Raw genomic sequence first — 63,243 nt, 5'->3', positions numbered from 1 at the left:
TGTCGTTGTTACAGATGATGTATGTTTATGTAGTTGGGTGTAGTTGTAGGTGATGTATTATGTTGCCGTTGTAGTTGTTGTTAGTAACTATAGTAAATGATGTTGTTGTTGAAGTCGAGGATGTTGTATGTTGTCTTGTAGCACCTCGACTGTTGTAATGTATGGCTGTGGTTGTAGCTGTTCTTGTACAGCGCCAAGGTCGGTGTTGCTACCAGTCCTTTTGTCAACACACCCACCCTACCCATCACAACCCAACAAACAAGTCCCCCACCCATCGAACACCCCGCCCCATTCGACACACACCCAACGATACGGTTAATTAACGTGTTAGTAAGACCGTGGTTTTGACAGCCCCCGCCAATGAAAGAGCAACATCTGTACTAAACACGGCGGTGAATCACCTACTGAAATCATAAAATAAGATCTGACGTGGCCTAGGCGAAGAGGGGGGGGGGGGGGGGGGGGTAGAAGGGGACGTGGAAACAGGATGGGGGTCTAGCATAAAAATAATGTGGGATAGGAGTTTGATAGAAATAATTATAATTTCAGTAATTTTCCGCCCCCCCCCCCTAGATGGTTGGAAAAGTTGTATTCCTATTGCTTATTCTAAGCATATTATTTTTAATTTAGTAAATACATCTTAACAAATATTTAAAATCATTTTTTTTTAAAATGTAAAGCATAAGTCTATAATTCTCAGAAATAAAAACCGCAACCGTTCTATAACATCTACTCCCCCCCCCCCTCCCATTCTCCAACACGCACACATCTCTTCTACTTCCCGTTGCAACCTACTAGATCTAGATGCTAGATCTATTAAACAAACATTCATATAAAACATTTGAAGTTTATGAAACTCGGAAGTCCTAATTCGTTTGTTTATTTTTCATACAACGACGAGCCTCGTTTCTGTTTTATGACGTCAGCTGCGCTAGCTCGTGTCGCCGAAGGTCGCCCAAGCTCCGCCTCCTTTGCTCCGCGAAGCGCTGTTTTAAAAACAATCAAATTAATCACCCATTTCTTCAGTCTTACTCAACTCCGACCTTCATTCTCAATTTTTGTCTTTAGTATTTGTCATACAACACGGTCAGGACAACACCTGCGACTCTTGTGACCTCCTAGCCCCCCCCCCCCCCCCCCACACACACACAAGTATTAAAATATATAGGCTACACTACAGGCTTACGCTGTTTCTAAATTGCGTTATATTGCCATCAAGTTAAAACAATAATTTAAAACAAAATTTAAAAGTAAATTTCATTTTAAAATGTTTTAAAAGTAACATATTGGTCTTCTTGTTGGAGATGAGCAAGTCATACAACCTGTGCATTAAATTGGTTAGGTTTTTTTTTAAATACACTTTTTATATGCCTTGGTTTGTTTTTTTTTTTTTTTTTTTAAACCTGAACTATTTATGAATTGGGGGGAAAGGGTTAGGGCTATAAATGAATGTTACACATCCTAAAAGATAAGTCAGTATTTGGGTACATTTAGTGACAATGTACAACAATTATAAATGAAGGTGTGTGAGCATCGTGCTGACCACACTATCTATTTATATGTCAAGGTCATAGAAACAGGTGAACTCTACTTCTTTTGCCAGGTTCGAAAAAGGAGCCTAAATTTTTTTTAACACGTGTTGGAGGGGGGGGGGGGGGGGGGGGAAGGGCGAAATTTCGCGGCAAAGGTTATTTTCATTGCTTATTAATTTTCACTCGTACCATCGGTTGGAGTATTCTCTCCAGAGTCAGGCAATGGACTCGTCGAAAAATAGGTGAATTAGGTTGTTAGTAGTATTAAAATATCAGGTTTACTTTTAGGGGCAGAATTATGGTAATTATAGAACATGCGTTAGAGTTTGAGATAGGGTTGGAATCGACATTAGAAAGTGGTTTTGATTAATTGGTTAGTACTAGAATCTAGGAACCTAACACCCCCTTTTTAAAATTATAATCTCTGCTTCTACATGAAATCTTCACAGTGACTAATCGTTTCAAAAACCTTGTTGACGCCTCAATTCAGCGCCTCTCCATCCCCACCCCTTCCTACCTTACCCCCTCGATCTAGTGACTCCCCCACCCACCCCTAAATTCAACACCTAACTCACCCCTCCCTCTATACATAGACTACCCAACCCCCTAATTTCGATGACCACCCTGCCATTCTATTCAATGACCCCCTACCCCTCCAATGAATAACAACCCCCACCCCTTCCCCCCGGCGTGTTGGACGACTGACCTCCCCTGACCAGTCGTCCCGCATTAGTCATAAGCCTAACAGGTGTCTTGGCTTATGTCAGCCAGTTTCTCCGCGACGGTGACAACTAGGTCACGCTTCCCGCGAGGTCGTCTGCTACAGCAACAATGTAAACACATCGATGCAGCTCACGGTATCTAAAAATAATAAACGAACTTGTCGAGTCGTCTGCTAAACGTTGTCTTACTGACCCTATGTATTTTTGTCATTACTACTACGATCCCTAACTAACCCCAACTCAAGGCATAGTCTCATGCCCTAACCGTACCCTAATTTAGATCCCTGACTCTAACTAAGTCTGACTCTTAACTCTCAAGTCCCGTAACCTTAACTTTGCCCTTATCACAACAGCGATGCCATAGGAGACACTACTTATAAATAACGGTAACCATTTTAGGTAGTTTTAAATATAAATAAATAGGTCGGTAAAAGGATGATTCCGTAAATACTATTCCGTAATTACAAAGTAAAAAAACAAAACAGCCGTTTTTTTTTTCGACCTCAAACTTAGTGCTCGCTTAGAGTCGAACTATAAATAAAAATTAAACCTACCGCTAGCTAACCCACAATCCCTAACAGTGTTACAGTACGATTAGAGAAGGCTATGCTTGCATTCAAACGATTAAGAAAATGAGGTCATTTTATCTGTAGTAATGACTAACGCTGAATAATCAGCTAACATGTTAATTTATAATGTAGGTGTACATTAACCTTACACTACAATTACTATCAAGGCTATATTATTTTTAAAAAAAACTTTTTTTAACCGAGGAAAATAAAACAAGACTGAAAATCGCGGGTTACATCTTAGTTAATGTATGCACGCATGCGCAGAACGTATCTCCACGCTGTCACTGCTCTGATGTAATTTTAAAACCACAACATTGGCCCTGCACAGCGAAGGTCGGGAAATCCCCTCCAAAAAAGCAAACGTATACTCAACGTTTCGGTATGGTTGCCTAAACACGAGAAGCGAGATTCCCTCTGAGATCGTCAGAAAGACATATTTGATAAAAATAATAAATTTTATATAGTTAAAGGCCTTACTTTTACACAAAAACACTGAAAAAATGTTTAAAAGAACAAAAAAATAAATTTATTAATGAAAATTGTCCTAAACTGACACAGCAGATTTGAAGCCACAAGGGGAATTCCCTATTATTTTTAGTAATCGCCGGCCTCCGCTAGGTGGCGTTGTGTTTTGATTCGACAGACTTGTCCTGACTTGCCCGTCTTTCATATTATACTAGAATACCCGTCATCCGTTGGATAACTGTGGGTTTCGGGGGTCATCCATCAAAAAACATCACGTCTGACACTCAGAGGCATAGCGACCCTTCCCGGCGCCCGGGGACAAACTTTTCGATTTGAACCCCCCCCCCCCCCCCCAAGATTTCGATTTTCAACCCCCCCCCCACCCCCTTCAAACTTTTGATGTGCACCCCCCCCCCCCCCACTCAAACTTTCCATTTGAACCCCCCTCAACCTTTCAATTTATTTTTCCAAACCATTTTGGCGCCCCAACATATGTCCCCCCACCCCCCCCCCCCGCCTCGCCTTCCCTCCCGCCCCCTTCCCCCCTCCTCGCTACGCTACTGCAGTGTCACTTATCGTCACAAAAAACAAACCCCACATTCAAAAATATGTTTTTTATCTTTTAAAAACACCGAAAACAACGATTTCGGACAATCCCTTCATATATTGACGTCACAGGTGACCTACTCAACTCTACTTCACCTGCCCAGTGTCCCGCAAAGTCTCAGACAACAAAAACGATTCCAGCCAAGCATGTCTCTGACCACACTATCCCTTCATTTGCTTAGGACAAAGAAACAGATGAACCCTACTTCACGTGCCCTGTGCCCCGCGAGGTCCTGATAGTCAACCTTATCATTCACATATAGGGCTTAAGAAAAAATAATTGAAAACGTAAAAAAAAAAAAAAAAAAAGTTCTATTAATGTTTATGACACTGGCTTTAAAATTTAGCCTTCATTCTCCAAAGCAAATTTTAAAATGCTTTTCTGGCATATCGAGCCCTGGCCACCTATACCATGTTTAAATAATGTGAACACCCGCCATTTTGCTCGTGGTAAACATGGCCTAAAAATGGTAGGAAGTCATTCGTCCGGTCCGTACGCCATATTGTTGTTAGCAGCCGACCACGCCTCCAAGTTAGTGAGTAATCCTACTATATCTAGATATAAAACCTAGATAACAAAAAAATCCCATGTATTCTCGAATTAGATGATCATTGAAGCTAAACAAAGATTTATATAAAATAATTAAGGCCCGAAATAGATTCTAGATGTAGAATTTACATTAAGTCTAGATCTAGAATTTGCAATGAGTGTCAATGAGTCTAGTGACCTAGATAAAAAGTAGATATCTAGATCTAGATCTAGATCTAGATCTAGAATCTAGGCCCTAGGCTAGATTCTCGACAGCTGATCTTTAGATCTAGAGAAATTTATCGTAAAACTAAATGAAAAAGACAGTTGAAAATTGATATAAGTGTTGGAACGTAATAAATACAGCAAACGGACGTATTGTTTAAGTTATAGCCAGCAGAAAATTAGCTTTGTAACGCGTTAAACTTTTGAATGGGCCACAAAGTCTATGATGGGGTCCGCCATTTTTATTGTACCAAAAATGTAAACACATCAAGGGACGTCACTATCCCCACAAAGTTTATTCAAAGTATTAACATTTTTAAAAAAATACGGTTAATTTAACTATGAATAAATCAATAAATTAATTAACGTCTTTAAATAAATTTGTGATCAACAGTCTGTCTGCATTAAAAAATTATTCTCTACCTGCATACTATTTTACAGCTTTCCAGATAGAGTCGAACATATCACAATTTTCGATCAGGCAAACAAATAAATATTCAAACATGTAAACAAACTTGACTTTTAGTAGTATATAGATTTAATGGTTCGCCGCTATTGGCCGCATAGTGAATTCTCGATAACCTTTAAATCAATGTTATCGATATAACCCCGCGGAAATCGGAGCATTCGATTTGAGAATTCACGCATGTTGACATGTGCGTTTGTTTTGATGTGTTTTCGTCGATGTTAAAACTTGGGAAAAGTTTAAAAAATTCTTTCTTTCAAGAGGACACTTCGAAAAATAGTCTTGGGTGCATAATGTGCAAAAGTTTTTTTTTTAGCTGATAGATTATCTTTTTAAAACAACAAAGATATAAAGTGATAACAAAGTGTTTAAAGAACACATATTTTTCAAGCAGAGATCATCTTAAGGATTTAAGGTAAGCACTTATTCTTTTTTTTTCTTAAAATGTTTGTGAGGTCCCAATTGAGGCAGCCACCAATGTTGAGTTGCAAACAACTTTCAAGTTTACATTGTAAGTCCTAAGTAGGCCCTACTAAGTTTATAACAGTTGTTGGTATTAGATCTACTTTAAAAACGTACATCCATCCTTCATTAAAACGATTCAAATTATTTACGAATAAATTAATTTTCAAGTCTGATAAAAAAAATCTGAAGTAAATATCCCTGTCAAGTTTCCATTTAAAAAAAAAATATCTTTATAAGTTCTAGATCAACATTAACTTAAAGCCTCTAATCTCAACCTTATTAAAATTATTACTGGTTTTTTTTTAATTTAAAACAAAAACAACTACTTCTAGATCTATATTTAGATCGAAATTCCATTTAGAAAAAAAAATATATTTAATTTGAGGTCAACCTAGAAAATCGTCACCCTTAAGAGTCTTAACATAAACAGCAGTATCTCAATATGTGCCTGCCACATAAAAAAAAACTATTAAGATCAATAATAGTTACTTTGAACAGAAGAAACATACATGAGAGTCCCCCCCCCCCCTCTCCCACTCCGTCATAATCTGCTATCTTTTACATATGTAGATCTAATCTAGATAGTAGACGTACGTCCGCATAATGCTAGTTTACATAACATAAACAGAATCAAAATACCGAGAAAAAAAGCTTTTCTTTGAGGGGCAAATTATTTAACCATCTGTAACGCTTGTAATGACGATTTATGATGTGTTTGACCAAAACATGTGCTGTTTACATGTGCGGCAAGATGGCAGACGAGGGGGGAGCTATTTTTAGATGACAAGATTCTCAGATCTTTAACTTTAAAGTTCCACGCAAATCTAGAATCTAGATTCTATATCAATACACTTTTTTTTGGAGAAAATGATTGGATAATAAACACTGTTAATGTGTGACCCCCTTTCTCCTAACGTATGCCATGATTAAACTATATTAAAATATGATCCCTTTCTCCAAATGTACATATGGTTGAACCCCGTTAATAAGTGACCCCTTTCTCCAAATGTACATATGGTTGAACCCCGTTAATAAGTGACCCCTTTCTCCAAATGTACATATGGTTGAACCCCGTTAATAAGTGACCCCTTTCTCCAAATGTACATATGGTTGAGCCCCGTTAATAAGTGACCCCTTTCTCCAAATGTACATATGGTTGAACCCCGTTAATAAGTGACCCCTTTCTCCAAATATGCATATGGTTGAACCCCGTTAATAAGTGAGCCCTTTCTCCAAATGTACATATGGTTGAACCCCGTTAATAAGTGACCCCTTTCTCCAAATATGCATATGGTTGAACCCCGTTAATAAGTGACCCCTTTCTCCAAATGTACATATGGTTGAACCCCGTTAATAAGTGACCCCTTTCTCCAAATGTAAACAATCATTGGATCACCACCGCCATGATGGTGTGACCTTTTTATCTAGAAGTAGGTACTGATTGGACAACGAACCCCCATTAGGTCGCGACCCCTGTATCCGTCCAGCATTGAACAATGCATTCTTGCTCATCAGTTCAAGGTCACGGAAAAAGATTTTTTAAATCACTTTCCGCTCACGCCTTATTTTTAAACATAATTTTGTAAATAATAATAATATCCCCCCCCCCCCTCCCCCGTGTTTCTTCCAGGCATCTCTTCCCCGAACGAAATGGAATTTATATAGAAATATATACTTTTAAAATTGCCCCCCCCCCTTCCACCGAAAATTTCAAGTGCCCGCACGGAGAATAAACTCTGGAAGAAACACTGCCCCCCCCCCTCCCACACACACACACATTCTATAACAAAAAAAAAATTAATACATAAACGAAGTTCTTGAGCCATTGTCTCTGTGAAGTTCCAACTCCAGTATTTTCAGCATTATGCACGTACAGTGTTTCTTCAAGGCATCTCTTCGAGGGGGGGGGGGGAAGAGGGGGGTGGTATAGCCGAAGAAAGTCTACACTCCCCCCCCCCCCCCGAACGAAATGAAATTTATCTAGAAAACATATACTTTTAGTGTCGTCCCCCCCCCGTCCCCCCCCCCCCCCCCCCCCCCCCCCCGGCGGAAAAAAAAAGTCTGGAAGAAACACTGGTTACAGTATCTCTGATGTAGTTCACATGTACTGGTAGCGCGAATTGTGCCCCCTTGGTAGCGCGCGTTGTAGTGCCCCTGCTAGCGCGAATTGTACCCAGACACCGTCACTGCGCTGATTACAGCAAAGGAAGAACACGTCTTCACGCTAAGGACATGTTTTTTTTTATGCAACATTATTTTATATCGGTACGTCTCAATCTATTTTGTGATCATTAACTAACAAGAATTGTTATTTAACAAAGGTATTTTTTATTTATTTACTAGGTATAATTAAATTAAAATTAGGCCCTAATTTGTATTTTAAATGAATCGGTTTCAAGAGTGGGATGGCTGATGCAATCAAGTCCAAGTTGTTTTCATCGCCTGTGTTTACTGTTGTGTGCATTGCGTGACTAGGTCTGAGTGTGTTTCTTTTTTTAAAGTAAAGCCTCGCGATATACTGTCCCTTTAAAGTTTTTATTTCTCATAAATTAAAGGTTTAATTTTACGCTTTTTAAAAGTAACTGCGTTTTAAAAAAGGCAATCTCTCAAAATAGATTTACTAGTTACTGGTTTCATTAAATATCTTAACCATAATCCGATTTCGTGTTCTTTTCATACCCGTGGTTTCACTATGGACTCATCTAAAAACAGGGTGTTAGGTTCCTAGATGTAAACTGCGAGCGTGTAGTACTTTCAATGTTGACTCAAAAGTAAAAAATATAAGTAACTAATAACACCCCAAATTATTGGTCTATTCCATTTTTTTTTAAAGAAACACAACACCCCCATTTTTTGGAAGATTCCATTATCGAATCGTGATTGGACTTACTATGGAAACATCTAAAAAACAGGGGTGTTAGGTTGCTAGAAGTAAACTACAAGCATATACTACTTTCAACATGGACTTTCTAAAATAACTTTATAACTAATAATCAGTGTTTCTTCCAGACTTTTTTTCTCCGGGGGGGGGGGGCACTTGAAATTTTCGGGGGGGGGGGGGGTCGGTAGACTTTCTTCGGGGGTGCGGACACTGTTAAAAGTATATATTTCCCTAAATAAATTATATAAATTTCATTTCGTTCGGGGGGGGGGGGTGGATGAAAGAAGAGATGGATTGAAAGAAACTCTGCTAATAATACCCCCCAATTATTGGTCTATCCAATTTTTAAAAAAATAAAACACAACACCCCCATTTATTGGAAGATTCCATCGTGAAACCTTGATTTGAAAAAAAAATGTTCCCCACTCTCTCATCGTTCTATAAAAACTAAACATTTGAAAGTTTAAACATTAGGTATTCATATCTATCGTTATACTCTAGCAAAAGACCTAATCATGTTAACACGGTTATGAAAAGATTCGTACACACAAACATTCTCTCACACATTATACGCGAGTAACCCCCCCCCCCCCATACAAAGACACTTCGATTACGAAGCTATCATTTCTACCTCTCACCACGCCCCCCCCCCACACACACACGTGTGGTTATACAACACAAATACGTGTGGTATGGTTTTTCATACCGGATATTTCCAGAGTTTCTTCTAGGCATCTCCCCCCCCCCCCCCCCCCCCCCCAAAGAAAGTCACCCTCACCCCCCGAACGAAATGGAATGTATATAGAAAACATACTTTTGCCAGTGTCCGCCCCCCCCCCCCCCCCCCCCCCCCCCCACCCGGAGAAAAATGTCTGTAAGAAACACTGGATATTTCCATTAAGGTTTTTGAGAAACTCCCTTCTAAAACCAATACCTTTTATTCGTAGTACATATTTTGGTCTATCCTGATCTTCTTTAGGCTTAAACGCCTGTACGGTGATTCCCAAGACGACTAAAAATAGCTCAGGATTTTTCCCAAAGTGACACAAAAGACGTCAGATGAAAAAAACAATTACATAAGCAGTATAATTAAACGTGTAGCGTTGATATACGCAGTTAGGGAACATTATTTAGCATTTGGATTTAGTGGTCTATATTAGGCATACGACCTCCACTTCTCCATCTTCCCCAATTTTTTTATATAACATCACATCCGCTCTCAAATTAGTGCTTCAATGAGTCCATTTTCAAGGTATGAAAGTACGGTTTACATCTAAAAGAAGAGTTTCTTTTTTTTAAACCATCAAAACCAATAATATAACGGAAACAATAATTTTTTAAATAAAAAAGTGAAACCGATTATTCAACCTAGTGCCTCCACCACGCAACTTCATTGAAACTGAATACACTTTTAACTAGAATGTAGCAATACGTTTTCGAACATTCTACACCTTGACGTCACTTCGGGAAAATCAAGTAGGCCTAATACACGTAATGTCTTCCCGCTATAAAGTTAACCCTTTATAAACTACGCAGTCCATACGTTTCTTGCACTTGCGCAATAAGACTTCAACAAGTGACGATCTTGGTTTTAAAAAGTGTAAAAAAAAAAGATAACAACAACATCAACGAAATGTTTGGATTGTAATAAAAGTTATAAAAGGTATTCTTCGTAATAAAAAAAATATTTTATTTATTACACGAAAACTATTTGTAACTTAAAAATGTTGAAATACAACTAAAACTATTTCAGCTATAGGAACTCTAAAGAAAAATATAGACAACATAAATATCATTATTCCGAGATACTTTCTGAAAAATAAAATAAAATAAACGCAATCACTCACCCATAAACATGTACATACATGATGAACACACACACACACATATATATACATACATATATATATATATATATATATATATATATATATATATATATATATATATATATATATATATATATATATATATATATATATATATATATATATATAAATGTATACATTGATAATATATACGCATATATTTAGCATATTTTTAAAAATTTACACACACACACAGATATATATATATATATATATATATATATATATATATATATATATATATATATATATATATATATATATATATATATATATATATAGTGTGTGTGTGTGTGTGTGTCTGTATGTATGTGTATTAATTTTGACTTTGACTAAATCTAAATTTTAAAAACAATTCCGTCCTTTATAGCGACAGGCAGAATAAAATATCCCAACGAGTTTTCAATCAAGACGTCACGTGATAATCCCACCAGCAGCATGCAGTACCAGGCACCAACCTACGATGACGACGACCACACCTGGTTCCCCTTGGATGAGCACGAGAACGAGTCCCCCCTGGCGAGCCCCGCCCAGTCATTCCCACCCTCGGTCGTGAGCGACGAGCGGTATGACAACTGGCCCCAGGCCCCCACCCCGTCCCCTGGTCCTTGCACCCCCTTGGTGCGCAGTTGCCACACCCCCTATCCTGACAATAGCAGCTTCTTCACAAACACCCCCACGCCTGAAAAAGAGATCACAACATCAACAAACAGATTCATCGAAGAAGACGAAAATAGCAACGTTACGTTGGAAGATTTCTTAAACGAAGACTCGTCAAACCTGCAACAGCTGATAGATTTAATTCACAACTCAGCTAACAACAACACCTACAACAATACCAACAGCACATGCCAAGAATTCAACAGCACAGGCTGTAACTTAAACAACACATTTTTCAACGACGTACCATTCATGCCAGAAACAAAACAGCCGTCCCAGGAACCAACAACTTTCAACCGGAAACGCCGGTATAGTTCTCGGGACCAACCATCAATCACTTCCGAGATGACGTCACGGCCTACAAACTCCGTTACCCCGAATGAGAATCAGGACAGTGTCCCCGTTTGGCGTCATGACGTGTACCACATGTATGATGTTGGGGAGGCACAGCTAAACCACGAGAGACAGCTGGAGGAATCCCTAAGGAAGCGCCTCAGACGAGGCAGCACTGCCGACCGTACTAGTCCCAGCACAGCCTACATTCTCCCCACGACTAGTTATCTGCAGCAGAAACCCAGCAATGGCATTAACCTTGTTCACAACAATGGTCAAAACCCAGCAATGGCATTAACCTTGTTCACAACAATGGTCAACGCCAGGCTTCCAATAATGGAGTTTACCAGGAGCACACAAGTGACCTTGATCAATTGACCTCCAGTGACCTTCAACAGATGACCACCAGTTTCCTTTATGAGGCGCCCCCAAGTGACCTTGATCAGATGCTCAACAGTAACCTTCAGCAAATGACCAGCAATGTCCTTTATCAGGTGCCCACAAATGGCATTGATCAGATGCGCGCCAGTGACCTTGATCAGACGCCCTCTGCCGACCTTCAACAGATAACCACCAATGTCCTATATCATGAGCCCACTCCTTATGCTCTTCAACTACCCAAAAATGATCTTAACCAAGCAGCATCTGACAATACCTTTTACCAAATGCCCAAAGACATTCCTCAAAAACCCACGTTTGGCCTTCCTCAAAAACCCACTTTTGACCTTCCTCAAAAACCCACTTTTGACCTTCCTCAAAAACCCACTTTTGAACTTCCTCAAAGCCCCACCTTTGACCTCCATCAAAAACCCACCAGCGGCATTAACACCTCAGGGTATTGCCTTAAAAATTGTCCAGTCTCACCTGCTACCTCTTATGTAACACATCCTCCATCCCTACCTCCAGCGGAAGCCTCCACACCTACCTCACCCCCATACCACATGACCACTTCCGCCCAGATTCTTGAACCACAGTTTCCACAAAACCTACTCACCACGGCGTCCTCATCCAACCCCGGAACTCAAGAACCCCCCAATTCACACAATAGACTAGGCTACGAACAGTTCAACAGCACTAAAATTGTAGCACGAACAAGCAACGGAATTTCAAATTCCGACTTGGAATGCCAGAAAACATATCCCAAACAACTCCCGGAGCCTCCAGTTCTACCTTCAGCTGTGGATGCTGAAGTGGATAGCTACCATTCCCTGAAATTGGGTGATGTGGACCCCTCTCTCGCTGCTGCTACGATTCAGTACCTCAATACTGGGAACGGGTTCCCCATGGTGAAATATGAGCTTAAACAAAAAATATTGCTCAACCTCAGTCTTAAAGGGAAGGATGACGTCATCTTACATGACCCCGCCCCCAAAGAATATGAGGTAAGTCAGGGTAGTTGAATAAACATGTATTCAAATTTACGAAACTTTTTCTTTAAGAACTCTGACAGAAAACTTTTAAATTATTAAAATTATAATAAGATAATTTATAATTTAATAAATAAACGAAAAAAAATCTTACTTTCAGATTTGATGTAGATCTATTCGAAGTCCCTAAACTAAATCAATATGAATATTGCAGGCTTGAATAAATGATGACTTGTCTAATTTTTTAAAATAATCTAACGAAATTTGTTTACTTTAATTTTTTCCAGTTGACTCAAGAAGAGATTGAAAAGAGAGATCACAGGAAAGAACTGAATCGAAAATCAGCCGCGAATTACAGGCAGAGTTTAAAGGCGAAGCAACAGGAAGCGGAAGAAGTAATGTTTATTTTCATAATCTTCTTAATTATAATAAAATAATTAAGTCAATTATTAGACTTAGATTTTAGATCTAGAATCTGGTTTACATTAGGTGCATGCATTCTTGTTGCTTTTCTTTTTAAGACATTATTATATTTCATTATAGTATGAATAGGATTATGTCATTTAGTTTACATTAGTTTACATTTGCTTTTGTTCCTTTTGTGAATTTTTAATTTAAAAAGACTACTTTGATGAAGAACTAGGCTAGGCCTACTTAACTACTTACTTTGAAACTTTCATTTACTTTTACTCATTAATGTCTCATAAACCAAATTAAAATAAATTGAATTATTATAAATAATTAAATAATATTAAAATATTACTATAGTCTAGTCATCTAGTGTAATCTCTAAATAATAGTAGAATCTAATTGCATTAGACTTAGATATTTTTATGTTGCTTTCTTGCACTTACAGTAAAACAAAATTTATGACAGTAATTTAAGTATTTAAGTAAACATTTATTTTTACATTCAATATATATTATGGCAGTATTTAAGTAAACATTTATTTTTACATTCAATATATAATTATATATTATGACAGTATTTAAGTAAACATTTATTTTTACATTCAACTTATATTATGACAGTATTTAAATAAACATTTATTTTTACAATTTTCAGAAACTTCAAGTCGAAGAGAAGCGTCATGAAGTGCTGCAAGAAGCGTGCCAGAAAATGCTCAAAGAAAAAGAGGAGTTTATGGCTCGTCTACTTAACTTGGGCATATCACAAGAGATTATAAATCTGCATCTCAGCATGGTAGGACTACATGGCCCTGTGGTACAGAATGGCCCAGGACAAAGCCGTGGCCATAACACCAGGTGAAGGATGTTGGCCCAAGTCTCATGCCTCACTGTGGTTGTCTCCACAGGGCAGCAACAAGTCTTAAGTCAAGCACATCAACCATGGCATTATCAGCTAGCATAGCCAATGACCATCTACAGCCGTTATATGAATTTCTGGCCTTAGTCCAGTGGTCAACAGTGGTCATCTCCATAGGCTGACTGTCCAATTAGTTCTCAGGAAAAAAGCTTCCATTCCATACCTAACCATCCTTACTAATTGATCACAACTGAGCTACAACTACTCTAAGCCACTGAATGCCAATTTGGAGAAAGATTGTATTCAAGCATAAACCTCCTTTTTAATGTGCAAAACCCCTTTACAGTGTTTGCATACTATTTTGTTGCATGCTTTAATTTTGTTTTCTACTGTGTTTTTAATTTTGTTTGAGATAAAAACTAGCACCATTTATTTTTTAATTAAATATACAATTATCATTAAAAGAAACATCGTTTTTGTAAACCCACATTATAATTTTGATCTGTTTTAGTCATCTAGTTCATTGAGTTACGTCCCTTACCATTGATTGCATTTTACAAAATATTGTTTTAAATTTTCAATTAATATTATTTAGTGTAACAGCATAATTCAGTTATCTTAAAAATTGTTTGTTATGCTCAAAAACCATTGTTGCCATAAAGAAGTTAAGCAATTTTTCCATATTAATATGCATTATTGTACAAAGTATTAATAAGCAAATTGGTTTCTGTATTAATAAACTTAGTCAATTTAAAGTGTGGAGTTCAAATAGAATATATTGCTTGCTGCAGTATAAGTATTGATGGGTCGCACAATAGTGCTGGTGTATTGACCAACCAGTTAGTGTGTGAAATATCATTTTATGTGTACTTGCGATTTTATATGGGTCGTGAATATTTGATGATTTAACACCTGGAAAACTTGATAAATGGCCCAGTTTAATTGTTAATGTATATTTGTATATAATACAAATTTTAAAAAAATTGCATTTGAAAATGCTTTGTCATTTGATTTCATTTCGTAATTAATTCTACAGGACTGAGATCTTATTTTGTTTCTTATTTTCTAATTTCACTAGTTAATTTGTGTGTTTAAGCTTACATGATGTTAGCTATTGAGTACTTGGTATCTAAAAACTTTTTTTTTAAATTAAAAATAATTATCACTCATTAAAATGTATTAGCAGCATAAATATTGTAACGTTTGAGTAATTTAATAATTTATTTAAAATGAATTTCATTATATTATTTTAGAGTAATTTCATTCTTTTACATTAATGGGAGGGTTCCACTATTTTATGTTGTTAGGAGAATTTCAATATTAAAAGAATATTTTACAGGAAAATTTGGTTTATAAACACAAGCACCTTGTTTTCAATGTTTATTTTTAAGTTTATAATTTTATACTGAGTATACTGTTTATTTTTCTTTTTTTAATTTGTGATTTGTTTTATTTTTTATTTTAGTAAATACTAAAAAAATTGACTGTAGAAAAAATGGCTTAAAATTTGTGTGTGATAAATTTGGGCTGTATGGCAGATTATATTCTTTATTTTATAACATTTATATGTCTTTAATTTGTTGACAAAATACACTTACTCTGAGAAAGAGTTACCACAGTTGCTTCCCTTGATTGATCCTGCTCCCTAGTTCAAAAATGATCATAGGTATTATCATGCTTGTGTGTTAAAATGTAAATAATGTTATATGTTTTAACGCTCATTAAAAATAGATTCTCTTTATGACGTTGTTAAGGATAAGCAATCCTAAAATCGTTCATGTATGTTTTAAATCCTTCTCCGTTTATCTACTAAGATTAGAGAATATTTAAAAAATATTGTTGAGATTTTTAATTAAATAAAAAAACTATTTTTTAAATACCTTTTTATTATTTTTTCTAACAAATTTGTTTGATATAAAGATTGTTTCCACATTTATAGTGACCAGCCACAAATAATTAAACCACCATTTTATGGAAAATATTTCTTTTTTTATTCCAATTTTTTAAATTATAATTATTTGGTTATTTCCCTTTAAATTTAGCCCCTCTTCTTGCTAGTTGCATTTAAAATTGCTTCTGGAAAATATTTTAAATAAAAGAAACAGAATTATTTGTGGAACTTTTGTATTAAGTTAGTATTTCTAAAAAAAACACTATGTGTTTAAATATATGAATGTATGTTCTTTTTTTTATGTTTATACATAGACCAGTTATTTTCTAGCTGGATCTAACAATGTTATTTTATTTTTAAAAAGTTCTTTTAAAAAATAAAATGATGAGTTACAATACATGCTACTTTTATTAGTTTTATAATCATTGACACGAATGGTATCAGTTGTATGTGTGATGTGCATATGTGGTTGTGAGACTGTAGTAAGATGGTATCAGTTGTATGTGTGGTGTGGATGTGTGGTTGTGTTACATTAGTAAGATGGTGTCAGTGGTATGTGTGGATATGTGGTTGTGAGATAGATGGTAATATGACTGCGCCTCTGAATCCTCTTAGTGCTGATGTGTGCCTCAAGAAGTAGTCGAGACAGAAGCCTTTCATGTAAGGTGGTTATTAACGGGGGACAAAAAAATAAATTATAAATATCTTTTAGCCTGGGTAGTGTTTCTTTCAGACACTTTTCGGTGGGGCAAACATTTTTCAGAAGGGTCGGACTTAAAATTCCGATGGGGGGGGGGTGGACGGAACACTGGTTAAAGTATATAGTTTCTTTATAAATTTTATATTATTTCTGTTTCGTTCGGAAAGGGGAGCAGAGTTTCTTCCAGGCATCTCTTCATCTTCCCACCCCCCCCTCCCCGAAAAAAGTCTACCGCCCCTCCCCCCCCGAAACGAAATGAAATTTATATAGAATATATATACTTTTAACAGTGTCCGCCCCCCCCCCCCCCCCCAAAGAAAGTCTACCGTCCCCCCGAAAATTTCAAGTGCCCCCCCCCCCCCCGAAAAAAAGTCTACCGCCCCTCCCCCCGAACGAAATGAAATTTATATAGAATATATATACTTTTAACAGTGTCCGCCCCCCCCCCCCAAAGAAAGTCTACCGTCCCCCCGAAAATTTCAAGTGCCCCCCCCCTCCCCGAAAAAAAGTCTACCGCCCCTCCCCCCGAACGAAATGAAATTTATATAGAATATATATACTTTTAACAGTGTCCGCCCCCCCCCCCCCCGAAGAAAGTCTACCGTCCCCCCCCCCCCCCCCCCGAAAAATACAAGAGCCCCTCCCCGAAAAAAGTCTACCGCCCCTCCCCCCGAACGAAATGAAATTTATATAGAATATATATACTTTTAACAGTGTCCGCCACCCCCCCCCCCCCCCGAAGAAAGTCTACCGTCCCCCCGAAAATTTCAAGTGCCCCCCCCCCCCGGAGAAAAAAGTCTGGAAGAAACACTGAAGGGGAGGGGGGGGTGAAGGGGAATGTCACCCCCCCTCCTCTCCGAAGAAATACCTGAAAGAACCTAGGATGCAAATTGCCAGAAACCGAAAAACTCAAAAGAAATAATAAATTTGATTTTTTTTCGGTTGTGTGCATAGGTTTAAATATAGTACGATTGTGTAGAGTGACTACAATTGCGTGAAGTATCATCGAGATATAATTATCACGGGAACGAGCTGATTTTTTTCTCTGACACTGAAAATATCGGGGCAAAACGAATGTTTTCCCTATAATTATAATTCCGTCTATATTTCGATAATATCCATTCCTGTGGTTTACCGCTCTTGGAGGGCTTTGGTCTGCTTTCACCCTCTCACCCCCACCCCACCACCAATAAAAATAGCCATAGATTGGAGCTACATGCGTATATTCATCATCGTTTCCCGTTCGTGCCCAAGACACACACATGGGGTAGATGAAGTAGTGTTCATCTGTTGCAGTGATCTCGGCATATGAAGGGATAGTGTGGTCAGCATTATGCCCAGCCGCCTTAGTTTTTTCCTAACATGAGCTAGGTACCCATTAGAGCTGGGTGGACTCATTGACGTTCTACTCACTCCGACCCGGATTCGAACTCGTGACTTTCGGGTTACATGCGTGTATTAGTTGGTGGAAATTCTAACGTACCAATCGTAGCAAACCTTAGTTTATCTACAACATCAAAATTATTTTGAAGAACGGGACTGCTCGTGAATTTAAGGGAGGGGTTGGATTTTTGTGGCATCGCTTTGGAAGGAGTGCAATAATGTATATATTAATAGGGAAAGAAAAGATGCAATATTTTAAAGCAACAAATGAAACGCCATAGGCGTATATCTGTATATCAATTTAGATTTCTAAAGTTAAATTGTAATTTTTATTAAACCTGACTACATCCATTTTGTTATACATGACTTGCTACATGAGTAAGCAATAAATAAAAATAACTATTTATTGAAATATCATCTGCTGAAATTTTTCTGTAAAAAAAAAAAAATATGCGGGGGGGGGGGGATATGACCTGCCTTGAGTCTTTTGACTTCGCGGAGCTAAAAGAAAAGCAGCTTTTCCACAAACTATTTTTAGATTCTTATTTTTAGCTTACTTCGCGGAAGAAAGCGTCTAATTATTCTATTGGCTGGTAATTTTAGAATCGCCTTTGCACTTCGCGGAGAAAAACTGGTATATAAGCCAACAGGCATTGCTAATCGCTATTAAAAGCTTGCTTAGTAAGTTCAAGAATTGTCCTTGAAAAAGGTAACTATTACAATAACAGTGTTTGATACATTGTGTTAAGTGGGCCGTCAATGAACAAAAAGGTTATTATTTTGTAAACATTAATTAAACATTAAAAGAACGAGTAAAACCACAACTGCTCCAAATAATATCTTTTTAATGGGTAGAAAAGATTTTCCCGAAATGACAACAGAACTCTAAAGTGTTATATTTGTAATTTATTATCTATTGGCACGTGAAATGGGTCTTGTTAAAGAAACGAAAATTCCGATTATTAATTTTCTAAAAAATGAAGCCCTTTATAGAAATTACAGATGAATTTATTATGTGTCTACATGTGCGTGTGTGTGTGTGTATATATACATTTGAGTGCAAGGGGGTTTGATAATGTGGGACCACTTCTAACACACAGTCACGCACGCATACACACACACACACACATACACACACACACACACACACACATCCTGGCTAGCGATCAAGGTCGCTGTATGAATCAGTACGGGTATTCATTGAGGGGAAAAAATGAAAACATTGACTCATCTTCCACGTCTGCAAATCCATTGAATCGGTGATGTCATAATCACGCGGGTTTTAGTCAATTTCCGCGAAGGTTGAACAACCGGTGCTATAGGAAGTCGATGCCAATAGTTTTTGTCCGGAACTAGACGAATTCTAGGACACGTCGTTTTTCTTTTTTTTCTTTTTTTTCATGTCGGGTGCCAGTTGTTTTTTTTTTTTTGTTTGTTTATGTTTTTTTTTTTCGTTGGATGACGAAAGTTTACATCTAACCTCATTGTTCGGAAGTACAAGCAGTGTTTCCTTCAGACATTTTTCTTCGGGGTAGTGGGGAGGGGCTTGAAACTTTTTTTTTTTTTTGGAATGGGAAAGGGGTTCGGGCTTTATTTTTGCGGGGTAGTGGGCGGACACTGGTTGAAGTATATATTTTTTATATAAATTATATGTTTTTTTTTTAAATTTGTTAGGTGTTGGGGGAGGTGGACTTTTCTACGTGGGTGAGGACAACGTTGTATTTTTTTTAATTTTTAATTTTTTAATTTTTTTTTTTTTAGAAATCTTGTGTGGCTATTTAGTTTTAGGATCAGAGTTTGCAGTTATCGTCTGGACTAAAGTTAAATTTAGTGTAGCTATCATTATCTTTTCCCGTTCGTGCCCAAGACACATGGTGGGGCAGGTGAAGTAGAGTCCATCTGTTTCATAAACCTCGACATACAGGGGGATTGTGTGGTCAAAACTGTGGTTTAGTTTCCCTGGCGTCAGAGCTGTTAAGAGTAGTTATACTAGTCTACAACTTTAAAAAATCAATTAAAAACGTAGCTTTGTCTTACAGATATATTCTTACGTGTAGCCTTAACAGCGTATGTACTTGTGTCTACATGAACAAGCACTTCCGTCTCGCTTGACTTAAAACACGCCCATAAAGTTAAGTTGTTCTATTCGGTTTACCGTACCCCCAGTAGTCTATATATTTTATTCCCTGTATAATTAAGGTTATGCTAAAGATTATTTATAACATTAATGATACTGTTTCGTAGAGTTGAAGGTTCTAAACTATATTTAGTGGTGATCAGTGTTTCTTTAAGACAATTTTTTTTTATATTCCTGAAGGGGGAATTGCACTTTAATTTTCACGGTGGGGGAGACACTTGTAAGTATATATTTTCTATATAAATTTTATTTCTATTTGATCCGGGGGGAGGGGGAAGCATTTTCTTTAAAATTTTTATTTCTCTTTCATGAGGGGGGGGGGGGGGCTGAAATAAACTCTGGTCTTAATTATTATGGCATAGCAGATTGTGGGTTTAAGGCCTACACAATAGTCGGTACCAGTTTAGATTTCCTAATATGGGAAGAAAAGCTGATCATTCAAGCAGGGTTCCAGTATTTTCCCTTTTATGGCCGCCCTGCATCGTAGTTATTGCAGACCATACATGGATGTACGCCAGCGGGCATAACTTGCTCCCCCCCCCCCCCCCACACACACCCACCCAACCGTAAACATCTTAAAAAATCAATATTCGAAATCTCATGACAGTATTGTACAAGTAGAGTTGTGAATAGACAGGTGTGATGCGGTGGGGTAGAGGAAGAAGAGTTGACCAGTTTCTACAGGTAGGGCTAATCGAATAGGAAATAAAATTGTCTTTATTTTTCAACTGTGTAAACAAAGGTTGGTAGTCAAGGCTGCGGGGAGAGGAGGGGGGGGGGAATTAATCGTTACGTCTAGTGTAGAAAGAATGCATTAAAAACTGTTAGACGATTTATTTTAAACATCCTGCAACGCTCAGTTGTATGCCTCCGCCCACCTGAATAAAAAAAATGGCGCGGTTCGTAAAATATCCGTAAAATTTAAGTCGTGTTCTGGGTTTGACTGGTACTCGCACCATAATCTTTTGAGTAATTTACACCTCTAATTAACCCGATTTACTCAATTTACTGTGTTTCGTTTTGTTTTTTTTTTGGTGGGTTTTTTTTTTACATTTTTTTTCATCCGTCGATCCCATATTTTAATTATTTTTTTTTTTACTTTTTTAAAATATTTGAAAAAAATTCTTTAAAAAAAAAATCTTTGACCAACTTTTTTAAATTATTAAAAACAAAATTCCTATTCGTTACTAAGCCGAGGTTTTGGTAATCTATATATATAATTCTCTTCTGGGATCAGTTAGAAAACAAGCTGCAAGCGCGCCTTTGCAGTCCCCTCTCTTCCTCTCTATCACTACCACCCCCACCCCACCCCCACATGATCTGGTGAGCGGTGTTCACTCTGTTTACATTTTACAATCACAGAGACGGGTTTGGTGACGGCTATTAGGGGCAGATAATTTAGTTTGAAACGATTTTAAACTTAGAGGAGGTAACTAAGAGGAGGCTGCTTTCACGTGGGGGGGGGGGGGGGGGGGTAGTGTTTTTAAGCAAATATTTTCAATGGCAGCATCGGTACTGTCGAATTCACAAACTATAAATTACTGAAAAGTAGAAAAAAAAACAACTAAATAGCGGCGTATGATACGCAGCGGGTCGGCTCGTTTTAGATATTATTCATCACAGGACCGAGATGTAGCTAATAAAGTAAACAATGGGGACATTCAGGCCACGCCCTGGCGTTGATTTCTATTGTAATCATTCAAGCGTGTCGATCGCCCCCTGCACTATCTTCTCGGCGTTAAGCTGGCGCAGTCTTGTGGGGGTCAAGGACAGCGGCTTAACCTCTCGTGCGCAGTGACGTCAGTGGTGGTTATTTCTGAACTTTGGAACAAAAAAATGGCGTCATTTTTTTCCGAAAAAATGTTCAACAGAACTCTTTAGATTCCGTTTAGGCTTACAATATGTGTTTAATACACGTATATATATATATATATATATATATATATATATATATATATATATATATATATATATATATATATATATATATATATATATATGTATATATATATATATATATATATATATATATATATATATATATATATATGTATACATGTATCTGTATAGACATAGACATATATATATATATATAGTATATATATATATATATATATATATATATATATATATATATATATATATATATACATGTATCTGTATAGACATAGACATATATATATATATATATATATATATATATATATATATATATATATATATATATATATACATCTATATATATATTATTTATTTTAATATAATGCGGTAGGTTTACAAGTTACTAATAGTCTTAGAATAAAATACCATACATTATTCCATTATGATTGTCAAGAAGTGCTTGTCTGTAGAATACACAGACTGGCTCTAAAACAGTCATTGATTGGCCGCCGATTGTTTATTTACATTTGAACTTGCGCTTCTAGGCAACCACCGGTCCAGTGATGTAGGTCACTAGGCTCCACTTACACCAATCAATACCATCAATCCACGCCTCCCACGCTTAGCTAGCATCAGGCTGGTGATAATTATCTTTTGGTTTGTAGGTTACATTACAAACATTACAATAAAAACACTACAATAAAAACATTACAATATAAACACCGGCAAGTGATAAAGGTCTGATGCTGCGTCAATATTGTGAGATATAAAGAACGAAAGTTAATGATGTTATTATAGGATGTTAATTTGTAGGGCCTAATCTCCAGCGGGGCAGATCGAAGCTATGTTTTTATTGTTGGTATCGATGAATTGTACTTGACCCTAACCATGGTTCTAACTCTTCAAGTAGTGATGACCCCCTCCCTCCCCACAGCCTTAATGCCCCTAACCACCCTTAATCCAACCCCCAACTGTAATTCTAATCCAGATTCCTTCCTCCCCGTCCCCCCCCCCCCCTCCACACACACACGCACCCAACACTAATAACCGACAACGCCCATTAGGCCATATTCCATCGTCATGTCGTTTACTGTTTACAAAAAATAAAAATAAATTTTATCCGACACCACTTAGCCATAACCACATTAAAATTGGTGTACCGTTTTGAGCCTTAGCACTCCGTTTGGCAGGTAAAGTAGAGTTAATCTCATTCTGTTGCCAAAGTATCGTTTCTATTATGGGGTGTTTGTGTGTGTGCGTGTGTGTGTGTTTGAGGGAGGCCTTTGTGTTCAGCGTAAAAGCCAGGTACCAATTATGGCTGAGTCAAGTCGTTGAGCGAACTCGGGACAACAGGCTCATGTTTTCGTGCTCCTGTGCCTGGCCATACACAGAATAACCCCTCCTCCCCCTTTTCTAACACCAGCAATCATACTATATCTATTCGTTTCAATGTGGATCGTTTGCTTGCTCATTTTAAAAATGTGCAATTTGTTTTCATTAAAACATATTTTTTTAAAAATAAAATTGGTGATGTGTGTTTGTGTGCCTGGTGTGTGTATGTGATTTGGTGGGGGTGGGGCGATGTGTTTACAGTCGTTGCCAACAGCAACCGTCTGGCCTTGATCTAAACGTTTCATCGGTCTGATGAAATCCTCGCAATCATTGCAGGAGCTAGACCTTACACATGCCAGCACTCTAGCGCAGAACAAAAATCCAGAAATATTTTATACTGCTGGTTTTAGATCTAATATTTTAACTACTTTTAAACCCCTCATCGTCCTAGTGAGTTAACTAAATTGAGTGTATGTGAATTAATTATCTAACAAATATATCACGGTGAACTTTATTTCATTGTTTTAAAATTATTTCAATTGTTAGGTAGACAGAACCCAACCCCATTAACAAATCATCAATATCAGTCTGCTGATTGAGATTAACATATCAATAAAGTCAATGTAAGGTTAGCGTTAGATAAATTTAGTGCCAAGGAGGCAGTAACATAACTAACAACAAGGGTACGACTAATAGGAAAAGACAAAAAAAAAGTTTACTTTCCAACTTCCAACGTAATAGAGAAAAATTAAAGGGCGTTACGGTGATCATAAATAAATGCATTTAAAACTTGATAAGATTTAAATAACATTTTCATTTAAATACGTTTCAACTCTCAACTTTCTGAACCGGTTTTTACTTTTATTTAAAAACAACAACAACAACAAAAAACCGTTTGACACGTCATACTCGCCAACCCCTCAGGTAACGCTGGCTCAGTCAGAATCGCGAGACATCCAGCAATACGAACTCGCTTCCGATTGGTTGGGTTAACCAATCTAAAAATAGCACGGGAATCCCATGATATATACAGTGTCACAAGACCTGTGCAATCACTTTTTTTTTCACAACGTAAACATTAAACCACATGAACGAACGTAGTCTAAACGTCAGTCAGTTGTGTTTATGAATTTATCCGAACTAGATCTAACTGGAGACAATTATTCACTTTGGAAACAGTTGTTTTAATCATTTATTCTGTATACCGGTAAGGCAGTTATAATATTTATTTTCATTTTTTTTTTACCTAATGTGTCTTATTGATAATGATTTTTGCCACAGTAGTAAATAAAGAATTAAAATCGTTGTAATAAGTTAAAATGTATATTTTATTATAAATCGTGGGACTCATTTATATCAGAATGATATATGCAATTTTCTTCTTTATAATATCTATAAGGGCTTAGATCTGGATTGAAATTTTCGTGGAATAATCACTGTGCAGTTTAACGAACGGTTGAAATATTTCAAAAAAATCAATCTGACATTGTAGATCTATTCTTCCGCACGATGAATCAAAATCAATGGACAAGCCATCCATTAACCTATCAGTTTTCTGCTATTTGCAGACGGACGATGGGTGGGGGAGGATTAGATAGGTGTAATTGTACGTATGCTTTAGTAGGAGTTCAACAGGCATCGTGATGAGTCTTACGCGGGCGTCAAAATAACCATGCGGTGTTGGTGGTTGGGTTATGATATTGCGGTCATGGTTATGTCTCGGTATCGATACGGTAGTTGGGTTTCGACGATATTGGTCGATTCGATTTTTCCTGTCTTGGAGGCCCCACAGCCACGCCCTCAGTACACAACGAGCGTTAAAATTTAATGTCATTTTTTATTTTATTTTTAGATTTTTTACATAAGTACGTAACGTATACTATGGGAATTTAACATTCATGTAGCAGGTGAAGTAGAGTTTACCTGGTTTTTTAATTTTTATTTTAGTGACCCAGGCTTTCCCAAACGTGAGTCAGGTACCCATCAGAGCTGGGTGGACTCGGGGACGTCCGACGGACTCGAGCCCCTGGGATCCGAACTCGATTTAACGGTCGAACACTCTACCATTCAACCACGCCGTCAGCCTATCCTAACCCCCATACTTTGTTACTGACATTCATAATTTGCGAACATATGCCATTCATCCTCAGCCTAAAGAGTGCCATGATAAATAACCTCATCCAACCCCAACTGAAGGAGAACCGAGCACTGAGCTACGACCACCAGGAACTGGTCCCAGAGTTCCAATTTTTCCAATTCCCACAACCCACCGACTGCGATCACGTGACCTTGTGGTCCGACCCCACCCCCACCTCAGTCGAGTTCCTCCCGGAGACGGCCGGCGATATTGAAATCACTACCAGCTCGGCCACCCAGCCACCGGCATCCACCACGAGTGCTAGTCAGAACCACGAGATGCCAGAAAAGTTCCAGGAGTTCGCAGACGACGGTCAGCTGGGGGAGGAGGTCGTCATGCACTTTGACCCCCAGGAGGAGAAGATTCTAGCCGCCACGCTCAAGGCCGTGCAGAGTGGGAGCTTAACCCCGCTGATCAAAGAAGAGCTCAGGTGCACTATCCAGAGTCGGAGAATGGCGGAAGGAAAAGGGGAGCTTAAGGTGGAGTTTAAAAGCCCTCCAAAGAAGAAAGATGTAAGTTACATTCATTAAACTTAAAGCTATCTCAGTGACATTCATTAAACTTAAAGCTATATCAATGACATTCATTAAACTTAAAGCTATATCAATAACATTCATTAAACTTAAAGCTATCTCAGTGACATTCATTAAACTTAAACCTATATCAATGACATTCATTAAACTTAAAGCTATATCAATAACATTCATTAAACTTAAAGCTATATCAATAACATTCATTAAACTTAAAGCTATCTCAGTAACATTCATTAAACTTAAAACTTAAAGCTATCTCAGTGACATTCATTATACTTAAAGGTATCTCAGTGACATGTATTAAACTCTAATCTATCTCAATAGAAAGTGAAAAATATATCGCTTTTTTGTTGTTGCTTTTCTCCTGGAAAGAATAATAAATATCAACAGTGTGTACATACATGCAAATACAGTTACAATATACTGTACACTTACTCATATGCTTTCACGTATGGCTTACATATTCACTTACACTTGAACACACATGCACACACACCATATATACATACAAAGACTCACTCATACTCACTCATTCTAACTAGTGCACATACACACGTGCCCATACACATACACACATACATATACAAACATACACATACACGTACATGCTCATGTTCTCATACACACGCACATACATACACACCAACGTTTGCTTTTACTACCGGGAAACCCACTATGATGCCATAATGCCATAATCGATCTTACCCATTGAATCAATCAACCTAAAGAGAAGTTACTTCCATAAGTTATAGAAGGGTGTTGGATTATTTATCAGAACTTCCCACACGCTCGATCCCCCCCCCCTCCCCCATTCTGACCTTTCCGCACCTTACCTACACGTAATAACCACGCACGCTAATTATCAAATAAAAATAGAACAGTAACCAGCATCGTAAGTTGATGATGAATGATTTTTCTTCTAAAATAGATGACGGACGATGAAAGAAAACGAGCGCTGAAAAGACGACAACAAAATCGCGAGGCGGCACAGAGATTCAGGCAGAAGCAGAAAGATACCTCAGACTATCTGACAGATGTAAGTATCTGCTGGTCAAAGATATATATATCTGTGTATGTGTGGGTTTGAAGCGTGACCAGTGGTAAACTGAGGGTGGGTTTCAGTGTTTGTTTCAGGCATTCTTTGGGGTCGGGGTCGAACAAATAGAATTTGTATTGAAAATATATACTTTTACCCGTGCCCCCCCCCCCCTCCCGGGAGAAAAAAAGGGTAGTGTGATAAGGGGTAAATTAGAGTGGATTTTGGGTGTGACTAGGGGTAGTGTGGGGTGGGTTTGGGTTGGAAAATTTTAAAAATATTACTGCAACATCCCTTGCAGTTTTTTTCAGTCCTTTCACCCCCGGGGATGCACTTGATACTTGGGGGGGGGGGAGCGGAACATTTACATTGCTGAGGTTGCGAACACCGGTTTAATATTATATTTTCTATATTCATTCTATATTTTATCGTACTTTGTCCCGGCGGAGGGGGGGGGGGGGGAGGGGCAGTACCCACTCGATCAGGTGCCCAAAGGAAATCTTTGGTCCCTGACGGCTGATGTTTCATGTACCTTACCGGAAGTTACAAGTGCCCGACCCCCACCTACCAGGAAGTTTGAAATCCCCCCCCCCCCAACAAAAAAATGTTTGAAAGTGAAAGAAATCTTGCTGTCGACCCACTGGAATTTTTCTCATTGTCCCACCATTGGGTGTGTCTACGTGTGTCAATATACACACATATACACATACACACATACATACATACACACATACACACATACACACATATACACATACACACATACACACATACACACATACACACATACACACATACACACATACACACATACACACATACACACATACACACATACACACATACACACATACACACATATACACAGTACACACCAGTGGCGTAGGCAGGGGGGGTTAGGGGGGGGGGTCATAAACCCCCCTTCCATAGACCCCTTGGTATATATATATAAAGTATGAGGGGGGTGCAAATCGAAAGTTTGAGGGGGGGGGGGGGTGCAAATCAAAAGTTTGAGGGGGGTGTGCAAATCGAAAGTTTGTCCCCGGGTAAAAATTGGACCCCCCCCCCCTTGAGACGATCCTGGCTACGCCACTGGTACACACAGTAGTACGAATACAAAGGATGTGAAAATCATTGCCCTGGTTCTTTTTTCCTAATGTGCTGGGAGATACGACACGGCTGTGACCTTTCAACTCCAGATTACGAGATACGATTGTTTTGTCAATAATCTCCTATCGCTAAGAGTGGGGGAAAAAAACCAAATGAGTATTTTGTAAGACCGGGTATTGTGGTGAAGAGGGGGGGGGGGTGGTAGTAAGAGGAGGGAGGGTGGGGGCAGTGTGATGGTTATCACTATTGACATATAACTGTATGTGTAGATTAGTGCAATCTCGGATACGTATGTCTACATTAATACACACTTACCCGTGTTGTACTCAAGTCCTACTTTATCAAAGAGCTAAATTCTATAGTCCTATTCATGCAGTCATAGCCCTATAGCCCTAACCATTTTGTCCTACCCCCACTCACATTGTACAAAGTCCTACATATTTGCTCGATACATGACAATGTCCTCTCGATTAACATCATAGCTATACAAATCTTCATCAATGGCGAATTCCCGATTTTCGCCTCCATGTTCTAGTTATAAATATAATAAACCGCCTGGGGCGGAACCCCTCTCCACCCCTCCTAGCGACGCCACTTGCTCTAAACTCAAAATATACTGAAGTCATTACTCATGTTTCTTTTAGAACACGTTACACAAAACTAACACAGTCAGCAGCATCCCTATTACCGTCTACCAAGACCAACGTTAATTACATGTTATATAGACTATCAAGTCACATTCTTATTGTATCAACACCCATAAGGTCACTATATCAAGCTAACACTACTACCCTCATCATCAGCAACCTCACAACTCCCCCACCCCTGACCTCACCCCCACCCACGGGCAGTTTGCTCTCAAAAACCGACCCCAACACACAACTGTTCTGTTGCTGTTTTGTCCTGTATCGATCATTTCCAATACACATCGATCTGTTGAGACGTTTGATTTTTTTTTCGTAGCGTGTAACCTTAACGACTGTTGCGTGAAATTGTGCTGAGCATACTAAATATGTGAAAACACCCCCCCCCCCTTTTTTTTTTCTCTTTTCTTTGTTAAAACCGTTACGCTTCACTGCACACGGGTACTTGTAAGATTAGGTTTGGGCGGAGGGTAGCAAGGGGGGGGGGGTGTCTTCTTAAAAATTAACTTAAAACAAACACAAGCTTGGGGAAGAGAAATAACTCCGTTACGCTTGACCTAGTTTCAATGTCTATCCAGCCCTTTGACATTCCTAAACCACCAGCATACACGCACACAGACACACACACACACACACACACACACTCAAGTTGCGTCAATATGTTCAGCACGCGTTGTTGCACACCTCCTGTGCAGTTTAGCATGCACCGCTGACACGCTAGCACGTCTTCGACAAATATCGAATCAGCGATCAAAGCTGAGCCATAGGTTCCGCCCTATGATCAATGCAATCATAATTACAAGTGTGGGGTGGGGGGGGGCGTATTGTCGTTAAGAATTGCTGGGTACACTTGGGTTAACCGTACCATAACATAACCTGCGTGATACCACTTGGTGTCGTTATAGAAACCGACAATAATCTACATCCTAGTTCTGTTGTTTAAAAAAAAAAGTTAAGTTTCTTTCAGGTATTTTTTCGGGGTGGGGGGGGGGGGTATAAATTATATGCTTTAACCAGTGACCACCCCTTCCGAAATTTAAGTCCGCCCCTCCCCGACTAAGTGTTAAGTTGCCAGTATCGTACTGATATTTATTGTATGTAGGTATCGATGCTAAGGTTAAGGTCTTGGTTAGCGTCAGGCTAGGGTTATCTATACAACTAACAAAAAGTAATTTCGAATACGGCGCTAAGGACGTGTTTATAATTATAAATCAGGCCTTATAGGTACTTTAATATCTATAAAAAATGCTAAATCCAACAAGAGTTAACACTAATCTTTATCCTAACTTGTAAAGCTAAACAAACGATTACAATTTTACTTGTTCGCCTTAGAAATCTACGCGCGGTTTGTTTTGTTTTAACAGCATGAAAAGCCAGCCGTCAAAACAATTAGCAGTAATATGTCAATATGACATAACAATACACAAGTTAATTAGATTTGAGTCTGTCGTTTACGTATTGCAAAGTAATTTTTTTTCAAGTGAAGTATCCCGGCTTTATATATGATTGCAATGCAGCCTTCCAACGATTTCGCAAGGTACCCATTAGAGCTGGATTGGCTCAATTGAATCAATTTCTCTGTGCTATATGGCAGAATTAGCAATCATCGGCCTGCACCTGTGATACCATTTAATAGGATGACACCATTTAATAGGGTGACACCATTTAAGTGGTGACACCATTTAATAGGATGACACTGTTTAAGTGGTGACACCATTTAATAGGATGACACTATTTAATAGGGTGACACCATTTAAGTGCTGACACCATTTAATAGGATGACACCATTTAAGTGGTGACACCATTTAAGTGGTGACACCATTTAATAGGATGACACTATTTAAGTGGTGACTCCATTTAATAGGGTGACACCATTTAATATGGTGAAACCATTTAAGTGGTGATACCATTTAAACAGTGACAGCATTTAAGGGGTGACACAATTTAAGGGGTGACAGAACTCGAACAATAAAATCCTAAAATTTACCCGGGGAGGGGGGCAACGCCCCCAGTTACCGCACCGGGTGACACTGACCTAGTTACGCTCAGGGGCGTAGCGAAGGGGGGGGGGCGGGTGTGCGGACCGCACCGGGTGACACCATTTAGGGGGGTGACACCAAGGCAAAAAATAGCAAAATATATAGAGAAAAACTTGAGGGTTGGGGTGCAAATCGAAAGTTTGAGGGGGGGGGGGTGCAAATCGAAAACTTGAAAGTTTGTCCCCGGGAAGGGTCGCTACACAGCATTTCACTATCACTGTTGTACACAACATATCATTGTACACAACACATCACTGTTGTACACAACACGGCACTACATCGACTTGTACAACCACCCTAGATCAGCCCCAGCCCCCAATTGATTATCAGCTACTAACCCACCGACATGATCGCTTCATACAGAAAAAAAAGACGGACTAGGCACAATTATCCAACACATTGATTTTTAACTGCCACTACTGCCGTGTTGAAAACTGCTCAAGTTTGCACCGGGTGTTTCCGCTCTTCAAACACAATGCGTTGCTAAATATCCTAAACAAACAGTCCAGTATCTGATAAAATGGGTCTAGTAACGGCATATATTAATACGGTTATAGCCTATGTATTGGAACTGAATTTCGAGGGCGATATATTAAATATGTTCAATAGTTTTTGTTTGTTTGTTAGACGACACTGTTAAAAGTAGGCCTATACATTTTCTACATGAATTCTATCTTCGGGGGGGGGGGGGGGGCGGGGGGCGGGGGGGGGGACATATGTCCCCGGGCGCCGACCTTAGGGGGCGCCAAAATGGGTTGGAAAAATAAATAGAAATGTTGAGGGGGTGCAAATCGAAAGTTTGAGGGGGGGGGGGGTGCAAATCAAAATCTCGAGGGGGGGGGGGGGCTGCAAATCGAAAGTTTGAGGGGGGTGCAAATCAAAATCTCGAGGGGGGGGTGCAAATCGAAAAATTTTGTCCCCGGGCGCCGGGAAGGGTCGCTACGCCTCTGAATTTAGAAAAGCGTTGTTTTTTTCTGACTTAGATAATGTATTTAAAAAAAAGATTGCAGTACGTCTGGTTTGCTATCAACACGGATGTTGCATACATAATTTTATTAGCTGGGGGAGTTATTTCCCATGCATTGAGGTGTCAGTAAACATGTTACCTGGTGAGGTGGGGCTTTAAGCGGATGTCAGGGGTGTTTTACGTTTGTCACGGGTTTTTTTTTTACAAGTACTTGAGGAAGGGACCTCAATTAGCAGGTGCAAGGGGGGGGGAGTCTTATTAGTGATGATGATTTCAACCCCCCCCCCCCCTCCCTTCTTCTTGGAAAAGCTAATTGTTTTTAAAACACATTTCTTAAGTTCTCATTAGTGAGGATGATTTTTTTTTCCATTTCTTCTTAGAAAAGCTAATTGTTTTTAACACACACTTCTTAAATTCTTATTAGTGACGATGATTTTTTTCCCTCATTGTCTTTAACACATACTTCTTAGGTCACTAGCGGGGTTTCTTTCAAACATTTTTTTCTCGGGAGGGGGGAGGGAAGGAGAGGCGGACACTGTTTAAAGTATATAATACTAATAAATGATTTGTCGTTAAATTTCGTCATGTAACGGTTGACGCCCGGGTGGGGGGGGGGGTGCATTGCCCCTCCGGAGAGTTGCCTGAAAGAAACTCTGGTCACAACAAGACAAATACCTTCGGATCCGTTACACCCTATGATAAAGAGAAGGAGGGATTATCTACTGTAGGGTGGGGAGAGTTGACTACCGAGGGGGAAAGATTATCTTCTGTTGGGGAGGGTTAACTTCCGTTTAGCTTTTAGCCTTTTAGCTGCAAGTTATTTGCGGTCTCCGTGTCTGATAAATCCACACAGATTTTTTTTTTCATAAGACAACTTTTTAGTCAACCTACCCTTTAATCCACCACTGTAGTATATAGATCTAGTAGTATTTGATGGACGAAATGAAAAATCCAATTTTTTTTTAAAAGTGATGATCCCTCTGTTTCTTACGACGTGCTGATCCTCTAAACCACAAAGCAATCTAGTCGGTTTTTTTTCCTTTTTTTTACATTGTATTTTAATTACTAAAAATTAAACGTCTCGAGAATTTTTTTTTCTTTTTTTAAACATCTCGAGGAAAAAAAAAATTGTCATCAGAAAATTAATCGTCTCGAGAATTTTTTTTCTCCTTTTTTCTCCTTTAATGCTTTAAACATCTAGAGAATTTTTTATTTTATTTTGTCATCAGAAAATTAAACGTCTCGAGAAAGCGTCGAACAACTTGATTATCGACCTGCGTCGTTTGAAAGAGGAGCGGGACGAACTCCAGGCCATGTTGAAAAGTCACCTTCTCGTCTGCAACAACAACATCCCCACCAGCATCAATGTCGACAGCAACTTGGAAGTTTTCCTTCAGGGAATTCCCCATCCAACCAGCACTTGTGCGCACCATGCATCGACAAACGACCCGTGCGATTCATGCAGTTCGGTGTATTTCTCCGAGGGCGACACCGCTGCTACGAACGAAGATTTCCAAGTATTCAACGGCCCGATTGACAATTTAGAAATTAGTTTCGAGGGTTCCACTGCCGATGACGTAATAGATGTCTTTTACGAGGAGGAGGTCATTGGTGAAGATAATCTACAATCCACCGAAAATGGATTCTACGATAATTCTAGAATCCATATAGACTCTTGCTCCAGTATCGGGTCCACCTCCCCCTTTGGTTCCACCTCCTCGGAACATGCATCACTCAGCGACTCCGCCCACAGTCACCGAGTGATTTCCGAGTATTCACGGATCCACACGAACTCTTCTTCGTCGGAGATGTGCGAGACCACGGACCTAGACGAGGATTTCCTGTTGATAGACAGCTGTATGTCTTGACGTCCCCGCTTCGTAAGTTAACCGATTGCCGAGTCATCTCATGACCTCTGACCTAAATTACCAAAATACCCACGCTGAAAAAGCGAGCTACTGAAAAAATCTACTCCCATAGGTTGATTAGATCAAAAAGATATGTACAATATCAACACGTACATGCTATAAATAGATCTAAGTAAGCGTAGCAAGGCACTAATAAAATACAAAAACACACATTTACTATTTGTGACCTCAAGAAATAAACGAAACAATCTTATTTTTTGAAATTACAAATAGTACTTTGGTGTTTTTCTTTGATTTAGGCCTAATCATCAGAATAATAGTACTATGATGAGTACAGCTTTAACTGTTCTTATGTGCACAATTAGATATATGCTCAAAAATGTTTTATTGCAGCTAGATTGAGTTCTCAACAGATGTTGTACATTCAGATAGATCTAGATCTACTTTCAATATTTTGTATTAAAGTAATAAATTATGTACGCTACATAGTACATAGTACATAAATCTAGTACATACATACAAAGACGTGCACAATTTATAAAGGGGACATTTTCACAAGTGCTAAATTAATAAGTGTACATTTAGAAATGAGTCAGTTTAGAGTGTAAGTACACAAGAAAATAGACATACCATACATTTGGAATGAGTTATAGTTATAGTCTTCTTACTGTTTAAAAAGGGCACTAGATTATACTAAATATATTTTGAAAGTATACAAGTTCCATATGGCTTATGTCTTACTGCTTGAAGTAAGTACTGCTTGTCTTGCATAGTACTTCATGGGTACTTAATGACATTTCTATTGAATGACATGTGTATTGCTTGAATACCACATGACATTGTGCTACATGTAACACTGTATGCACTACCTCATGTCATGTGTACTACTTTAAATATTGCATGACATGTATAGTTCTTAAAATATTAAATGACACATATTGTTTAAAGCACCACAATTGACTATCCGCCATCCAGCAAATATTCTTTAAGTTGGATAAAAGAGCGTCATCTTGTCAAAATACTTTGATAACCACTCCTTGTATAAAGATATTTATCTTTAACTACAAGTTAGATTGTTAAATCAATGTTCCTGTGTTTGACCTATATTCTATAATGTCTTAATCATCATTGGGTCATAAGATATATGTTATACTAATTATGACCTAACAAGCAAGGACACAGGTGAACTGGATTTCCCAGTGTTCAGCCACGACATGTGATGTTATGACAACCACCCACACATATTTGTTTTTAACTTCACACATTTTTGTTGGTTGCTTTTTTTTTTTAAACTTCACACATATTTTGTCTAAATTTTCATCTACTTTGTACTTGTGTAATTTTTTTTAAAGCTAAATTTTTGGAAAACCCAAAAAAAAATTATTACAAGATAACATGTGTACAGTTATGAATATTTGAATGATTAACCCTTTGAGTCACCTACATGACAAAGGTAACATATTTTAACAAAACTGTGTACCAGTAGTTCTATGGTCTAGTTTTTTTTTTATACCTGGGTTTAACAGACCAAAGGGGGTGTGGCTGGTGAATTCATGTCAAGTAGAAAAGTACACAAAGCAGAAAAAAATACTTTGGGACTGAATTAAAGTGCCTTCAGTCAGCTAGAAACACTCCTCAAAATCTAACGGCTTTTTTAGGGGGAGATCATAAAATAATTATTGTGAATTAAACAATAAAATGATTTAACAATAAGAGTTTTAAATCATTAAAGAAATTCTAGAGTAAATTCTTAATCCTTTGAAATGCTGGAATATTATTTGAAAATTTAAAATTAAAATAAAGTTGTGGAAGGTTAGATCTGTCAGGTAATTTAAATGGAAAAAAAAATGTTTTAAAATATGAAACAAATCAATTCTTCTTTTTTTCATTTAAAAAAAAAAATTGTTATGAAAAACAATTCCGCTTCTTTAGAATAAATGAATATTTCCTGTTTAAATCAAACAGTTTTTCTTGAGGTCTATTAACAATCAACTAAGGTTTAATTTGTTTACGATTAGCCCAATTTTGATGAAACAGAAAAGTATGCCTCTGTTTTAATCCACATCTTGAGTTTGTTTCCATGACAATGTCATTTACTGTAAATTTTTTTTCTTGGTAATTTTTAAAAATTTGTATAAAGTGTTTTCATTCATGGCATTAATTGAAAAAAAAATCTGTAATAATGGTATTTTAAAATGAATGTAGAAAAATGTAATTATTTTTATAAATTTTAGCAGCCTCTTTGTTGCTTTAAAAATATAAAAATAGAATTCATTTTTGTAATCACTATTTTTGTATTTACTTCAAAATGTATATCAACAATGTAGGAAATTACCATCCCTGCTGATCCTTCTATGCTTAAATTGTTTTTTTCATTCAAAACTTTTTTGTAATGAAATTTTTCAGGTATTTGCTAAATGTGGAGTGAAATTTTTGAAGAACGATTATGAGAAAAAGAAACATTTAAGTTTGATGCTGCAGCAGTGTAGATTTATTTTTTACTGCCATCTTATTTGTCCTTTTAAAAAAGTGTATTTTTAAATAAATTAAAAAGCTTAGAATAATGTTTTTTAAAACATAATTTTTTATATTTACCTGATTGTATGGTGGTAATATTTATTAACCTATGCAGTCAGCCAAAGAGCAACTAAATACCATAACATAGGTTTATTAACATGCGCTAATTATTTATATATTTTTATCTTAACGAATGACGAGAAGAACATATGTCATTAACTGATACTTGTTCGTAACTGACTCTTGTTATTAACTGACATCTGCTCTTCAATCATGAGCTTTAAAATTTAAAAGATTTTTACATATGCATTTTTAGGTGAATTCAATGATTTTTTTAGGCAGAAAAAATACTAGTGGTTTTAATAGTTGAGATTAAGTTTTTATGTGCTCATTTAATGTTCTCAGTTGTTTTGTTAATTATTGTTATATCTGATAGGGTTATTTTTGTTATGGCAGTTTAGGTTTTATTTTTCTATACATCTTGTTTTGTAGGATTGTATTCCTATACTTTGCTATGTTGACTTGTTTTATGTTTTATATAATGTTAAGATGTCTTTATTTATTAGTAAAATGTGATACTTGAATTTGTTAAATTCTGTTTTGTTACACTATTTTGTTCTGTTATTTTAAAAAATGTACTCATTTTTATGTTCTTATCATAGGTTATGTGGTTTTGTTATTGTAAATAAATGGCAGTAGTCTAACCTTGTTTAATTGCTCAAATTTTGATAAAGGAAATTTACTTAAAAAAATAATTCATATTGCAAAGAATTTGTTCTTGAAAATATGACATGTATAGACATAGATAGACTATGATCACTGATATACACAATCTGTTTGTTTTATGCATGACATGTTGATTACTGGTAATTATTGTTTTTATACTGTGATTTCAAATGATGATTCATGTTAGCTGAAATGATTAGTGTTGTTGGTATCTTATCAAATAAATCATTTTTTGTTGTATAATATCATTGTCACTGGTTGGTTTTTTTATTTTTCCTGTAAAACTGATCTTTTTCAGTGCATAAAAGGGAGTCGCATTTAAAGGCCTTAATCAGGGGAGGGGGGGAGGTATTATAAGTTAAAACTCCCCCAACGCCACCTGTCATCTCCACAACATTCAGCAATTTATATTGGAATGAATTGAAAACAATAGATAAAGGTTTTCATGAAATGAAGATCTATATTGAATGTATGATAAGGGTTGGCGTGGTCGAGTTGGTAAAGCTCATGGTTGCTAAACTGAAAAGTCTCAAATCCTCAGGCACATGAGGCTCGTTAGCTGGGGACAGCCACTCTTCTAGGAGAGAAAACTCCAAAATCAAAACTACTGCTGCCTTGTAGTTTGTTCTTGGTTGGACGAAGGCTATGGAAGCAAATTCAAAAAGAAAAGCAGGCTGAAATCGGAGTCAATGGCCCATAGTCATTTGACACGTATACTTAATTGTGTTGGACGGGATCCCTTCCAACACTAAAATTAAGAACGAAGAAGAAAAAGAATGTATGATGGTACACTTTAAAAACTTATTGCATAATTTAAAATAATTTTGATGTTTAATAACATCTTTAAAACTAATCAATACACTTTTGTGTGAACAGAAGTTATATATTATCCATATAGAAGTGTGGTAGAGCATTAGAACTGATTAGAACATATTTGGATTGTGTTCAAATCCCTATAAGAACCCTTTTGTTACTGTCAGAGGCAGGGAGAAGGGAAGAGTGAATGAACTAGTTAGCTGGACACAGCACTGACAACATAGTTTCTTCTCAGGCCACAGAGGCAGATGATGTATCATACCTTATCTGCTCCATTAAACTCAATTGTGTGTTTTAACTTTTTATTTTATTTGTTATTTTTGCTTTTGTTTTAAAATAGTAGATTACATGAAAAGGAATGCCAGGATATGTAAATCTATATTTTAAAAAATATGGTTAGGTTTGGCTATTTTAACATTTTACAACTTTAGGTTGATATTTGAAAAGAAAGGAAAAAAAAAGAATTCAAGTCAGGAACAATAACCCAGTTTTATATTAAAATATTCAATTGAAAATCTATTCTAAGGGAAAGAACTAAGCCCTGTTTAGAAATTTACCTCAATCGTTTTGGTCAATAATATCAATGGTTTAAAAAAAAAAATTCCAATCAATTTTATAAAAGTTCTTATGGTTTTAGAAAAATCGATATGAATATAAAACATCTAGACTAGGCCTACTTAGTCAATGCAAACAGCGTAAATATAGTGAATAGATTGAATGAAACCATTTCAAAGGCTTACAATGGGAATATGTTGAAAGGTTTCAATGCCAAGTACGCGTGAATACAAGATCTTTATTAGAAAAAGTAGGTATAAGCAATCTAGTCTGTAGTGTCGTCTGCAAGAGGCAATGTGTCACGTGATGTGTACCACGTGATGTTGGTAATATTTTGTATAGTGTGAATCACACACATCGAATTCAGTAGTATAAAATAGGTAGTGTGTATCACGTGGTTACAAATGGATGGGCGTGGCGAACTTTTCCTGTGACCAGAGCGAACTAACAATTTTAGCCCCCCCCCCCCCCCCCCCCCCCAGCGTCAGAAACAGCCCCCCCCCCCCCCCTCCGTTTGGAAAAGTCGGGGCTCTTTACCATTTACCAGTAACATTTTCCTTAACAGTTTGGTTTTTCGGTCGGTAGGTTGACGCAAAGTGTTTCTTCCAGACTTTTTTCTACGGGGGGGGGGGGGGGGGGGGGGGGGGGGGGGGGTTGGCGGACAACAATCCGGGAGGACGGGGCGGACAATGGTAAAAATAGTAAAAGTAAATAGTAAAAGTATGTTTTCTATATAAATTCCATTTCATTGGGGAAAGAGATGCCTGAAAGAAACTCTGGACAAGTGGGCTGGGTGTTGGGTGGTTGACGGCAAGTGGGTTGACAGCTAGGTGGTTGACGGCAAATGGGTTGACAGCTAGGTGGTTGACGGCAAATGGGTTGACAGCTAGGTGGTTGACGGCAAGTGGGTTGACAGCTAGGTGGTTGACGGCAAGTGGGTTGACTGGTGGGTGGTTGACGGCAAATGAGTGGGTGGTTGACGGCAAGTGGGTTGACGGCTAGTGTAGTGGGTGGTTGACGGCAAGTGGGTTGACAGCTAGGTGGTTGACGGCAAGTGGGTTGACTGGTGGGTGGTTGACGGCAAGTGGGTTGGCTGGTGGGTGGTTGACAGCCAGGCGGTTGGTTTCTGACTTGGTGACGACTACGAGTCCTGAATTTATTGCCCCCCCCCCCTCACCGCCCCGTCCTATTTATGTATCACTATGCTCTGATGGTAGAGCATACAACAAAAAAAACCCAAATATCTCGTGTTCAGACCTAGGGCTCAGCTCTACACACCGTTCATCCAACTCTTATTGGCTCCAGGCTCACATTACGGAAACTTAATGCGGCTGGGCATTACGCTGACCAAAATATCCCCATATATGTCTTTTATAATTGAAACAGATGAACTCTCCTCCACCTACCTCGCGTGACCGTTGTACGAACGCGAAAAACTGCTAAAGAAATAAACGACAGAGATTTATAATTTATCCAAATCGCAAATTGAAAATCGTCACTGGGTTAAAACTGGAACGGATGTTATTTATAGCACAAACTGCAGATATTGACCCCCTCCCCTTTTTTTCCCCCTGCACCCAACGCCTCATTTTCAGTTGCGTTGCGTGACGTCATTTATGGACCATAGTTGCCCGCAGTCAAGCGAATCGACTGTTGCTGTATACAATTTCGGTTCAAACTTGCCCATATAACAGAATAAGTAAAAAAATACAAAAATCTCAAACCCGTTCACGGTTGAATGAACAGGACGGTTAACATACGCGCGAGACGGGCTCCAGTTATTACGCAATAGGTTCCACATTTGCCTAGGTCATCGAAAGTAGCGTGTGTGACGTCACGCCAAACGCAATATGTTGAGACGGTTTCGTAATTGGGCCTAGATCACATGTGCTTAAAGATAACGCATTAAGCAAGGGTACGTGTATGTGCGTAAGTAACTTGGAGCATTGCGAAACGGATCTTAAAAATGAAACAAATATTTGAAAAACATTCCCATTAAAATGTAATAAATGACGACTGAAAATAAGAAAATGAAACAAACTTTTCCCTGTAGTAAAAATATTGGTTGCTAAACTGTGTAAGACATTTTACGTTTTTATTAAAAGAAAGCAACTTTGTTTTTTGTTTTTTAAATTCAGTGGATTTAAAAACTTATTTCTGTAAAGGTTTTTATAGGCCCTATTTGTTTTATCTTTTAAGCTTATTTTATTTATGTATTTTGTTTAGGTTTTTAAAGAGCCCTCCATACTCCCCCCCCCCCCCCTCCGCACACACACACTAACACCTTCAAGCTAATTGGCACAAATAGCCCATCACTCCCCCCCCCCCCCCCCAACCCTTTTTTCTATTCTTTTTCACAACGGGTGTTGTTTCTTCTTCTAGACTTTTTTCCGGGGGGGGGGGGGGGGACTTGAAATTTTCGGTGGCAGGGGGGGGGCGGAGTATGTATTTTCTCTATAAATTATATTACGCTGTGTGTCGTAATTTTTAAAGTTAGTAGAACCTTACTATTAATTGAAATCTTTATTAAAAGAGTACAAAGGGAGGTAACCAAGTTTATATCCAAATGTAAAATGTTCGGTGTGTCATAGTCTCCCTTGTAACAAGCTTATTTTTAACATCAAGGCCTATTTATTTTATGTTTAAATTTTTGGCATTCGCCTAGCTCTAGATACTTTTTAAAATATAAAAGCTGGTCTTATTAATGTTATCTTTTTAAAAATGCGTATAGTTTGAAATTAATAAATATTAATACCTCAAATAAAAAAAAATTATACATTAGCTACTTTTATTTAAACTGTTAAAATAAAATACAACTAAGAGTCTCCACAAATAAAATAATAAACGGAGTGAGGCGGAGAAAAATAACTGAGATTAGGGACTGCGAGTTGAGGCGTATTAATTTATTTTTGTTGTTTTGGAAACAAAAGTCAAATCCGTTGTCTTATTAATAGTTAGGCTTTTTATATATGAGATTAAGGTTACACATGTTCTTATTGGGTCACATGTGTGTCAAGTTATTGTTTTTAGATCGAAAAAGTGCTTAGACACACACCATTTATTTTTTCATATTTGGGTAAGAGGTGGGGAGAGTTGTGAAGCAAAAATAGAGGGAAAGGTTACAACGGATGTGTCTTCAATCCAGTCTAAATAGTGACGTAGGGCCTAATTTAATTTTCATTTTTGTTGACCGAAAAAGTTAAATAAAGCTAAACTTAAAGTATTTTATTTATTTATTTAAATACACATTTTAACAAAGTAACAGATCTTTATAGGCTATATATAAAAGTTATATTTCAATTCAAATTCTTAAAGCAGGAAATGTGCTAAAGCATTTCTTCGTTTATAGGATTGGCCTTTGAAATTTGAATGCAAGCCACACCATTGGGTTTGTTTTCGTTTACTGTTAAGAAAAAAAAAACGTCGACTAGATTGCTCTCCCTTAGCGTGGCCACCTAGTGATTCGTGGAAAGGTGTCTGGCGTCGTTTCAGTGCAAAGAAACCATGTTATCTGCAAAATTTACGTTGCAATCGGTTTAATTCTTGGTTAGACACCTCGTGATAATAGCATTGGTAAGTACTGTTCATTATTTACGGACAAATACTTGGAAGCGTCCCCAAAATTACGCAGTACGTTCGCTGTGGTGTCGACCCCGCTGTCCTCGCACACTCCGCTACGTACTACTACGGCGCAAGGCCACACGATGTAGTGGAAAGGGGAGATCACTTTCTGTTCCCACGTATCATCGATAAATTTAGCATTTCTATTCCCCATTCGTCCTCACATCTCTAACACATGTGGCTATGACTATGTACTTTCATTACATCAAAACAAACACATTCCCATTCATTTTTTGTTTTTATTTACAACGGTTTACTGTAACCTCAATCCGTATTCAGTTCAGCCCGTCTCTCCCCGGCTGAACGACATGTCGTTGCTAAAAACGTGATTGACACTCTGGTACTGGTTGTCAGCCAATCAGAACCATTCGTCCCAGTTATCTCATGGCTATTTTTAGATAATGAGTAAAGATCGGAATGCGAATAAGCGGAGGCTCAATTCATGTTTCAGAATGAATGACCTTATAATCTAAGCTGGCGCGAAGTGGTGTTCTTCACTCTCTTTCCCTTTGCCCTCCTCTCTCACGGCGAAACTGTTAGTGTAATGTTTAGGATGTGGCTATGCACTGCTAACCCAAATCCACTTTTTACACGACTTTTTTTTATGACTAGTACAGAGGAACGGAGGAGTGTCTAGACTAGCTGGATTTAATGGGGCCGCTGCACAGCCATTGCATGTATTATCAACTCAATGCAACCCGCTGCAGCGGTTACATAATGATAATGCATTGTTCGTAGCCGTTGCAAAAAGATAAATTGGAACATTTTTTTTTGAAAAATGAAAAATAAAAGCCCTATATTTATTTAATTAAAACACATTGTTTGATAGTCTACATTATAAGTAGAATTAGAATATTGAAATTTTGAGTTTTAAATTTTAATTTTGAATTATTCAAAATTAAAAAAAATACATCGATGTGGCACTATTTGGCTGGGCAACCACTCCTCAAAGGGCTAACGGCTAATCTTAAACAATTGGGGGAAATATCTAATAAAGCATGAAACATCAATTTTGAATTTGGTATCATTGTAATAAATGTAATGAAAATGGAAATTATTCTCACATCTATTATGATTATTTCAGGCTGAAATATTACAAAGTTAAATTATACTACTTGGCCTATATCTAGGTTAGGGTTGGTTTATTAGGTCAGATGGTGTGTTAGGCTAACTCTCAGGACTAAAATGTCTACCCCTGTAGAATGCCACAAGATCTACCATTCCTGTATTAACATTCTTACCCCATATAGGCCAACTAGATGTTTATGTCACATTTAGATCACAAATGTTCTAACTTGTGAATACTCTAACATTTCCCCCATATGTAGGCTATCTGTAAAACAGTTTTCAGTCCTAACATACATTCCCCTCTGTAGTCTGTTAGCAGTAGTTCAGATCAAATTGTTTCTTTTTATGCAACAACAATGTTAATTGATCATTAGCCTGTTGTGTATTACTAAATTGTAAACTAGAAAACATTTAGTTATTATCTGTTATCTATGCATTTTTTTTTTGCTGAAGCTAATTTGGATGATTAAGTATAGCAATGTCCAATAATAGACTCTTGTGAAAATAAGTGTGTTAGGTTGTAAATAGTATTGTAATCTTGTCTAGTTTTATAGCTGGATGAAGTTTTGGGGTTAGGGATTGGGTTAGTATTGACACTAGCAAGTTATATGTGTCATTAGTTAACAACCACTATCAGTAACCTAACACCCTTTTTTAAAAATAAAACACTGATATAAGAAAACCACCACTTATTTATAAGTGGTGGATTTAATAATATATAATATAATAAAGCACCCTCTTCCCACCTGTATTTGCTGATTATTGCAAGCACCAAGGTACATGACCTTCACAGCTAGACTTTACCCAATCCTAACCCTAAAGTAGAAATATTGCCACCATCTTTGTAAAGATTAAACAAAGCTTTACCCAAAGCAAAGTAAAACTATTACAAATGTCTGACAATATACTCTAATATAATCATATGTGTGTTAGTTTGTTAGTAGTATTGTAATCTTACGTGTTGTGTAATGGGGGTTGGGATTTTTTTGCGCTCAAGGTATTAGCTATTCCTCAGAACAATATTATTCCAAAGCTAAATATGGCTTTTTAAATTATAAAACAAAAGAATGTCTGGGTTTTTAGAGTGCAACCTAATTTTTAAATTATACTTTTACGATTTTTCTTAAAACTGGAAAAAAAATATATATTAAGACATTTATTTATATGACTTTCTCATTTTTAGCATTTTTTTAATTGAGCTATTACTTGATTTTGCTATTTTAAATTATTGTACCTAAACTACAACTACCCTAGTCATTTCAATATTTCTTTACTGTTTTTGATGTTTTATTTTTAAAGTTTTGTACTTCTCCACTAGAAGCATCTCAAGTGTTAAGGTCAAGGGTTGAAGTGATGAAAAGGATTACACTAGTGGAAAAGTACTTAATAACCTGGTTTTTTTTTTTTTTTGTCTTATTTCTGATTTCATAATTGTAGTAGTGTATAAATAATAGAAACAAAATAACAGTTTTCCTTACATCTGGCTTAGCCGCACAGTACAATAAATTTAAAATGAGCATTAGTTTCTATATTGATATCAAATTTATTTGTTAATCAAATGTGATTTTATGAAAAATGATTTATAATTACCTCTTTTTTTTACCTTTTAGAAATATATGTAATATAATCCTAGAAATCATGGACTGAATGAAAAAAAAAATGTGTATTTCAAACTTAAAATCTTAGTTTCATTAATGACCTTAAACTTAAAACCAATATTTTTGTTTTCACTGTACTGGCCACATACAAAACAGGATTTACAGAAAACAAGGATCACTCTTAATTAAGTTGTGTAGTTTTTTCAGTCTTCAGTACTTAATATTCTTGTATACAGTTTTAAAGTTATGAATGGGATATTTTCATACCCAGTTTTCCCAGCCTTTGTTTTGTGAAGGCTCACATTCAAAATTACACACCACCCCACAGTCACACACCACCCATGCCTCACACCGTCACACACACAACCATCACACACCACCCATGCTTCACACACTACTACACCGTCACACACCAACCATCACACATCACACACCAACCATCACACATCACACACCACCTAACCATCACCAACCAACCATCACACACCACCCAACCAACATTCCCTCTAAGGGGAAAAGGCTAGTGTGCAACTTGCATTTTGTGTGTGCGGTGTTTATAAAAGTCTTATACAAGCATAAATATATTTTACAAAAGGACTGTGCTGCAGGGTCAAACTTACTGCATGGCCGCGCAGCTTAGAGAGGGAACATTGCACCCAACTATCACATACATCCACTGTCACACACTACCCCAACATCATACTGTCACATACACAGTCATACACCACCCCACTGTCACTTGTCACTGTCTTTCACCCTTACCCCACACACAGTCACCCACCAACCGACCAAATTGACTATCTTCTACACCTCTTCCCTGAGCAGATGCCTGGTGCTACAGCCACCACTCCTCATCATCATCATGACCACCACCGTCACCACCCATTCCACATCCGGCCACGTGTCCATGATGGGCAACACTGTCACAACCGGCACCTCCTGCGACAGTGCCATCATGGGGCCCCAAGTGTCCACGTCATCGGTCAGCAGCATGTCCGGACTGCTCAATTCCAGAAATTTGGTACAGGTGATCTTACAAATATCACTGTTTATTTTTATTTTTTACCTAAGTGTTGTTTGTGGAGCTTTAGTGTAGTGTTATGTTTGGGCAATAAAGAATTCATAGAATTTATGAAAAACAACTAGACCAGAAGTATATTGGATGGCATGGTAGAGAGCTAGGCTGCTAAAAGTCTCTAGTTTGAATTCATGTTCAAAATTATAAAGAATTGTGAAATGAAGATGAGCATGGCTAAAATGCTTACTTTCCCATTTTTTAATAGAATCATAGTAACATTTATTTTTAAAATCAGTATCAATTAAAGTAAAATTAGAAGTATGAAATTAGAAATAGTTATTTTGGCAAAATGAATTTGATAAGCTTACAATTTAATTGGATGATCACTTGGAGATTAAATAAAAAAATGATTAAAAATACTTTGCTATTTCTAGAATTAAAAGATTGAGGTTATTGTTTGTGTGATGCAGAAAATAAAAATTTTAGCACTTAAAACAATTTATGATTACTAGAGCAAGCTTGAATAATATTTTTCAGAACCCAGAACTTGCCTTCTGGCATCTGTATTGTATACAAAAGCATGTTTTCCCAAGAGTTCTCAAACCATTCTATCAAAAAAAAATATTTAAAATATTTAAAAATGTTATGGAGTACCAGTTTGACTTTAAAAATATTTTTAAAAATTATTTTTGTCATGGTACATAGTATTTTGATGTTGTTTGATTTTATTTAGTGCAGTGTGATCTGTTAATTGATTTAGTTTGTTTTGTACACTGTTTTGTTGTTTGCTTTTTAATTTAATTAGTTAAGTGCACTGCTTTTTTAAAAATCTGAATAAATTTAGTTCTTAAAATAATTTTTTAAAAATTAAGCTTAAAAGCTGTTTTTGTACGATTCTTCATTTTTAAAGAAGGTTGAATTTTCATCATTAGTTTCTTTAAAAGTTAGGAATGATCATTAGTTTCATTTAAAAGTTAGAAATAATCTTTAGTTTCTTAAAAAGTTGTAGTTTTAAAAATTAATTGAGGCTAACAGCTCCCATTAACATTTAGTTTTCTTGTTAACTAAGTTATCAGCTGCAGTAATTTTAGTCAGTCCTTGAACCCAACCATGGACATCATCGTTAGGTTTTCCTATTAACCCAGCCATGATGTGGAGCAGTCTTTATCTCTGTGCACTAACCTACTGATATGGTATTGATATAACGAGGTAAAAAAAAACTTCTACAGCTATTGATACCAGGTCTTGAAGTGGCTGTTATCTATTGAACATATTTTTTTTTCTAGTAGAAACCAATGCGATCAATGATGCCACCTAGTGTTACATAATGTTTTCTCTGATATCTTGTGTCTTGTGCACCGCGGGTGTAAAAGCACTCTTTTGTGGAGAGAAATGTATCGAAACAGTTTTGTGAGAGCCTCTCTGTTTTTAGAAAACCTAGTTTCTCTGTTTTTTTGCTTGTTTTAGAAATTTAACATGGTTTGCATACATAAAATATAGCGCTAAACAATTGTTTTATTTTAATAATTACATTTTATAAAAAAAAAAAATTTTCTATTTGAATTTTGTAGCCTTGGAAGTATATTGTGCATGTTAAACAAGGTTAATGTTTAATTTAGTTTTTATTTAATGATTGACCAACCATTTCTCACTTGTTGACAGGATGAAAAACTGGTGGTAGCCACCCTGGCAACCCTGGACTCTGGCAACCCCAGCAACCTCATCAAACAGGACCTCAAGTGGATCATTCAGTCTCGGCGCAAGGCAGAAGGAAAAGCTGAGCTACAGGTTGAGTTTAAAAAACCTGTCAAAGATGAGGTTTGCATAGACTTTTTTGTAAATTTGATATCTAGTTTAAAATTGAGATTGGCATAGACTTTTTTGTAAATTTGATATCTAGTTTAAAATTGAGATTGGCATAGACTTTTTTGTAAATTTGACATCTAGTTTAAAATTGAGATTGGCATAGACTTTTTTGTAAATTTGAAACCTAGTTTTAAAAACCTGTCAAAAATAAGGTTGGCGTAAAACTTTTTGTAAATTTGACATCTAGTTTGAAACCTGTCAAAAATGAGGTTGGCATAAACTTTTTTGTAAATTTGAAACCTAGTTTAAAAAACCTGTCAAAAATGAGGTTGGGGTAAAACTTTTTGTAAATTTGACATCTAGTTTGAAACCTGTCAAAAATTAGGTTGGCATATACCTTTTTGTAAATTAGAAATTTTGTTTAAAATACTGTCAAAAATGAGATTGGCATAAAACTTTTTGTGAATTTGATATTTAAATTGAATTTAAGAAACCTGTTTATCTTTTAATTGCGTAAGAGATTTCATGCGTGTTCAATGCTTTAACTGAATGAAGTTTTTTTTTTTCTCTTTTTTTTTTAGTTTTTTTAAAAATCTTATTATAAAGGTTTTCTTTTTTAATTTTGTTTTTAAATGATAATTCGAACTCTCAGTGCTTTTGAAGTAGGCAAATATTTCCATAGAAATTACGCAGCTATGTAAGAATATTCTATCTGTGTGTCCAGCAGTTAACTTCTGAAGAACTGGTTAAAAGAGCACGGAGACGAGAGCTAAACCGGTTAGCAGCCCGACGGTCACGGGAGAAGGGACAAAAGCGTAAAGATATGTTGGTCGAGGTAAGGTTTAATTTAGCTCATGAGTTGTACTGGTCAATGCTAGGTTTCAGTTAGTCTTGGTTTGTATTGCTCTAGTTAAGGTTAGGTTTAATTTAGCACTTGTTTTGCACTGGTCAATGTTTGGTCTCATTTAGTGTTGGAATGTATCGCACTATTTAAGGTTAGGTTTAATTTAGCACTTGTTTTGCACTGGTCAATGTTAGGTCTCATTTGAAAAGCTATAGTATATGTAGAGCTTCATTTAGTCTTTTATTGCGCTACCTGAGGTAAGGTTTAATTGAATTGATTAGTGTTAGGTACAATTTTCCTTCAAGACTAATTTTGTAGCTATGGACTGCAATAGTGTTTGATTGTGTAGCTAGGGACTAACAATGTTATTTACTGGGATTGAATTGCTTGCAATTGGAAATGGTGTTTGCTTTGATTGTGTGGTTTGACTAGTTATCCCCCTTTACTACACACACACACACACCCCTCCTGCTGAGCCGGTGAGCTCTTTGGCAACAGCATAAATAATACAACATGATACCTTGCCACTCAATGGCTCAGTTGCATAATGCACCATTCGATTCATTTTTAATGAATTTCTTTTAAAAATGCATTTAAAAATAAATCTTTCTATCTAAGATACCATTTTTAAATTACTTTTTTTTTAAAATTTGTAATTCATTAAAAAAGTTTTACACTTTTCTTATGTGATATTATAAAAAATCAACATTCTTCTCACACTAAAAAAATATTTTATTTTCTCATTGAAATAGGAAATCCGAAAACTTCAGTCCCAGAATTCCGAGCTGATCAATCTACTAGGTGGTCTGACAGAGCAGCGCAACAACATCATTGACACCCTGAGGCAGCACATGAAGCAATGTTCTGACTACCAAGCCACGCAGAACGCTGCAGTAGGCATGTCCCAAAGAGTGCTAGAAATGTTAGGCTTCCCATCATCCTCCTCCCTGCCGCACGATATCCCAGGTGTGTCTGGCTTGTACATCAGCACGGAAGATCTGTCGCCCACAACGTCCCAGTCTCTCAGTCCATCGATCATCATTAAAGAGGAAAGGTTTTCCTACTCGAGTTCCCCGTCCTCACCCGTCATTGTCGGCCTGAGTGGTAAGCCTTTGATTGCGGCCGAGCCTTTAAGGCCGGTCAAGGCTATGATAAAAGTCGAAGACTCCCCTCCTTTGTTGAGTCCATGTGTGTTTCACCCATCATCTAGTCCATCAGCGACCTTCTCCAAGTCAGCCATTTCTAAAATATCCCCGTTTGAAAATTCCTTACTGCTCGAGCCCCAGCTCAATTTAGCCAAACGCCGAAGCTCGACTCAGATTCTGGAGCCTCCCCCACCCCCGTCGTCAGTTGAAAGCGAGTCTTCTTACGAGTCGGAGTACCCCCAGTACAAGCACAAGTTAATGAAACACAGGAAACAGTCTACTTTCTCTTCCGACTTCACCAAGCCATCGTCATTAGGTGTCCGTTATAATCGTGTAGCTTGGAGAGAAGTTTTTCTTTCCCTGCTCCCCACGAGTGAAACAGGTCCACGTTGGAACCACCGTCATACGAAGTTATAACGTGATGTAGGTGGCCAATAGTGCAAACCTGAACCTTTTCATCAGCGCGGATGTAGGTGGCCGAATAGACAACCTTGATCGGCCGTTGGATCTTGCGGTTAAAAAACGATCCAGCAGTGTCTGCATTGATAAAGAGGAGGATACGAGATCCACGGATACGTGGCCTCTGTCTGGATCATGTATGGGCCTCGCTGGTCGCGGTATAGAACGCAGGTGGTCAGTGGACGACCACCACTCCATCAGCCAGCCTTTAAACCTCAGCAGGGAATCATTTGACGAGGACATCAGCTTGTCAAGCAGCAGCAGTAACCTTCCAGCTCCCTCCGGCTCCCAGTATTCAGGCTATATCGTCGAGCCCTACAGCTAGCACAGGTTCAGGCTTAGTTTTAAAAACAATCATTTCCTTTGGATTTATCTCCCTTTTGGTTTGCTGTGAAAATGATTTTATCTGTTGTGTCGGGATTTTTATGTTCTTATTTTCGCTAAATTTCTTTAGGTTTTACTAAAGTGATTTGAAATTTTTAAATGTACATATAAAGGCAATTAATTTTTAAATTTTTACTTCTGCTAAAGAAATACATTTTATAATTTTTAGTTGTTGACTTTTTGCATAATTTTTCAGATTAATTTATTATATTTTTTTAAAGAGAAAATAATTTATAATTAAACTGAGCAGCATATAAATATTTTTAACATAATTTGTATATAGCTATATTTTATTTTAGTCTATGGTAGTTACCTCCCTTGTTTCTGTGATGAGTGGGCTTCTTATCCTCATTGTAGCACAAAGGCTGGTGTTGAGAAATTGTCACATTTTGTTACACAACATGGCAAGCAACTAACTCATCACTCCCCTTGAGTTTAATTCTCTGTTTTGTTCATTTATCTAATAGTCTTATTGCAAATCTTCCTCTATTTTTTATAGACGTTTTTTTAAGCATTTGTGTTACATAGAAATTATATTTAATGCATGTTGTACTATTTGATTAACTTTTTTGTTTTACTTTATCTTTAAATGTGAAACGTTTATATTTTAAAAAATAAGTCATTTAGTAAAATAATAATTGTAATTTACCAGATGGTGAAAAGTTGTCCTGCTGGTACTATACAAATATAATTTTAAAATACGTTATACAATTTCCCATAAAAAAATATTTTCCAGTTTTAACCTCATATCCCTAAAACATTTTCTAACACATAAATTGTCTGTGATACCGCCTCAAATGCTAACTTTTCAGGAATCTTGCTCCGAGTTATGCATGATTTAGACCTCTGAATGAGAATTTTATTCTACCCAATCTTCAGTCCTAACCTTTTTTAACTAAATTATTTCTAAAATATATTTACCTCTATTACCCTTGGAGTAATTATCTCCCTTGCTTAACATTTTAGTTTGAGAGAGTACTTTTTTTTTTTTTAAAAATCCGGTTTTCCTTAAGTTTATTCTTATTACAGAGTATTAAAAAAAGATTTTAAGCATCAAAAGACTAACATTTTAGGTTGAGGCCATATTTTTAAAAAATCTTTATTCTCTTCAATTGTTTACTGAGTATTTAAACAAAAGTTTGTAAAAGTTAGAAGACTTTTATTTTAGTTAGAGAATTCTTTGTAAAAATGTAGTTTTTACTCTGTTACAAAGTATTAAAAGAACAGATTTTGAATCTTAGAAGACTAACATTTTAGTTTGAGAGAGTTTTTTAATAATTTTTTTTTCTTCCTCTGAGTTAACGGAATATTTTTAAAAAAAAACAGATTTTTAAAAAGTCAGAAAAAAAATGCATTGTCTACCTCACTAAATGCTAAACAAATTGCATTTGTTCTGACAAAAAAATTTTTACTACGAAGTAAATAAATGACTAGTCTGGTTATTGAGGCTAAATAGAATTGTTTTTACTCTACATTAGCTAGTTGACTGGCTAAACTTCAGGTCGAAAATTACGAAAGTTCAATTATTTGTGCCCATTTTTTTTAGTCAACTGATTGGCTAAATTGGAAACAATGTGCTTTGTAAAATGCTTTTTTTTATTGAACATTTTTTTTAGCCTATTGTCTGGCTAATTTTAGATGGTGTGCTGTGTAAAATACTTTAATCTGTGGTATCTATTTTATTTAGCCTGCAAACCGGCTAAATTTCAGTCGGTTCATAATGTCAGTCATATTAACTGATACGTCTTGTTTTCTTTGTTTAACGATATCAATGCAATGTCCACAACTAATAGACACTTAGGGCAGCAAACTGTCCTGTATCATTCATTGAACAGCTGTTTATTACAAAATGCCATAATTTTTTTTTTTTTTTTTTGACGTATTCCATTGGGTTATTTGATTTTTTTATTGCATGTACTTGAAGCCTGCTGAGAAGCTCATCTGTCAAGAATTTGATTTGTTCCAATTTCAGATTTCTATTATTTGATTGGTTGCAATTTCAGATATCTGTTATTTGATTGGTTACAGAAGACAAGCATGTACAAAGCTTCCACCTGCTTATGTTTATGAAGATTTTAAAGTGCATGTGTTTTAAAGTTGTTTAGTCTTAATCCACCTGTTCCCCTTGGTCAGAACTTGCCACTTTTGGTCATAAATTATGAGATGAAAGAAGCATTTATACTGTGACAATTTACTAAATGTATGACTAAATAGTATAGAATTGACAGTTATTAAGTGACAATACCTATCCCCTCAAGACTCATATTTCTAAATGACAATCCTGATGACTGAATGATGTAATACAGAAATGACATTGACCAAATCACAGTCTATTTGAGAATATAAACAACAAAGGCAGCTTTAAATATCTATTCTTTTATGTTATCTAAAAATGTATCTTTAAAAAAAATGTAGACTTCTGAAGCTAGTTATGTAATTTTATGTTGAGTTTTTCTAAAATAAGAAATGACAATATTTGTGTAAAATTCCTTTTTGCTGTGAAATTGCTATGATGAAAAAAATTATATTTGGTTTTGTAAATACCAATTTGGCCTCAAATCTTCAAGAAAATATTTTTATATTTGGTTATGTATATATCAATTTGGATCCTTGTTTTAACACAAATGTTTTATTTTGTTTTGTAAATATCAGTCTAGCCTCAAATCATTATTAAATATTTGTTTATGGTTTTGTAAATACCCTTTTTGCCTCCCATTTAAAAGAAAATATATTTTAAATTTTGGTTTTCTTACATACCAGTTTGGTGTCCCACACATCTTTGTGAAGAATTTTAAATTTGGTTTACTACATGCCAATCTGACCATCCATTTCTAAGAAAATATTTCAAATTTTGTTTACTAAATATCAGTTTGGTCTCCCATCTTTAAGAAATTATTTTAAATTTGGTTTTGTAAATACCAATTTGTCCTCCCAAAGGAAAGAAAATTGTTTTGAATTTGGTTTTGCGAATATCAATTTGGACCCCATCATTCCCAACTGCAGTTGCTGTGACCCTTGTAAAAATTGTTTTTATTCTCTGCCATCCTAAACATTTTGTACATTGTTTGTTGCTTGTTTGCTGATTTCTTTGCCACCAAAATATTCTTGAGGAGAATGCTTCTGCTCACTAAATTCGCCACATTGCTAACTCAGATTTATTTAAATTTTTTGTATTGTTTCTTCCCTGCTAATTCTGCACTAAGTTTGAATTTTGCTGTTTATTTCCTACGACAAATTACTGCCCAGTGTCGCAGCTGATTTGTATTTTATTATAGAAATATAAGCATCTTGATTTTGTTAATGTGTAGGGTGACACAAATACTAGCTTGTGTGGATATCATAAAGACATTAAACGCATAAGAAAACCTAAATATATAAATTAATATCCAATTTTTAGTTCTGTGGTACAGGTTTAACTATCTGCAGGTTATATTCATCGTCCTTTAGGTTGTTGCTAATACAGCGCTACAAGAAATTTTAAGTAAAATAAGTAAAGTCCCTGATGGTTCATGGAGTGAAGAAGAGTTCACCTGTGTTTGTAACCTTGATATATGAAAGGATAGTATGGTCAGTTCTATGTCCAGCCACCTTTACTTTCCCTAACGTGATTCAGGGATGTTTAACTAACACGAACCCAGGATTTGAACTCCAGTTTTTTAGCAGTCGTATGCACTACCACCTGAACACATTTAATATATTAAACACGCCAAGAACTTCCTGAAGCTAGTCTTGAACCATAGTCCCTTCTCAGGTATGTTTGCCTGTATGTTTTTAACAAACAAATGCCTAGTGAAAAGCTTCATAAACATTTACAAATTATTTTATGCTTGTTTACTAAAAAAAATGTTCACATTTACAAATTATTGTATGCTGCGCTAGTAAAAACATTCACATTTACAAAGTATTGTATGCTTGTCTAGTAAAAATGTTCACATTTACAAATTATTGTATGCTTGTCTAGTAAAATTGTTCACATTTACAAATCATTGTAATCTTGATTAGCATTTTTTTCTTAAGATTTCTATTTGTATGCTAGCCTAATAAGAGATTATAATCCTCTACATTTGAATGCTTGCGTATGTGTATTATATCAATATATGAAGACATGCTAAAAATTTATGACTTGCATTCCTGTAAATTTGACTGTATATTAATATAAGTTTAATTTTTATGTCCAAAAATTATCCTTTGGTTGTAAAAATCTTTTTAAAAAAGTGATCTTTTTTTCCTATTAATCTAGTTTAAAAATAATAATCTTTTTCATTAAAAAGTCAGTATAGTTAATCTTTTAAAATAGCACAGCCAATTCGCTCTTACCAATGGAGAACAGTGTTGTATTTATACATTTTATTATAATAAGAAAAAGCTTAAGTCTGAATTTTTTAAAATTTACATTTAATTTTAATGCTGTTAACAACATGTTTAGTCTGGTTAAAAAAAGTTGAAATGTGAAATTTTTAAATATATATTATTCTATACACACTTTTAATTTAATTCTTTTTTATAAAACTAGCATTGCAAGATAAAAGGTTAACTTAGAAAGAAAATGAACTGTTAATGTATTTTTTTATTTTATCAAATTTAAAAAAAAAACTTTTTTAAGGGAAAAAAAATATTAAGGTTGAAAAATATTTTTTTGATGAGCATAGACTATTGAGCATCATTTGTAATCACACACTGACTGAGAGGAACTACACCAAACAACTACATCAAACACCAACTACACTGACCACTGATTGGCTAACGCACTGAGAGAAAATACACCATTCACTGACTACACACCAACCACTGACTACATCAACCCTTTCATACAGCACTAAAGAAACTACACCAACCCCCTGACTACACCAACCACTGACTACACCAACTACTGACTACACCAACCCCAGACTACACCAACCCCCTGACTACACCAACTACTGACTACACCAACCCCTGACTACACCAACCACTGACTACACCAACCACTGACTACACCAACCACTGACTACACCAACCACTGACTACACCAACCACTGACTACACCAACCACTGACTACACCAACCCCAGACTACACCAACTACTGACTACACCAACTACTGACTACACCAACCACTGACTACACCAACCACTGACTACACCAACCCCAGACTACACCAACTACTGACTACACCAACTACTGACTACACCAACCACTGACTACACCAACCCCAGACTACACCAACTACTGACTACACCAACTACTGACTACACCAACCACTGACTACACCAACCACTGACTACACCAACCACTGACTACACCAACCACTGACTACACCAACCACTGACTACACCAACCCCAGACTACACCAACCCCAGACTACACCAACTACTGACTACACCAACTACTGACTACACCAACTACTGACTACACCAACCACTGACTACACCAACCACTGACTACACCAACCACTGACTACACCAACCACTGACTACACCAACCCCAGACTACACCAACTACTGACTACACCAACCACTGACTACACCAACCACTGACTACACCAACCACTGACTACACCAACTACTGACTACACCAACCACTGACTACACCAACCACTGACTACACCAACCCCAGACTACACCAACCACTGACTACACCAACCCCAGACTACACCAACTACTGACTACACCAACCCCTTACTACACCAACCACTGACTACACCAACCACTGAGAAGCGCCTTACATGTTTTTTCAAGCATTAGCTCTCTTCTATTGGCAGCCTGGGCATATATTATATTCCTCATCTATTTAGCATCCATTTTTATTTGGCAAAAAAAGGGGAAATATTGGCTATAATTTTTTTTTTTGTTACCCAATTATATTTGTTTTCAACTCAAAGGGCAAATTGGTTGTTGTTTCGTGTCTTACGCCAACTATTTTATTTTACATATATCCATTAATTTTTTAATTGATTTTGTTTTGTATATTAAGCTAATGCAGTTTTGTCCAACTAGTGGCCTGCAGTGCCAAAAATTAGCTTGACCTAAAGCGTGCATTTTAAAAAAATCAAAGTTTAAAATAGCAAAAAAAAAAAAATTGTTACAATTTTTGACCTATTTTCTATATTTGGGTGAACTGTTTGCTCAGCGACATTTTATTCTCACTCAACATTTTGTCTCAGTCTTCCTCTAGCTTCATAGGGCAGTTGATTCATCAATGTACTTTGTTAGCACCACACCACTTTGTGTATCAGATGGGCTTCATAGAGCTACTATTGCCAATTTGTGTTTCAGATGGACATCTTACCAATTAGTGTTTTCTGATTGGTGTCTTACCAATTAGTGTTACTGGTAGGCATCTTACCAATTAGTGTTTTCTGATTGGTGTCTTACCAATTAGAGTTGCTGATTGGCGTCTTACCAATTAGTGTTGCTGATTGGTGTCTTACCAATTAGTGTTTCTGATTGGCGTCTTACCAATTAGTGTTTCTGATTGGTGTCTTACCAATTAGTGTTGCTGGTAGGCATCTTACCAATTAGTGTTACTGGTAGGCATATTACCAATTAGTGTTTTCTGATTGGTGTCTTACCAATTAGTGTTTTCTGATTGGTGTCTACCAATTAGTGTTTCTATGGGCATCTTACCAATTAGTGTTACTAGTAGGCATCTTACCAATTAGTGTTTCAGTTGACCATCATAGGGCACCATACCAATTAGTGTATCAGATGGGGGGCATCAGAGGGCATAGTTATCCATACGATATAGATATATATATATGTATATATATGTATATATATGTATATATATATATGTACATATATGTATATATGTGTGTATATATATGTATATATGTATATATATGTATATATGTGTGTATATATATGTATATATATATGTATATATATATATATATATATACATACATATGTATATATATATATATATATATATATATATATATATATATATATATATATATATATATATATATATATACATACATATATATATATATATATATATACATATATATATATATATATATATATACATATATATATACATATATACATATATATATATATATACATATATACATATATATATATATATATACATATATACATATATATATATATATATACATATATACATATATATATATATATATACATATATACATATATATATATATATATACATATATATATATATATATATATATATATATGGGCTGCATATCATCATTTCATCACATTGATGGTGCTATTTTAAGACGTAAATTCCAACCAATTATGTTCAGCTTGTATGTTAACTGTGAACCAAAGACATTGTTAAACCTTTTTTTTCCGCTCACTGCAGCCATCACACATAAAATCATCGCTGTCTTTACCATACGTGTGTTTTAGCCATACTTTGAAGACCTACATTGGAGATTCTTATCCAGGTATAAAACCTTTCACTTTAACCAGTCATTATAAGAAATTATGAATTTGGATTATTTTTTTAAGACATTAATTTTTTCACAGGCCTTGAAAATTAATGTTAATCCAATATTTATTTTCCTTTAAAAAAAAAACATTTACCCCATTTCTTCAAAATAAAATTGAAAAATATTTTCATGAATTTCACCTCACTGACTTTTAAGGGAATTAAAAAATATTTTTGATTATTTTAACAAAATTTACTAATGTCATTGTGTGTAACCTGTTGTGATGTAAGAGGTGTGTTAAGTGTGTATAAAATGTGTAGTTATGTCTGTAGTGTGTAAAGTGTGTCTGCCAGTGTGTGTCAGCATGTTATCTCAACCTTACTTTGAAAATATGAGAGAGAGAGAAAAAAACGCCATAAAAATACCTTGCTCAATTTTTGTAAACATTAGAAAAACAATAAAATTTTGTCTGTATACATAGAAAGAAAGTTATTTGTTTTCCTTTTGTGAAAATGTTATTTAAAAATATTTTAAAAGCTATATAAGTTATCTACCCGCAATGAGGCAAATTTTCTCATTTTAAATTGTACACAAATATGTAAGTAGATATGCATAATATATTTAGACTGATGCGGCTGGTTAGAAGAAAAAAACAGCGTTGGTGACGAGTCGCGCCCCTTATTTGTACAGCCACGAGTTGCGTCCCCTCTGCTCTTGCCCTTACCCTAAATTCATTTTTTATTCAAATGTGTTGCCGGGAAAAAAAGTTTACAGAACTCATTGGAACAGGCAATTTTTTAAATTTTTATTTTAAGGTTTCTAACTCCTACTTTTTAAAAAAAATAATCTTCTAATATAATTAGAAAACAGTAGAGAGATGTTGCACGTAACATGGAAATTCAACATTTTTAAAACCACCAACCTAAATTAAATTTTTACATTTAATGACAATTACATAAAACCACAACCCTAAAATTAATCAACGCTCATTCCTTTTTCCACCCCCACTCCCCTCGATCTCCAATACCCTGTAGGGATCGAGGCTTAATTCCATTTAACAAAACTGGTACGACTATTGAAATTATTTACGGGAATCTAGTAAAGATAGATTTTATGATTACATCTTTGGACGCAATAGTAAAGCACATCCGTTTATTACTTTAAAAAATAACAAAAAAAAAAAAAAAAAAAAAAACAGTAAGGCTAAGCCAGGTTCCATTAAATCATCACGATAAACTAAAGCAAAAAATAAGACAATGTGGCCTAGCGATAGAGCGCTAGACAACCTGAAAGAAAGTCTAGAGTTTGAATCCGGGTTAAAGTCCCTGAGTCCACCCAGCTCTGATAGTTTCATAACCCGCGTTAGGGAAAGTAAAGATGGCTGGGCATAGTGCTGACCACACCATGCCGAGGTCAAGAATTATATGGACTCTACTTCATCTACTCAATGGATAGCGAGGTGTAAAGAGGGATTTTTACTTTTTTTAAGAATAAATAAAGCTTCTTCTTCTTCTTCTTCTTCGTTCTTAATTATTGGTGTTGAAGGGGATCGAGATTTATCTGCCAGTGGGTTTGAACTCGAGACTTTGTTCGAATTTATCAACCATGAGCTTTTTGCCGACTCGACCACGCCTCCAACACAATTAAGCGTTACGTGTCAACTGGTTTTGCGCCATTGAGGCCATTGACTCCGATTTCGGCCTGCTTTTCTTTTTGGATTTGCTTCCATAGCCTTAAATAAAGCTGAAAAGCAGCGTTATACAACAATTGTCTGTTAAATCAATGATGTGTTACAGTTTAAAATTTAAAACACCTTTGTCCGGCTTTTAAAAATGTTTTTTGATTATTTTTTTAAAGGCAAATAGGGGTTCACAATTTTAATTTTTTTTCTCTATGCATCATGTAGGCATATAAACTAAGATTTAAAAAAACAAAATAATTTTGAGATCTAGGTTTCCAAACATTTTCTTGACCTAAGAAATATCGAGTTTTTTTTTTTTCGCCTGAGACAGTGGGGTGGGGGTGATTCATTGTCTATTATTAATTTCTTATGTCTGACCACCATCCCCCTACCCCCCCCCCCCCCTACACACACCATTCCTCATCCTATTCTATCACGGCTACTATGTTCTACTTTAAACATGAAGAATTGACTCTATTTACATTTTCAGCTAATTTTTTTTCAATGTAGCATAACAATAAGAGACCCCCCCCCCCATGTTGTCTAATATTCTGAACAAAAAAAAATATTTTATTTTACTTTTGGCTTTAAAATATAAAAATATTCTAATTTAGACTGTGAAATAATCCAAATGCTCTCTTTAAAAAAAAAAACCAACAATAACAAACAAAAACTAACACTTGTAGTAACTTGTCGTCGTCGTCGTCGTCCCCCCCCCCCCTACTGAATATGAGCAGAAAAAGAAAATGCTATCTCCCAACAACAGGTGTCTTGAATGTGATGAACGCACCGTTCAAATAAGCGGACGTCCAATAAGCGAGCGCACAATAATACTACGCAGTGCAAACCAATCCATGTTACAATAATAGTGTGTGTGAGAGAATGTTGGGGATTATTGTGTGTGTGTGTGTGTGTGAGGGGGGGGGGGGAGCAACAATCGGAAGATTGTCGTCACTTAATTGTATTATTAGTTGTGTTAAAGAATGTAATGTACGTTTTGAAAATACCGATGCGTCGTTCCTGTTTGTTAATAATAATAAAAAAATATGGAAAAATAAAAAAAAATTGTGGATGGATGCCTCTATCCATTATTTCCCCTACCACACACCTACCCCCCCTCCCAGCCCTTACCTTGCCCGTTTACCCCTATATCCCACATTGTGATTAGGACCCGCTAAACTAAGCCAATCAATATCTGACGTCCAGCGCAGCCAATCAGAGCCGAGCATTCGGCGTTTTGATCGTCAGCAGCGAATATAACTTGGCCGCCATTACTCCACCGGGACCGACCCTGACCCAGATATCGATCATCGACGTAATGATATCGAACCCACCAATCGTGTCGATGCGCGGGCTGGCATGCGCGCGAGGGGCTGCGCGTGCGGTAAGGGGGATGACGGGAAGTGGCGTACGTCACCCACCGCACGAGAGTGAGATTGCTCTGGCAGTATTTTAACACCCAACCCCCCCCCCTCCGGCCCTGCTCTCTCTATCCACAAACCAAATTGTCTTTTATTTCGTTTCATTATTCATAAAATAAAAAAACGTTAACAAAAAAAAAAAAAAAAAAAAACACACACACAAGTAAAACACTTCAAGTAGGCCAAAACAATTTTAAGGTTTTATTCGAGCTTTTATCTGCATTTATTTTGAATCCCTAAACCTTAAAGGAATAGGGTCTACTTTAAAAAAAATATAAGCCTACAATTTGTATTACGGCTATAGTTTTAAGTTTTAAACTGATTTTGATTATACCAATTACTTCTGTTTTAGACAGTGTTTCTTCTTCCAGACTTTTTTTTCTCCGGGGATGCACTTGAAATTTTCGGGGGGGGGGGGTGGGGGGGGGGGCGAACACTGTTGAAAGTATATATTTTCTATATAAATTCCATTTCGATCTTGGGTAGGGGAGGTAGTAAACTTTATTGAGGGGGGGGGGGCGGCTCTTGGAAGAAACTCTGGTTTTAGAAAAAAAAAACTAAATCAATTAATCATTTAATGATAAAGTTTGTCTATATTCTAGGCTGGTCTACAGAGTTTCTTCCAGGCATCTCTTCGGGGGGGCGAAGCCCCCCCGAAAAATTTTTACCGCCCCCCCGAACGAAATGAAATTTGTATCATTTATATAGAAAATATATACTTTTAACAGTGTCCGCCCCCCCGAAGAAAGTTTACCGCCCCCCCGAAGATTTCAAGTGCCCCCCCGGAGAAAAAAGTCTGGAAGAAACACTGCTGGTCTAGCTCTAGTACTACACGCTAAAAATCCAAATCAACAGCGAATTTATTTATTTATTTATTTATTTATTTATTTGTTGCACTTGCCACTTGTTCCACTTGGATCAGTTTTCCACTCCGCCACGCGCAGCCTCGCTTTCACACTCCGCACGGCTGACCTACTTTTGGCACGATACTTTGAGCGTTCGATCCGCCCAGGCTTGGCTCAATCCAGGTGAGACCTTCAAGTTCAGATATCGATTTTAATCACCAGTAGCCGATCGTCTGGTTCGATCAGACCTTGGAATGTTGTATAAAAAAAATTCGAGCGAGGAATTATTAATCAAGGGAGAGAACTAGGGCAGACAAGGGAAATAACACGCAAGGGTCAGAGAAATGGATACATTTGTTTTTTTTCTAACAGGAAATCACTTTTAAAATGACGAAAAGTTAAAAGAATCATATCAATATTTTTTTTTTAATTTATAAATAACGAAAAGTAATTAAAATTCACCCCAGCTAATTTTCAACCAAGGTTACTGCATAGTCTGCTACCTATTTGGCTTAATCCGCCAAAACCGTGTTTAAGGTACAGTGTTTCTTTCCAGTCATTTCTCTAAGGTAGGGGGGGGGGGCACTAGGCATATCTACCACCCCACCCGCGGACGAAATATTAAGGATATATAGGTCTAATGTATAAAGAAAATATACATTTCAACCATTGCCCCCCCCCCCCCCCAGAAGATTCAAGTGCCCTCCCCATTCCAGAGTTAACTGTCTGAAAGAAACACTGGTATACGCAAACACAAAAGGGGGTGGTCAGATTTTTCTCAAGAGCGTGTAATTTATATATAGGATCAACACTTATTGGAAAACAGAACTGTGTTGGTGCTTTTGGCGCGTGTTGAACTGTAGGTCTTTTACCGTGGCGTCACTTGGTGGGGTGTCACCCCGGGCAGTAGGTTTCCACCGGCCCTAACTTTGCAACAGTTACGCTGCCGCCTCATGGGTCAACTAGAGCTACCATTTTACTTTTGTAATGTTTTCATTTTACCCTTTAATACTTTACATTTTCTTTTAGAATGTTTCCATAACATTTTACTTTTGTGAAGTAAAAAATAAAGCTCCCTTTCAATCCTGACGGTTCATAGGCAGGTGAAGTAGAGTTCACTTGTTTCTGTGACCTCGGCATATAAATGGATAGTGTGATCAGCACTATGCCCATCCGCCTTTACTGTGAGTAAGTTACCCATCAGACCTGAATGGACTAAGGAACATTCTACTGATTCGAAGTTGTATTCGAACTCGAGACTTTTGGGTTAGCAGTCGTATGCTTTACCATTCTTCTTTTTCTCTTCTTTCTTAATAGCAATGTTGGAGTTTCCTCCAACGCAATTAAGTATTATGTGCTAACATGTTGTGCTCTATTTGGGGCCGTTGACTCCGATTTTGCCTGCTTTCTTTCTGGATTTGCTTCCATAGTCTTTGTTCATCCAAGAATAAATTACAAATGTAGTAGTTTTTTTTTTTTTTTTTTTTTTAAACCCTTCTATCGAATGGGACTGAGTGGCCTAGCGGTAGAGAGCTGGACTGCTAACCCGTAGGTCTCGAGTTCGAATCCGGGTTCAAGTCAGTAGACCGTCCCTGAGTCCACCCAGCTCTGATGGGTACCTAACTCACGTTAGGGAAAGTAAGACGGCTGGGCATAGTGCCGACCACACGATCTCTTCATACGCGAGGTCACAGAAACAAGTGAACTCTACTACACTTGCCCCATAAACCGT

The 63,243-nt window shown here is 36.7% G+C and overlaps 3 protein-coding genes across 3 annotated transcripts; all 3 read left to right on the top strand.

Annotated features, from left to right (window-relative positions):
* Nucleotides 1-10,769: 10,769 nt before the first annotated feature.
* Nucleotides 10,770-16,030, top strand: LOC131932355 (myb-like protein I). Its single transcript, XM_059289270.1, has 4 exons — nt 10,770-11,299; nt 11,611-12,706; nt 12,979-13,086; nt 13,757-16,030. The coding sequence occupies exons 1-4, from the start codon at nt 10,770-10,772 to the stop codon at nt 13,958-13,960; spliced, it is 1,938 nt and encodes a 645-aa protein (XP_059145253.1). The 3' UTR covers nt 13,961-16,030.
* Nucleotides 16,031-24,353: 8,323 nt separating this feature from the next.
* Nucleotides 24,354-35,431, top strand: LOC131932356 (uncharacterized). The gene is made up of 4 exons (XM_059289271.1): nt 24,354-24,488; nt 25,432-25,930; nt 26,880-26,987; nt 32,977-35,431. The coding sequence occupies exons 2-4, from the start codon at nt 25,445-25,447 to the stop codon at nt 33,613-33,615; spliced, it is 1,233 nt and encodes a 410-aa protein (XP_059145254.1). The 5' UTR covers nt 24,354-24,488; nt 25,432-25,444; the 3' UTR covers nt 33,616-35,431.
* A 6,248-nt stretch (nt 35,432-41,679) lies between these two features.
* On the top strand, nt 41,680-51,151 carry LOC131932354 (uncharacterized). Its single transcript, XM_059289269.1, has 6 exons — nt 41,680-41,802; nt 45,342-45,543; nt 47,197-47,352; nt 48,068-48,175; nt 48,937-49,662; nt 49,757-51,151. Exons 2-6 carry the CDS (start codon nt 45,379-45,381, stop codon nt 50,111-50,113), a joined length of 1,512 nt encoding a protein of 503 aa, XP_059145252.1. The 5' UTR covers nt 41,680-41,802; nt 45,342-45,378; the 3' UTR covers nt 50,114-51,151.
* The last annotated feature ends 12,092 nt before the right edge of the window (nt 51,152-63,243 follow it).

This window comes from Physella acuta, unplaced genomic scaffold (genome assembly GCF_028476545.2).
Source record: "Physella acuta isolate Inbredline_101_S28 unplaced genomic scaffold, ASM2847654v3 ptg002145l, whole genome shotgun sequence".
In the NCBI taxonomy this organism is placed as follows: domain Eukaryota; kingdom Metazoa; phylum Mollusca; class Gastropoda; family Physidae; genus Physella; species Physella acuta.
The sequence above is the reverse complement of the archived record's forward strand: the minus strand, read 5'-3'. Positions and strand labels throughout refer to the sequence as shown.

Bases quoted from the DNA above. Each gene is read 5' to 3' on its own strand.
- LOC131932355 (XM_059289270.1), top strand. From the start codon at position 10,770: ATGCAGTACCAGGCACCAACCTACGATGACGACGACCACACCTGGTTC. The intron at 11,300-11,610 runs GTATAGTTCTCG...GTCAAAACCCAG, and splicing joins ACTTTCAACCGGAAACGCCG to CAATGGCATTAACCTTGTTC. The intron at 12,707-12,978 runs GTAAGTCAGGGT...AATTTTTTCCAG, and splicing joins CCGCCCCCAAAGAATATGAG to TTGACTCAAGAAGAGATTGA.
- LOC131932356 (XM_059289271.1), top strand. From the start codon at position 25,445: ATGATAAATAACCTCATCCAACCCCAACTGAAGGAGAACCGAGCACTG. The intron at 25,931-26,879 runs GTAAGTTACATT...CTTCTAAAATAG, and splicing joins GCCCTCCAAAGAAGAAAGAT to ATGACGGACGATGAAAGAAA. The intron at 26,988-32,976 runs GTAAGTATCTGC...TTTTGTCATCAG, and splicing joins CCTCAGACTATCTGACAGAT to AAAATTAAACGTCTCGAGAA.
- LOC131932354 (XM_059289269.1), top strand. From the start codon at position 45,379: ATGACCACCACCGTCACCACCCATTCCACATCCGGCCACGTGTCCATG. The intron at 48,176-48,936 runs GTAAGGTTTAAT...TCATTGAAATAG, and splicing joins GTAAAGATATGTTGGTCGAG to GAAATCCGAAAACTTCAGTC. The intron at 49,663-49,756 runs GTAGCTTGGAGA...AACGTGATGTAG, and splicing joins TAGGTGTCCGTTATAATCGT to GTGGCCAATAGTGCAAACCT.